Here is a 72,089-nt window from a genome sequence, read left to right as displayed (position 1 = left end):
GTGGGTTTTTGATAATTTTCTTGGTGGTTCTACTCTATTTTGCTTCACCTCTGTCCTTCTGATTGATGTTGACAATTTTGGATGTTTGGGTGAATTTGTTTGTTTTTTTCTTCTTATGCGAGTTTATATGAGTTTTCTCTTGCATTTTATTTTTTATTCTGTAATATAGGACTTAGAAAACAGTTATAAAAGACCATTTCCTACTATATTTTCAACAATTGATTACAAAATTGCTCTTGAAGCTATAAAAAGAATGTCTCTGAATGTTAGAAAAACTGTTTTATTTTCCTTATGAAGTATATGTACTGGAATTTTTTCACTTCATTTTGAATAATGAGCTAGAAAGAACCCTTAGTTTCTTACTGTTTTCTGGATCTCTAGTCAGGGGAAAATTTTTAACTTCCTTGGGTTTTGGAATATATTTGGGCATTTTATTGAAAAGTGTAGTAGATGGATGGAGTAGGAGGGCAGCACGGTATTGGAATCCATTCACTTTGTTGCTTTTTATGGGATTCTACTTGCTGTATTTTGGATTATTTTGCTGTTTGCGATTTCTTGTGATTGGGTATGCTCGTAAGAATTTTGGCTGTTTAGTTCCTTTGCTTTGTTCCCCCCTCTTGGGTTATTTTATTTATTTTGTCTGCTTTGTCCTCTTTGTTAGCTTATGCTGTCATCTTGCACTTGCATCTCTCGAATTGAAAGTTTCATTTTATATAAAATTTCAGAGCTTGGCGGCACAATAAGTATGAACTCTTGTTTATCAGCATAACTTTTATTTTAATATGTTAATTATATTAAAATGCCGAGTTTATCTGGCCAATATGGATACTGTTACATCTAAGCTTGTAATAATTGGTTTGCGTCAGGTTCGCAACTATTCGCCACTTCCATCAATCAACAATGGTATCAAGGTCAGTTCAGTAAAATGCCTCACATCGCGAAAATTTTTGTACGAGTTTTATGTTGTCTGCTGTTTTCACTTGTTACTACGACTACAAGTATTTAGTTTAGAAAAATACTAGCCTACCCACCGGTTAGTGACTTTCTGATGTGGTGTATTTTTATTGGCTTAAACATTTTAGTGGTATCCACTTATCTATTAAATGCAATTGCAATAAACCAATAAAAATACGTTACATCAAAAGTAAGTAGGTACTGAATGGTGTAGAGGCAAAGTAATTTTGTTTATGGCTGTTAACTCATTATTGAATACACTTTTTGAACACAAGGATTGTGTGGTAGTTTACTTCCGTAGCATGAAACTCTGTCAATTATCAGTAGGTGTAGTACTTTCATGCTTATGTTGCATCCTCACACCAATGCCTATCTATAACTGCTAAACATGGCAAGTTTTTTTGTGGATCATTTGGATTATTTATGCCCTTTGTAGATGGAAGTTGGAATTGAAGACTGCCTGCATATCGAGTTTGAGTATAACAAAAGCAAGTAAGTGGAATAAATTTTCTGGCTGGGGTTTACCATGCTTTTTGATTTGTACCTCCTCAACTTAATTTTTCATATGATGAATTTAAATCTTCAAGGAAGTTTTGGTTCTTGTTACCTACAAAGATCAGACTTCTATTGACGTTTATACAAGCAGGCCATGTTGGTTGTTTCGTCAGATGCTTTTGAACTTCTTAATTATTTTGAAACTGGAAGCAATTGAGTGCGGAGTAAAGAAGGAAGGAGGGGGAACTCTTAGTTCGTTTTTTATTTAAAAATTATACATGAAAGTTATCTTATGGTTTTCTTTCCAATTTGCCACCCAAGTCTTTAGAATTGAAAAATTATATACAAGAAAGTTCAAAATGTAAAACTTTACCCCTCCAGAAAATTTATTGTTTTCCCCTCTTTTTCAAGATGAAGAGCAAATTGGTTTCTTAGCGAAGAAAATTGATACATGCAGATACCATCTCAAAGATGTCATCATTGGCAAGATTTATTTCCTACTGGTGAGAATCAAGATAAAAAATATGGATTTGGAGATTCGGCGTCGAGAATCAACCGGATCTGGAGCTAACACTCACGTTGAGACAGAGACGCTAGCTAAGTATGAGCTAATGGATGGAGCTCCAGTTAGAGGTGTGCTCCAAATACTCTACCAAATGATAAACCTTATACTCCGAAGATACTCTAATGAAAGTAACTTTTATCACATCGCGTTCTAAAGATTGTCAATGAATTCAAAAGCTTAAAACAGCACATGGTTGTTTCTGCAGGCGAATCCATTCCAGTCAGACTGTTTCTTAGCCCATACGAGCTGACGTCAACACATCGTAACATCAACAACAAATTCAGTGTGAAGTACTACTTGAATCTTGTTCTTGTTGACGAAGAGGACAGACGCTATTTCAAGCAGCAAGAAATCACCATATATAGGCTTCAAGAGACTACCTGATTACTTCATCTCCAAACACTGTTACATAAAATCAGTTTTTGGAAAGGAGAATGATCAACAACTAATGGGAGTGCTCTGTAAAACTTTTGTATTCTGGAAAAGATCTCTTATTTCTTCTTGTGCAAGCAAAATGTTTTGACTGTGGTTGCTTTGGAATGGAATCTTGGTGAGAGCATTTCTTTTGATTGGTGGTAAGTCTGATGTGTTTGATTGTATGAAACATGGTTACCAAATTGTTGCACATTTCGTTACGAGCAACGGGAGCTGGTTTTCGGTGTGCTTTAGTTATTGTAGATCGTATTTTCTTGTTGTCGGTATAGATCTTTTATTCTGTTCCCACTTTTTTTTCTTAATTCTGCATATTGCTCTACAATTCTTTTGTTGATTAGAAGAAATAATATTATGCTTCTAGGATGCCTCAACTTCTCTTCTATTTTTGGTTATAAGAATTGCATGCCTTTTTGTTGTTTTCTCCAATTGCTTGGTAGTTGTGACTTAACTTGAATGGTCATATATGATCTAAAGAAAAGAAGAGATCTCCAATTGCTTGGTAGTTGTGACTTAATTTGAATAGTCATATATGCTCTAAAGAAAAGAAGAGATATTCAAAAGGAGTATCAAGTTTCACCATAAATTTTCAATTTATATCAAGTTAGACTTAAATGTTTATCTTAGGTTCAATTTTTGCTAATTTTAACAAAAAGCAAGGTAAAAATCTCTAGAAAGTTGACCAATTTCAATGTAATATTGAAACTCATCAATTTCATGTAATAAAAAACTAGTCTAATGTTGGTTTTTTTTCTAATTTATTTTTTTGGAAATTCTATTAATTTCATACAATACGTATTTTGATTACTTTTACTTGACAAATTTTTGAAAATAGAAATTGCAACTATTAATCAAGTTTAAGGTATATATTGCAATAGTTCAAGTATAAGATAAAGAGTACAAAACTCTAAGGTCAATTTAAAAGTTGCAATTGGGTGAAATTAAAAGTTAAAAATGTAAAAATGAAATGTTCAATTTGATTGAATTGGACATTTGATCTTGAGTTTGACTTTTTTTTTTTTTTATCATCTTGTTAAAAGATTATTTTGAAGATTATCTTGGAACATAACAAAATTGATGGGTAGTCCAACTAGTTTTATACAAAAGGAGGGAAGTGACTCCCTAAATTGAGAAAATTATTGGAAAAATAGCATGCATGACCCTGTTTAGTATCACTCACAAGACTTTTGTCCAATTTTGTAAAACATCAGTTTTCTATACCTTTGCTAATGTCACTTTTATGTGAATTTGGTAGTTATTCTTTCTCAAATCACTCATTCTTCTCTCTGTTCTTCTCTTGCAATTATTCTTTTTCTTCTCTCTCCTCCCGATCTTTTCCTTCTTTCTCTCTTCCTTTCCCTCTCCCACAATTTTTCTTATTCTTTAAGGACGTCTATGTCATCGAGAGGTTACATTCGATGTGGAGATCACTCGTCATTGGCCATTGTGAGGATACATACTACAAATCATTGGAAGGACACGTCGTCTGGTGTGCGTCATATCGTGGATCTACTCATCGCTGTTGCTTGACCAGGGAAGAAAGGTGGTGGCTGGTGTGGATGAGAGAAAATTTCTTACCTGAATTTTTCTTTAACCATCGTGGAGTTTGCTACGAAAAGAAATTATTACCTAATTAAAGTTTATTTGTGACTTTTTGAAAAGAACAAAAATCTAATTAAAATCTAATTTTTTAAAAGAAAAAAACAAAAGTAATTATATGTTTATTTAGAGTAAAGAAACTAAAATAATTATTTGTTTAATTTAAAACTTAAATTTTTGGGGAGATTTGAGACTAAAACAACACTCAGTTAAATTTAAATTTTAATATAAGATAAATAAGAAGGATAAATTGATTGAATAAAAAAAACAAAAATAGGAAAAGGACGAAAAGACCAATCATTTAAAAAAGTAGACAAATCTCAATCTCTCAACTCAATGACCATTTTAGTTTTGGATAACCACTTCAATTTTCTATCTCTTGTTTTTAAAACCATTTTAAAATTCTTGTAAATTAAAAAAATATATATAGGGTTTAGGGAAAAAAACATATGTTTTTTTCAAAATTTCTTTTTTTTTTTCTAAATACTCAAGTTTTTTTTATTTGACATATTTATCTCTAACAAAATTTTTTTATTACTCTAAAAATTTATTCTCTATAAATATCTCTCTAAAAAATTTATTTTTTTTATGTAAAATTTTAATATTTTAATATTTATTATTATTTTTTTCTCTCTCTAAAAAAAATTTATTTTTCTCAATTTTAATATTTATTATTATTTCTTTCTCTCTCTAAAAAATTTATCTTATTTTAAATATTTATTATTATCTCTTTCTCCCAAAAATTTCATGTCTATGTATTTTTTCTAAAAAGTTTATGTCTTCCCAAACTTTTCTCTCTTGTAACTTTTTGTAACTTTTCTTTCTGTTTCTAATATTTTTTTTTTCTGAAAATTATATCTTATTTTCTCATTCAATTTTCTTTCATTGTAACTTGTATTTCTCTTTCTATTAATTTATTTTCTCTAAAACGTATATTTCAAATATGGTTTTTGTCTCTAAATTTTTTACTCACTATCATTGTTCTTCTCGCAACGTCATCGCGACGCGGAGCGGCCGACGTCATCCCCTGAAGGGTCTCTTTCGAGATAAGGGTTTGGAGTCGCCATCAATCATCTACGAGGTGTGATTGGTCACCTAAAAATAAAGACAAGGTCTGCGAAAACAGATTGTTGGTTCGAGAGTCGACTGAGCGCAGGGAATGTGTTAGCACCCTACAACACCCGTTCAAAAACGGTACCACATTTTGTCAAAATAAAAAAATAATAATAAATAAAAAAATAATTTTAATTTCATGAAACATTAAGACTTAAACTTGCGACATGAGTGTTGACACTAAAACATCACACCAATGTGCCACAACTTTGAGATATAAGCTATGCTCTTTTACTTGAGTCATGTACGTTAAAAAACAAACATCTTACCACTATGTCAACATCTTAAAATGTAGACATTATATTCTTTTACACAAACAAAAGTTTTAATTTATTTTTTAAAACTAAAAAAAAAACTAAGAATTTTGTTAAATTAAAACAAAAAAAAATATCTTTTTTTATTTGTTTCGAAATTAACAAAATTATTTAAAAGAAAAGAAATTTATTTAAAAACAAAGTCAAATTTACTTTAACAAAACTTATTTGCTAAAAAACTGATTTTTGTTAAGATTTTTTTAAAACCATAACCACCAAACCATTAAAAGAATTTTAAATGAGATTTTATTCTAAAATACTCTGTTTTTATCTCCTTCTTTAAAATCCTGCAGCAGAAGATTCTTTTTTAATTAAAAAATAAAACAAAGGTAACACAAAAAATATAAACCTTGTAAAAAAAATCATTTTAAATAAAAACTACATTTTAAATAAGAAAAATGTGTGCTTCCTCCTTTTCCTGGTTCTTGTGTGCTTCCTCCCCTTAAATACTAAAAAAACAACAAAAACCGTTAAAAATCAAAGGTTTTGTTAAAATAAAATCTTTATTTCATTAAAACAAAATCTTTTTAAAACAAATCATTTTTATTTATCTATTTTTTATTTTAATAATAAAACAAAATCTAAACAAACTATTTTTATTTTCTTATTAATAAAATTAAACATTTAAATAAATCTAACATTTTAATTTTAGTTAATTTAAACTTTATATTAAAACTAATAATAAAGTAAACCTATGTTATTCTTTAATTAAAATAAAACACAATAAGGTAAAATATAATAATATAAATTAAAATTAAAATTAAAAATAAGCCGGACCAAATACGGTGTCTATAGTTCTCCCTCCCTATTTTTTTATTTTACATATTTTTTCCTCTTAACTTTATCTTTTTTTCTCTTTTTCTCTTTTAACTTTACTTTCACTATTTTTTTTCTAAATATTTTTCTTTAGCTCTCTAAAATTTCTCTTTTAAAAATTTATTTTAATCTCTCTAAACTTGTATTTTCATGTCTATATATTAGGGTTGACAAAAATTCTTACACGATCGGGTTCCCGCTTCAAAAATAGGAATGCATGTTCCAACCCATCATTGATTCCAATTTTTAAATAATAATTAATATATATATTTTGTGGACATATTTACTAAATTTTGAATAAAATATTAAATTAAATATTTTTAAAACTAATTATCTATGCTAGTAAACAATAAACCTAAAAACAATTAATATATATTTATTACACTTTTTTTATTTTTTAAATTCTAAAAATAATTATAATTAATTATAAAACCGATAATTTTTCAAGCGAATATCCTCATCTCCAAATAAGGATTATTTAACGTGGATCTTGATTCTCGGACGGAAGAACGAGGTGGAGTCTGGAGATGTGGGACTAAAAATTCTCACGAGCACGAGAATGGGAGAATGCATTCTCACTCCCACCTTACACCATTGTCATCTATCTCTACTCTACATAAAATTTTCTCTTTCTAATATATATTTTCAATTTTTTAACCTTTTAAAAATAGAAAATTAAAAATGATACCAAACATATTTGATTTTCTATATTTTTTTTTAAAAAAAATGGTTATCAAACATATATGGTTTTGTTTTTCAAAAACTAAAAACAAAAATAGAACAACCCAAAACATGAAAAACAAAAATCGTTATCAAACGAGCCCTGAACTTTAGGATGTTAAAGTAGTAAAAAAAAAAAACTTTTTTTAATCTAGATTAAATTTGATTATTTAATTTTTAAAAATTATACTGATAAATGGCTACTAAATTAAAAAAAAAAAAAAGATTCGGCCCTAATTTCTCTTGCCCTTGTTCACCCTCTCTAACACCGATCAGAGTGTCTTAGTCCTGCTACAAGCATTCAAAGAAGGTGTGAGAGATTTACTTTATATACTGTTCAAGTTACAACAAATTAGAGTTACGTTAAATTCAATCAAGCTTCATTTATTGAGCAGAGATTAAACTTGAGTTATATTAAAGGAAGTCAAAGCACACCTGTATGTAGTCTTAGGCATAGAAGATGTCGTCAAATTTTAAATAGAGCAGGATGTCCCAATTGATCGTAACGGTCCTGTACTGGACAAGCTCCACCATAACGAGTCTGAGGCCAATTATGGATATGGATGTGAGGAGCATTGACAATACGTCAGTCGGTCGATCATGTGTCCGTCAACAACGATTTAACACTGAAAATCGAGTCGATATACACCCTTATTAGTAGAGACCGGTGCAAATTTCTAAGGAGGGGTATATATTTAGAATTAGTTTAATAGAAAACATTATTATTAAAAAAAAACCTTTCCAATCTCCGTAAAAATAAATAATAAATGAGGCGTTCATTTTTTTTCTTAAAGAAAATTAGAATTCTTTCTTGGTCCCACGCATGTTCTTTTATAAATTTTTATCCAAAACTCTATCTTAAAGCTCTCATCCTTAGCACCGCCGTCAATCTCGCCTCTGATTCCGCCGGCCACTGAATTTTTCCGGCTTCGATGGCTCCTCCATGCCTTCTCGGTCCGCCGGAGCTCTACGCCCCACTTCAACAACCTGAATCACCACCATCAACCGGCGGCGACCCCTTCGTGGATGCACTGGTGGCGAACTTCAACAAATTAAAATCGACGAAACCGTGGCACCGCCGATGGGATTCACGGAGAATATGTCGGCGACCAAATTTGGAGGTATGATTTCAAACAGAAAAAGGCCAACAAAATGGCATATAGCGTCTAATGAAGTTTGATTGTGGTGTGTGTTTACGGAGGACTTTAAAAAATGACTAGTGTTTGTTAAAGTTTAAAATGGTGCTTTAACCCACTAAAAGCACTTTTAAAAATCTTTCCTGGCTAATTGGGTCTTGTGTTTTAGTTTGGGGTCATTTTAGTCAAGTGTTTTTTTTAGATTACTTTTCTTTTTTAAGTTTTATTTTTGGGTCAGAAAATATATTTGGTTACTTGAGCTAAAAGTAACGATTGAGTCTTTAAATTTAAGTTTGTAACGGCACGTAACAATTTAGTTCTAGTTTAAGTTTTGTATTCCCAATGGTGAAAAAACCTATCAAAATTAAGTGTGACTTTTATATAAACGCATTTAGTTTCTCATTGATTTATTGATCTACATATATAAAATCTTAACAAAATATTTTACGATAAGGACTAAATCGTTACAAAATTTAAACTACATGAATTAAATTGCTACCTATTAAAGTTAAGGGACTAAATAATTACCAATTTGAAAGTATATGGACTAAATCCTTACTTTAGCAAAGGACCAAAAGTGTTTTTAACCTTTTTTTTTTCGATCTCGATTTCAACTCACACTATATTCAATAAATTTCTTGTCATGTCATCGTAACTTTTGTATTAAAAGTATATAATTTTGTTAAAATTTTGTAAAAATGGATCGAAATAGTCCCTCTTTAGAAGTATAGGAACTAAAATAAATATTTTGAAAATATATGGACTAAAATGACCGAAAGTTGGAACATTGATTAAAATGAATATTTTAAAATTACAAAAATCAAAATAAACTAAAATGAAATATTGGGACGAAAAAGATTGAAAAAGTTTTAAAAACAATTTCAGTTTGAAAATATCATATTATCTAGTGGTGAATATTGACCAATCGAGTACAAGGCTTCGTTTTTTTTTTAAAAATAAGATTAAGGACTATTGATATATTTAGCCAGTATGAAAGTAAAAGAGGCTTTCTTTTCTTTTTTTATTTTTAGCCATGTTGCATAATTTTCACCTTTTTTTTTATAAAATTAAAATTAAAAGAAGAGTTGAAAATAATGTTTAATTAGTCAAATGGGAAGAAAGTAACTTTTAAAAAGTATATATTTATGACATTATGTTAGGTTAACATGATCTTGAACGTTTTAATATGGTTACAAAACAAACTAATCATTTAAATATAATTTTTTTAATTTTATTTTTACAGGAAGGAAATAAACAGCAAAGGAATACAGGAAAATGATTGGAAGAAACAATCCTGGAATGAAAAAATGAACTTCTTTAGTGTTTGTTGTTTTCTTTATTTCTCAAAAAAAAAAAAAAAATCCTAGAAAGAAAACGAAACCTTGTTTGATGTCATAAAGATGTGACCACGACACCGAACCAAAAGAGATGGAGAGAATCCTCCCCTACATCACCACTTGATACTTGGTATGTTCAATTGTTGGACAAAGAAATTGGTTCTTTAAAATCTAGATGGAATAACAGTGCAAATCCATCACAGGTAGTAATTTAGGATAGAGTCCAAATATGTTTCCATAGGGAATTAATCTTTGTGAGTAATTGATGGAAACGTGATGATGAATAACATTGGGTGAGTTTTTGTTTTAATTAAATGATAAAAGCCTTGCTCGTTTACTTGAAATGGGCTAAAATAGAAATAACTTAACGTATGCGCCAAGTGGCTTCCTTCGGAATTGTAACGATCCGACTTGACTTCCAAAACATCTTAGGTTTAAGGTGATCTTGAACCATTAAGTTTCCTTCTAATATGTCTATTAGTTAAGTCCTTAGTTTTATTTAAAAATCAATCGCAACATCGGATTACGGTCCTATGTCAGTATTGATTTTAGTTAAATCATTAATTGGTCAAATTAATTCATTAACAATTTAAAACTTTAAATGATAAAACGATTGGGAAACACCTTTTGCCTTTGCTGTCGATTTGTTAAAAACTAACCAACTCTCCATAATCGATCTAGGGAATGTGAATTTTGCTCATATTTAAATGGTAAAAACATAAAGTGAACACGTTGCAAGCTGAAAACATAATTAAAATAAGGAACAAACTGTAATTAAGAGAACTTTGTAATCTGAATGAAAGTTACTTGTCTCTTTCTGTTAAATAATATTTGCCAAATCTTGCTCAAAAAGCCTCCTTGAAGATGGAAGTCTCTAGAAACTACTAGGTTAAAAGATTTTCCAAAGCTTGCTCAAGAAACTTTCCCTGGGAGAGTTGAAGGAACTAGAAATTACTAGAGTGCAATATGTGGCAAAATTGTGGCCACTAGATTTTCATCTATCAAGGTTAATATGTGACATAATTGTAGCCATAGAATTTTGTTTGATGAGCAAGCATGGATGGGCTATAAATAGGAGGACACCCATGCTCGGAAAACTATCCCAAAATTCTCAATTCTAAGTGAGCTAAAGTGAGTGTGAGGCTTGGTGAGATAAAGATAGAGAGTGTTTCTTCTTATGAGAGATTTTGTTCTCGGTAAGAAAGAAAGTTTGTAACTCCTACTTTATTGAGTGGATTTCTTCTTCCTTGCCCATGGTTTTTACCCGAATTCGTTTAGGGGTTTTCCACTTAAAATCACTGTGTCATTTTCTCTTCTTTCTTCTCTACTTTTTCTCAATCCATTTTAGCTGCGTCTTATTCTATTCGATTCCAATCCTTTTTTTTTTTTTTTACAACAAGTGGTATAAGAGCCTGGTTTTGGGTGGGTGTTAATATCTACTTATTGTATGCTCTGTGGTTGCCACTAATAGTGGATCCTCCACATCAGAAAATAAGTTAGATATCTTTCACCTTAATTGAAAGGCGCAGAGGATTGCATACGATTCGTGATAGAAGTAATGGTGGCAAAGTACGAGATTGAGAAGTTCAATGGGACTAATTTCTCGTGTGGAAGATGAAGATGAAGGCTATCTTGAGAAAATATAATTGCCTTGCAGCCATCAGTGTGAGGCAGGCGGATGTCACAGATGATAAGTGGAATGAGATGGACGGGAATGCTGTTGCAAATCTTCATCGAGCTCTAACAAATAAAGTGTTGTCAAGCATAGAGGAGAAGAAAAATGCGAAGGAGATTTGGGATCATCTCAAAAAGTTGTACGAGGACAAGTCACTTCACAACAAGATTTTTCTTAAGAGGAGATTGTATACTCTTTGGATGTCAAAATCTACTCCAATGACAGAGCACATCAACACGTTGAATACTCTATTTTCTCAACTCCCTTCAGTGGGTTGAAAAATAGAGCCAAATGAACGTGCTGAACTTCTACTTCAAAGTTTTCCCGATTCGTATGATCAACTTGTCATCAACCTGACAAATAATGTTCTCACCGACTATCTAAACTTTGAAGATATTGGAGCTGCTGTCCTGGAAGAGGCGCAAGAACAAAGTAGATAAGTTGATGAGTTCACAACAAGTAGAGGCTCTAGTGGTGACAAGAGGTAGATCAATGGAACGTGGCTCAAGTGGGAGCCAAAATCAAGGAAGGGCAAAATCTAGAAGTAAGAAGAACATGAAGTGCTACCACTGTGGCAAGAAGGGACATCTGAAGAAGGATTGTTGGAGTCTAAAGAAAGATTCCAATCCTCAAGGAAATGTAGCAAGCACTTCAAATGAAGGTGATATCTTGTGTTGTGTGTTGGATCGGTATGACAACCCTAGAGGGGTGAATATGGTTTAATGAAACTTTTTAAACTTTTTACTACGGTAGACCCAAATTTAAACAAATAAGTAAACTTTTTAGGAACAATTAATTTTATCACAAATTAAACAATAAATTAGAAATACAAACACACTAATTAATTTTACCATCCAAATAATTCAAATATAAATATTGACCATTAAACCTGACTAACAAATTCGAACAATTAATTTCATACAATCTGTAATAAAGAAAATTAATTGCAAAAATTAAATAGAGTAGAGTTAGAGAAAATGACACCAGAAATTTTATAGTGGTTTGACAACAATCGGCCTACTCCACTCCCCAAGCGCCTCTTGGGTATTCGATGAAGGAACTTGACTCTTTCCACGGTAGGAGTCAAACCGGTACAAAGTCTTCTTTTTTCGGGAGTAAGAAGAAACCCGATCCTTTTCACGGTTCAGGATCAAACCGTTACAATTACTCTTTTTCGGGCTTAAGAGCAGCCCTTACAAATGATATAGAAATCTAAGAACGAACTTACAAACTATCTCAAAGAGTGGGTGTAACGCTCCGTGTTCTCTGACTTGTTTATTTTAAGAGATAAATAGTGTCTTTGGATTTTTTCCTAAGCTGATAACTTTAATTCTTGGATTTTATAATTTTGAAATTCTAATTTTTGGCTAAATTAGAATTAAGTTTAATTTCATTGGATTAAGATAATTTAAGTTATCGACCTGTGTAGGAGATTTTTAGTTAAATATTAAATTCACGGTTTTTAGGATTTTTTTAAATTCTACTTTTTCTTTGGATTATTATTCTTGGGTTTTAGAGTTTCAGTTAACTATTTTATTTCGAGTTGTTGAGAGTTTTATTTGATTTCTAAAGTATAATTATTGGGCTTATTGTTTTGGACCATTGTGTTATTTAATTGGGCCTCCTTTAAGAATAAGCGATTGGGCTTGTAAGTTTTAAAACAAGTTAAAGAAAAGGGAATTAAAACAAAATAACCCTAGCCCTATCTTGTTCTCCTTCCTCTTCTTCTTCCTCCTTTCCTTTCTTGTTGCAGTCGCCAGCCCCCCCCCCCCCCCCGTTCAAATTTCTCTTCTCCTTCGGCAAGGTAGCAGCGACGACGTCCTCTGGCTATGGCAGAAAGCAGACCGAGCATTGGCCGGCGTCCTCCTGCAGCAGCTCGCGGCGGCAACTGACGATCAACGACGACACTCTCCAAATCGCAACATCTCGCCTTCCTCGAGTAGTAGCAACCCGATTCCGATGAGTCCAACCATGAACGACGATCTTGGAGCATCGTGGACGACGGAGACTCCCAGTTCGACTTCTGCAGCAGCTCGCGCACCCAGACGACCGACGACCCACGACGTCGATTGGAGAAGTTCATGGCGACGCAACCCATAACCGGACCTTGACCTCAACGACCCGACCCTTGTGCAAATAACGCTCGATTTGTAGCAGCTAGCAACATTAGAGGTGGTTTTAGAGCGTTTTCCGTGCTGAAAATGCAAAACAGCTTAGTTCCTTGGTGTTCGGCGATTACCCACTGTCATTCGAGACCCCATTCACGTTATCCATACCTTTTTGAGCAAGATTCAAGTTACCCACATCTAAACGAAGTTGTTGTTGCGGTAACGAGCACTTCGAACCCCTTAGAGTTGATTTTAAATGCTGAACATATAACTAACTTGCTGTTTTGATGTTTTAATGCTTAGGTGTGGGATTGATGCAAGAATTAGGAGCTTAGTTTGGTGTAAGTAGTACCAGGGGTGGGTGTGTGCGTTGTGCTGTGTTATTGGAATGATTTATTGCTGCATTCTAATATGAATCATGTGTCATTTATATTTATAGTTGTGGGTCATGGTTGGAGAAATTCTGATAAATACGGTTGGCTTTGCATCTTGCTGTGTTCCTATATATTATGTAAATGTGTTGAGTCATGATCGTTGGATGTAGTTGGTGGCTTCTGATTAAAAATGATTGGAAGTGGTTATGTTGGGTGATTGAATGCATCTTCTGAATCTAGATGTATGTGCTAGCCTTATGATTATTGGGACATGACAAGTGTTGAGTTAGGAGACATGTACTTTCTAGTTTGAGAACTGTGAATTTTATTTCTCTCCTTGTATGAATGAAAAGCATATTAAAAATGGTGTTACGAATAGAAGTGTAAATGACTTGTTGATGCCCTGAAGAGATTAGTTGTGACTTATCTGAAGTGATAGGACAAACTAGTTGTTGTGTTTGTTGCGAGTTGTCTGAAGTGGTAGACAAGACTAATGATTTCGTTACTGGGAGACCTTATGGTACGTGGATTGAAAGTCACGGGATAACATCTTAGCAAGAGGCTGAAAGCTAAATGTGTGGTTTACCCTAAAATAGAAAGTGAATGGAGAAATACATAGCCTTGGTGGCAAATGGCCAGGGTTGGTATGTCACTACTGGGTGTCGAGGCTCCGAGTGCAAAAGGTCGGGGGTCGATAGGCCAGTCTTGGTAGAGATGAGTGTCGAGGCTGCTGGTACAAAAGGTCGGGGGTCGACATGATGAGTCTATTTGACGATGAGTATTGGGTCTTGACGTGGTGGTGGTCAAGGACCAATACGCTAAGTAGTCATCGAGACCTTGAGAATAAATGTCAAGGATCGATGCATAGTTTAAAGCCTTGGGGATAAATGTCAAGGTCGAACGCCAAGCTTCTGTAAATGAGTGTCGGGACCTTAGGGATAAATGTCAAGGGCCGATATGATTCGAAGAGTTAGACTTGGAGGACTAACATGGTGGGATGGGTAGAAGTAGCTTGAATGTGCTAGAGATCGGTGGGACTTGAGGACGAAGTTACGAAAGTCTTGATATTTTGGATGCTTGTGTGTGTGTTGACTAATTGTTATGACCTAGCGATGCATGATTTCTATTTATTGCATTTTAATGATTGATGTGATTATGAGCATGTTGAATTGTGTATAGTTAGTGATGGCTACTAGCGGGCGTTTGTGGTTGGGGTTACTTGGATTGCAACGTGTGGATTAATGAGTGTTTTATGATTTATCGATGCATGGATGCCAAGGTAATATTTCGTAATGAATATCATGTGCTGAGCATGTTGCTTGTGTGTGGTTAGAGAGGCTACTTACGGAGTATTCTTAATACTCACCCTACCTCTACAATTATTGCTTTCAGGTGAAGATCAGGTTCATGGTGATGGTGCGGTGGAGACTCGAGAAGAATGACTATAACTAGCTTCTGTTTAGTTTTAACTTGTCTAACATAGGTTGTTACGAGTTCTTGTTGATTTAGTTTATGTCCTCTGTTTTGGGCATTGAGTTGTGTAAAGTCCAAGGAGTGATTAGAATTTTTAGAAGACTTTTCTTTTAAGTCTCAACTCTTGTAAAGATTGGGCTTTTGGTTCTGTTGAGAAGCTTAGGGAGTATGTTTAACGTTATTGGATTTGTTCATTTGGAAAAGTTGAAGAATGGATTAACTGCTTTGTTTTGGTGTTATTATCAGAGTGGCGTAGTGGTAGCGTGGTGGATTTATTTGCTTAGTTGATTTGTTATCATCCTGCAGGGTTATGCTTATGTTGAGTAGGTTGTTGCTCTATCGTTGTTTACTCGATTTAGCTTGTTTGGGTTTAAATAGGGGAGTTATGTGTAACTTGTCCATGAAGGACAAGTTGTTTGGTTCGTTTGTTAAGTGCAGTGTTCACAAGTTTAAATTGAGCAAATAAAAGGCTGAATTAGCAAATAAGAGGCTAAAATATTTGGCCTTTACGCCTTGGGAGGGAGTGTAAAACAAATAAGTTTAGTAACGTTCCCCGTGTAAGTTATCAAAATTCGGGGGTGTTACAGTGGGTATACAAATATTTGCTTATAAATTTGTAAGAAAAATTCTTACAAATGTCCTCAAATGGTTAAGAGAAATAAAATTGGAAGCACTCATATCTTTCAAATAAAAAAAATTTCTCTCACAAGAAATTAGAATAACATTTGAAATTTTGGAGGGATGAACATGAAGAGATTGGAGAGAAAATTGGAGAGGAAAGTTGTTAAAATTTGAGAGAATGAGAGGTTTAGATGGAAGAGAAAAAGTTTTGAAATTGGTTTGAAACCAAAATCAATTTGGACCATTGGATTAAGGATGGATAAGAAATGAATGAATGAGATTTAAGCTCAATAAAATAATATATAATAAAAAATAAAACTCAAAGCCTCCAACGGTAACTTTGAACATTTTTTTTTTAATGAACCAAAACTTTGCATTTAATGAGATTTGACTTTTTTTTTCTTCTTTTTTTTTTTTGCAAAGTTACCTTCAACGGTAACTATCCTTCTTTTCTCTTTTCCTCTTTTTTCAGTTCTTTCTTCCTTCTTTTTTTTATTAACACAAATTACGCCACATGTCGCTTTATCAATGGTCGGTTGTGATGACTTAGCTGCCATATCATCATCTCGATAAATTTATCCTTCCAACTTCATTCGGTTATAACTTCTTCGTTTGAACTCTGATGTGGTTAATTCAAAATTCGTTGGAATCCTCGTATCAAGCTCTACACTGTGGACATTTCAAACAACTAAAATTAATTGTTAAACAAAATATTTATTATCAGTAAATCATGTAATATTATTGAAGCTCTACACTGTTACTTCAAACAACTAAAATTCTTTATTAAACAAAATATGTATTATCAGTAAATCAAATAATATGATTGAAGCTTCTAGTAAATTTATGCTTTATAACAATAATTCTTACACACCAAAAACAATTAATACTAAGTATGTTTGTTATCATCAAAACATTAATTAATTAAATTAATTAACCGAGATTAAGGGCCAAAAAGCCAACATTGTGAAGTAGCGACAACTGTTGGAGGCAAAAATAGTTTAGTTGACGTGTGGTTCATCGACTCGGGAACCACTTATCATGACCTCTCGATGAGAATGGTTCCATCATTATGAACCTATCTCTGGAGGATTTGTGTTCAGCTGTGACAATCATGCCCTAAAGATTGTCGGTATTGGAACTATCAAGTTGAAGTTCCATGACAATACAATTCGCACAATTCAACAAGCGTGACATGTAGAAGGCCTGACAAAGAACTTGCTCTTGGTAGGTCAACTAGATGACCTTGATTGCAAGGTGATCATGGAAAAATGAATTATGAAGGTGATGCGAGGTGCGGTTACACTTATGAAGGGAAAAAGGTGGCTACAAACTTGTACATGTTGGAGGGAGAGACTTTGCAAGAAGGAGAAGCATAAGTTGCCTCAAAGAGTCCAAGTGAAAAACTCTCGATGATCTGGCACCAGAAACTTGGACACATGTCCGAACAAGGAATGAAGGTTCTTGTAGAGCAAAATCTACTCCCAAGGCTTACTAAGGTATCTCTACCCTTTTGTGAGCATTGTGTTACAAGTAAGCAGCATAGGTTAAAGTTCAACACATCAATTCTAGAAGTACAAAGATTTTAAAATTGGTTCACTCTGATGTATGGAAAGCACCGGTTACATCTCTAGAAGGAGCAGGGTGCTTCGTGTCCTTTATAGATGACTACTCCAGAAGATGTTGGGTGTATCCTATCAAGAGGAAGGCAAATGTGTGTTCAGTCTTTAAAGTGTTCAAAACGCAGATAGAACTTCAATCTAGTAAGAAGATGAAGTGTTTACGGACAAATAATGAAGGGGAATATACGAGCAATAAGTTTGCAGATTTCTGTAATCAATAAGGCATCAAGAGGTAGTTCACTACGACTTACACTCCTCAGCAAAATGGAATAGCAGAGCGGATGAACAGAACATTGTTGGAGAGGACAAGAGCAATGTTAGCAACTACATGCTTAGACAAAGCTTTCTGGGCAGAAGCAGTCAATATCGCCTGTTATATAGTGAATCGTGCTCCATCAACCGCAATTGAGTCGAAGACACCGATGCAGTTGTGGACGGGCAAGCCAGTTGATTATTCAAACCTCCATACATTTGGAAGTCCGGTGTACGTAATGTACAATGCCCAAGAAACTACAAAGCTGGATTCAAAATCCAGGAAATGTTTATTCTTGGGGTATGTTGATGGTGTGAAGGGGTATTTGCCTGTGGGATCCTACTGCCCACAAGGTTATCATCAGCAGGGATGTGATCTTTATGAAGGACAAGAGACAAGCTGTAGAAGATGATAGCATTGTAAATAAAAGTTCAGATACTACAACAGTACACGTGGAGAAGAATCACAAGTGCTAGAGACTCATTGATTAGGTAGGCTGACAAAACCACCCAGTTGGCAATCTGATTACATTGTGGAGAGTAATGTTGCATATTGTCTTCTAACTGAGGATGGAGAGCCATTAACTCTCCAAGAGGCAATAATTAGTTCAAATGCTGCTCAGTGGATGACAGTAATGCAAGAAGAAATAGAAGCTCTCCATAAGAATAAGACTTTGGAACTTGTAACGCTACCACGTGAGAGAAAGCCCACTGGCAACAAGTGGGTATATAAGATCAAGCGCAACAATGATGACCAAGTGGAGCGGTATCATACAAGATTGATGGTGAAGGGATATGCTCAGAAAGAAGGTATTGACTTCAATGAGATATTTTTTCCAATAGTTCGACTGACTACGGTTAGAATAATCCTAGCAATGTGTGCTACATTTGATCTACAGCTGGAGCAGTTAGATATTAAAACTGCCTTTTTCCATTGAGATCTCGAAGAAGAAATTTATATGCTCCAACCAGAAGGCTTTGAAGTAAAAGGAAAAGGGAACTTGGTTTGCAGGTTGAATGAATCTCTGTACGGTCTGAAACAGGTGCCGAGGTGTTGGTACAAGAGATTTGACGCCTTCATCATGAGCCTTGGATACAACAGACTTAATATAGACCCTTGTCCATATTTCAAGAGGTTTGATGAAAAAGACTTTTTTGTCTTGCTGTTGTACGTTGACGACATGTTGGTTGCAAGCCCTAACAAAGATCGTATCGAAGAATTGAAGGCTCAGTTGGCTAGGGAGTTCGAAATGAAGGACTTGGGACCAGCAAACAAGATTCTGAAGATGCAAATTCACCGAGACAGAAATAATAGGAAGATTTGGCTATCACAGAAAAATTATTTGAAGAAAGTCTTGCGACGCTTCAACATGCAAGACTGTAAACCAATCTCTACCCCTCTTCCTGTTAATTTCAAGTTATCCTCTAGTATGAGCCCTAGCAGTGAAGCAGAGAGGATGGAGATGTCTTGAGTACCGTATGCATCAACAGTGGGAAGCCTAATGTTCGTCATGATCTGTACCAGACCAGACATTGCACATGCAGTTGGAATAGTTAGTCGGTATATGGCGAATCCAGGTCGAGAGCATTGGAAGCTGTTAAAAGGATCCTTAGATACATCAAAGGATCCACTGATGTTGCATTGTGTTATGGAGGATCATACTTTATTTTCAGAACATATGTTGACTCAGATTATGCAGGTGATCGTGATAAGAGCAAATCCACCACTGGATATGTGTTCACTCTTGCTAGCGGAGCTATAAGCAGGGTTTCAAAACTGCAGTCAGTTGTGGCTACGTCAACAACAGAAGAAGAATATGTTGCAGTTACACAAGCTAGTAAATAAGCGGTTTGGTTGAAAATGCTATTGGAGGAAATCAGACATGACCATAAGAGTATTTCTCTGTTTTGTGATGGTCAGAGTGCCTTGTATCTTGCAAGGAATCCAGCTTTCCATTCCAAGTCAAAACATATCCGAGTGGAATACCACTTCGTTCGTGAGAAAGTGGAGGAAGGAACAGTGGACTTGCACAAAATTCACACAAAAGAAAACCTAGCAGACTACTTAACAAAGGCCGTCAATGCTGACTAGTTCAATTGGTGTCGATCCTCGAATGGCCTAGCAGAAACATAAGCAACATGAAGGTGGCAAAGATAGAAAGAATGGTGTGGAGATGTGATTGATTAACAATCAAATCTCCAAGTGGGAGATTGTTAAATAATATTTGTCAAATCTTGCTCAAGAAGCCTCCTTCAAGATGGAAATCTCTAGAAGTCACTAGGTTAAGAGATTTTTCAAAGCTTGCTCAAGAAGCTTTCCCTTGGAGAGTTGAAGGAACTAGAAGTTACTAGAGTGCAATATGTGCCAAAATTGTAGCTACTAGATTTTCATCTATCCAAGGGTGGCATAATTATAGCCATAGAATTTTTTCTGGATGACCAAGCATGGATGGGCTAAAAATAGAAGGGCACCCATGCTTGGCAAACCATCCAAAAATTCTCAATTCCAAGTGAGCTAAAGTGAGTGTGAGGCTTGGTGATATAAAAATAGAGAGTTTCTTCTTACGAGAGATTTTGTTCTCCATAAGAAAGAAAGTTTGTAACTCCTACTTTATTGAGTGGATTTCTTCTTCCTTGCCCGTGGTTTTTACCCTAATTCGTTTAGGGGTTTTCCACGTAAAATCACTGTGTCATTTTCTCTTCTTTCTTCTCTACTTCTTCTCAATCCATTTTAGCTGCGTCTTACTCTATTCGATTCGAATCTTTTTTTTTTTTTACAACACTTTCGAGTTTCGGAGTGTCACGACTTGTTCTATTCCACAAGAATGCATGATTACAAGATTTTTTTGAGATGGAGAAGAAGAACTTTGTTGGAAATTTCATAGAGAATAAAAGCTTACAAGAATGTAAGACTTCAATGCTGGAATTTTAAAGGTAATTGGATAAAGCCTTAAAGAACTAATTAGGTAAATAAAGCTTGGAATTAAACTAGGGCTAAGGTGGCTGAGAAAGAACACTTGAAAGCTTGAAAAAGTTATCAAAACTTAGTGAAAGTTTGATGTAAATAAATAAAAAGCATGCTGGAATTTATAGCAAACTTGGAGGTTGTTGAGTAGTTGAGAGAATTATGACCTTCCATTTATTCTTGAGTCGGGACTCCCTTCAACTGAGTAACTCTCCTAACACATCACCGTATATGCATGTAAGACACGTGGAGTTGAGGATAAGTCGTCAAATTGCTAAAAATGCTCATTTCATTAAAGAATGACAATTCTGTAAATAACAAGGCGACAAACGCCTTTCCCTATATTTTCTGTACAAAAGTGTAGTTTCCGTTATATTTTCACCTCTTTTTGCCGTAAAAATCTCGTATTTACGTAACTAGCCTAGGACAATGGAATTACGCATGAACTGGACACAAAACTAACTCATTAAGACCCATTTATAAGTGAAATAAAGCTAAAAACTTATGGAATTGACCTCTTTTTACCTTTGTAATCAAGGGTAATCACATCTCCAAACTGAACATTACTTGTACTCAAGCAAACTTAGTCATTTAAAAATTCTTAAATACATGCAAAACATAGAAGCACATAAAGCCCCGTTGTTCAATCATATAGTGTCTCAGGAAAAGATGTCAAAATTCTACATTTTATCGTCTTTATAATCCAAGCCACCATAAGCCAAGTTAAAAGGATAGAAATCTTCTTTAAAAATTATTTTCTTATCTAACACAAATTTTTTAACACGTGGCACACTTCCTTTTTACTTAAGCATTTTACATTAGAAATACTTGCGGATCGGCTACTAGCCCCTAAGGATTTTAGCTGTAACGCCCCAAGTTTTCGAGTTATTTTTATTTTAAGATTTAAATTGTGCATTTGGATTTTTCCTTTTAGCTGTTAATTAAATTATTTGATTTCTAATTTGGAGTCCTAATTTTGGGTAAATTGGATGAGATTTGTAATTAAATCTTGAGATTTGGAAATTTAATTTTCCTTTTTGGATTTTATTAATGGGTTTCAAACTTAAGTTATCATATTAATTTATTTTCCCAAATCCTTTTTAAGTGAGTTTTATTTTGAAAAATGATTAAGAAAAATCCCTACTCTTTCATTAGGGCTTAGCCCATTCTTCTTTGTTTTGGTTTTAATCGAGCCCATTGCTTTTTGTAAAATAAAGAAAATAAAAGGGAAAAAAAGGGGAAAAAAAGGATTAAAACAAAAATAGCCATAAAACCAATCTCTTTCTTCCTCCTTCCTTTTCTTTCTCTTTCCCCCTCCTGTTCCCCAAACAGCCGCCTACACCCCCATATTTCTCTTCGTTGGCGATGTCTCAGTTGTGCGACATCTCCCTCCGACGACCCATGACGTTCTAGCAGCTGCAAAACCCGTAGCAACAGCGGCGGTGCAACCTCGCTTCTTCGATCAGTTGCACGTCGAGAACACCCAAGACCCGAGCGGTAGTTGACGCGTCGATTTTGCAACAGCAGCGACGGCCAGAGCCCAGTTGCGAACAGTGAAGCTTCACGGTGGTGCCATAGGCGGTAGGTCTGTGTTTACTAACTCAGGCGGGTTACAGGTGCAGCGGCGGACTGGAGATGCGACAGCTGTGTTTGAGTCTCAGCGTTTCAGTGAGAACCCACAACCCATGAAGCGTAATTTGGGTGACCCAAACCTTTGCTTTAGCGTTCAGCAGCGTCGAAGGAGGATTTGGAGCGTTTTCCCCTGCTGTAAAACACAAACAGCAATGTTTGTGGTGTTCAGCGATTACCCACAACTATCTGAAACTCAATTTACGCTACCCACACCTATCCGAACTAGATCTAAGCTACCAACACCTAAGCGAAGTCATTTTGTGGTAACGAACATCAAAACAAAGTCATTGGAAGTTGTTTCTGCCCGTTCCTCGGCTGCAAAACGTGGACAGCAGCAGTTTCGTGGTGTTTGGCGCTTACCCACACCCGTTCGAAGCCCGATTTACATTACCCACCCTTGCTCGAGTTAGATAAGAGTTACCCACATCTAAGCGAAGTTGTTTTGTAGTAACGGATAGCAAAACGAAGTCGTTGGAAGTTGTTTCGACGCATTTCTCTTCTGCAAAATGTGGACAACAGCAGTTTCATGGTGTTTGGCGCTTACCCACACCCGTTCGAAGCTCGATTTACATTACCCACCCTTTCTCGAGTTAGATATGAGTTACCCACACTCAAACGAAGTCGTTTTTGTGGTAACCGACCCTTTGAACCGTCCTTATAGCTGATTCTTATGACCGAAACTATCTTCTTAACATGCTGTTTTCTAATTTGAATGCCTAGGTGTTGAATCAACGGAAGAATTATGAACATTGGGAGTGGGTAAATAGTTTTTTACTGAGGGGATTGTTTGTTGTGTGTTGCTATGAACAAAATGTTTATTTGTGTGCCAATAAATGTTGGTGCATGATTGCTTGTGGTTGGTACTACTTTATACATATTGGTTGTGTTCTGATTACTATGAAACTTTTTAGAGTGTTGGATGCATTTCTGGATATATGTCGGCTACGTCTCTTTTGTGAATTATATACACTGTGGTGTGTAAAACATGCTGAATGTTGAGAGAAATGTGTTCTTGTGATGTTGGATGGCCATGTCTGGATGATAGTGGCATATGTTTCGTGTATAACGACGCATGTTGTATTGTTGTGAGATAAATTATGCATGGGTCATGACAAAGAATCATGTAGGACTGTGGTGAGAGTTTCAGGATATAATGAAGTGGGTAGATGAGTAACATGGCCAGAGGGCTGGCACGCCACTAGTTAGGTATCGAGGCTCCAGGTGCGAAGGTCAGGGATTGATACCCCAACTTGGTAGAGATGAGTGTCGAGGCTCCGAGTACAAAGGTCGGGGTCGGCACGGTGATTCTAATTATTGAATTAGTATTGGGTCTTGATGTGGTGGCGGCCAAGGACCAATACATTGAGTAGTCGTCGATGCTTTGGGGATAAATGTCAAGGGTCGATGCACAGTTCAAGACCTTGGGGATAAATGGCAAGGTCGAATGCCAAGCCTCTATAGATGAGTGTCGGGTCTTGGGGATAAATGGCAAGGCCAGATACGATTCGAGGAGTTAGACTTGGATGACTAACATAATGTGATGCACAGTTCAAGGCCTTGGGGATAAATGGCAAGGTCGAACGCCAAGCTTCTGTAGATGAGTGTCGGGCCTTGGGGATAAATGGCAAGGGCCGATACGATTCGAGGAGTTAGACTTGGAGGAATAACATAATGTGATAGGTTAGAAGTTGCTTGGAGCCAAGGGCCAATACGTTGAGTAGTAGTTGAGGCTTTGGGGATAAATGTCAAGGTCCAACATCGAGCACCGTAGAAAAGTGTCTATGCCTTGGCTACGCGAGGTCAGGGGTCGGTACGACTCGAAGGAGTAAGTCTTGGAGGAATCAAGAAAGAGAACTAGTAAGTTAAGATGTGAGGATGAGTTTGACATGTATGGTACATGTTTAGTTAAACTTATGCATAAACTGCTTCTTGTAATATGTTTCTTTCATTTAAGGCTCGAGATTAATGATAAGCATCATGTGTTGATTCTTTGATAAACATGACACGTTGTTTCCTTGATAAGCATGTTGTTTGTGCGTGACCCTTCAGATAAGGGCTGCTTACTGGGTACCGTGGTTGTACTCATCCCTCTTTTTCCCCATCCAGTTTTGCAGGTATCGAGCTAACTCTTGGAATGGTGATGGCAAGGAGGAGACTTGACTAGAGAGACCATTTAACACTGCGTTGTTAAGTTTCACTTTTAATAGGATAGTTATATTTGTTTATTTGTAACTCGAGTCTCGTATTAGATTAATACATTGGTTTGTTAAGTTCCTTATTTAAAGAATGTTTTAGGATTGACAGTTCGTTATTCTTGAGAACATTAATTTTGTTTAGCTACTTGAACTGTGGTGATGTAATCTATTGAAGACATTTATCAGTATAATACATTTGTTCAAGTTGAACTTGAGTTAGCTTTTGCTTCACTGCTATTTGAGAAAGTTAGATTCGTGTAGTGGATGGTTTATGATTAGTGAAGATTTCATTGAGAATTTTTATAAGGTTAGATTGTTATTAAATTATTAACTGTGAAGAATTTGAGTTTTGTTAGAACTTTAGTGTTGTTTGGTTTGTTTAGTGCAAGTTTTTTTGTAAGTGTTATTATTCGGAGTAGTGCAGTGGAAGTGTGGTGAGAGTTGTCATAGTTTGTATCTCTAGTGATTTAATTCTCTAGTACAAACGAGACTTTTTAGGTGGTTTTTAGTAATGGTCCCCGTTCGGATGTTGAAAATCCTGGGGCGTTACACCAGCACACTTTCTCGGCCTTACACCATAACCACATATAGAGGCCCCTTAGATAGCAACTAATCATAACACATTTACGATGGGTTGCACCAAGTTACATTAGACAAAGTTACTACCCTCAAGGTTGCTTACACCACTCGACCTAATGCTAAAACAAGTTTTCAAAGTGAAACTCGAAAAAAGTAACTACGTTGTCTTTCCTCTCAATTTTCTTATCGCTCTTTTCTTTCTCTTTACTTATATTTGGTCTTTTCTCCACTCTTATTTTCTAACAAGCAAAGAATGACTCATGACTTTTTTCCTTTTTTTGTTCCTTTTTTTTTTGCTTGTAACAACTTTATTTTTCAACTCTTGCAATGATTCTTTTTTATGCATTTTCTTTCTAAATACTATTTTTCTACAAAAATAAATGGAATGATGTTTCGCAAGAAGAAATAATATTTTCTTTCTAAAGTAAAATATAATTATCCCTACAAACTTAAGGAAAACAGTGTCCTCACTTGGAAAAGTCTTTTGCAAAAATGAAAAATACTTAAACAACTTGAACAAGGATTTCCTATTTAAAGATGAAAAAATTTAAGGCTAGAGTTAAAAAAGGCAAAAATGAAAACGTTTATCACAAAAACAAGGAAAATGGATTATGGCTTAGTCAAATGAAGAGAAATTTAATTTATGTTGCTTGCTTACTTGAACGATCCATGTCAATCTATTTTCTTTCTAATGAAGAGTTTATTATAAGAAAATGTGTTGAAATTTGTTCAGCAAAATTAGAAAATAACTTAGTACATACTAGGACCAACTTTAACTAAAACAATTCTAAACACTTAATTGTTTAAAACTGCAACAACATAGTCCAAAAAGACAAAAAAAAAAAAAAAAAAAATCTCCGAAAGAAAATTCCTATCTTTGGAACCTCAGACTTCGCCACATTAATCTGAACAAGATTGAGAAACTGGTTAAGAGCAGTCTCCTAAATGAGTAGACGACAACTCTTTACCAGTATTTGAATCATGCCTTGAGGATAAAATGACTAAAAGACCATTTACAACAAAGGGTTTATTAGAACTTGTACATTCAGACTTTTGTGGTCCGATAAATGTTTGAGCTCGAAGTGAGTATGAATATTTCATCTCTTTCATAGATAATTATTCAAGATATATGTATCTTACCTAATGCAGCATAAGTTTGAAGCTCTTAAAAAATCAAAGAGTATAAGACATAAGTTGAAAATTCATTAGGTAAGTCCATTAAAACACTTCGATCAGATTGTGGTGGTGAGTACATGGACTTAAGATTCCAAGACTATATGATAGAACATGAAATTGCTTTCCAAGTCTCAGCACCCGGTAGACCATAACAAAATGGTGTGTCAGAAAGAAGAAATATAACCTTATTAGATATGGTCCAGTCAATGATGAGCTATGCTCAATTGCCTGACTCATTTTGGGGTTATGTAGTGGAGATTGCAGTTTATATCTTGGACAATGTTCTATCAAAGAGTGTTTCCGAAACACCGTTTGAACTTTGGAGAGGTCTTAAACCTAGTTTAAGACACTTCAGAGTTTGAGGATGTCCAGCATATATGCTTGTGGCAAAGCCAAACAAAATTGGAACTACATTCAAAGGTATGTCTATTTGTAGGTTATCCCAAAGAAACAAGAGACGGTTACTTCTTCGATCCTAAGGAAAATAAAGTATAAGTATCGACAAAGGCTACTTTCCTAGAAGAAGATCACGTAAGAGATCATAAACCACGTAGTAAAATGGTGTTAAATGAAATTTCCAATGAAGCTATCAGTACAATAGCAAAAGTTGCTGATACTGCTAGACCGTCAACAAGGGTGTTGGGTATGTTGACCTAAACTCGTAATTTGTATTTATGTAAAAACAAATTTATATTCAATAAAGTTATATTCAATCAATTTGTTGTTGTATTCATAGCATTGCATTGTCCAAATGCAATAACTAAACATCAAAGGTCATTATCATGTAACCGGGACAATATATATTGGGTATATATTTGATATACCATCGATATAAAAGTGGATAATGTCCTGGGAATAACCTAAAGGGTCTATAGTATATGGATAAGATCGGACACCTTATCCTGGCAACACTATGGATGCGGCCCGCTTTGTAAGTTACAAACGACCCGATCCAGGTCGTTCATGTAGAGTCATGCGAGTGGGGATATCCTATACAACGAGTTTGTATAAGACCGAACCGTGAAATAGCCAATCTTTAGATGTAACATCATTGATTAATAAATTACTATCTCGTAGGATGACCAGTTAACTCATTATCAATCCCAAGTGAGTTATAGAATCCAGCTCGTGAGGGCTCGTTCTTTGATCTGTATGGGTGAGAGTGGCTCGAGTCACCGACTCAACATTCCTACCATTTTAGGGACGAGACTGAGTGGGGAGCTGGAAACATAACTACACAAGATGGAATTCGACTTTAGGGAGTAGACGAGTGTTCCATTTAATACTGACTCTGGGACTTGAACAAGGGGTCCCACCCTCTCACTGGCCTGAGAGGGACTTCCGGTTATTGATCGGACCATAACCAGGTTGTTCATTAGAGGATCAACGGTACTTAAGGTACAAGATGTAACACAGGGGTAAACGGTAATTTGACCCATCTATGGTCACGAGCACTCGTGAAGGATTGACTTGTCGTTAATGGTCGATATCCGTGGACACATAAATATTTTATAGTGAGAAGAATTCAACTACGGGTTTTTAGTAGAGTAACCCGTAGTTAACGTAAATCTATAGGTCCATTATATCCCCTTGCTAACTCGTAAAGGGTAATTATAAACATTAAGTCTTGAAAAGAATTTGAATTGCTCAAATTTAATTAAAAAAAATTTGAGTTAATTGTGTCTGAGACAATTTAATATAATTTATATGATACATTATAAAATTATATAGTATGAGAGAATAATGTGAATTGGATTCATATTAAAACTATAGGTTAAAATTTAATATGAATTAGATTAATATTAAATATTATAGGTCATGAGGGAAAAATGTATATTTGAATATGATTCAAATATTAATTGATTTAATTAAATTATGTTTAATTAATTAATTAAATTAAAATAATTTTAATTTAATTAATTTACAAAATTAAATATATATTAACTAATTAAATTAATTAATTTGATTAATTAATACTCTCTCCTCCCTCTTTCATTAAAAACACAGAGTTACTATGTTTTTGGGTTGTTCTTCCTTTTACAAAATCCTACCATTTTGGGGACAAAACTGAGTGGGGAGTTGGGAACATAACTACGCAAAATGGAATTCACTCATTCCCGAATTTAGGGAAGTAAATGAGTGTTCCCTTACATACTGACTCCGGGACTTGAACAATGGGCCCCACCCTCTCAATGGTCCGAGAGGGACTTTTGGTTATTGGTCGAACCATAACTGGGTTGTTCATTAGAGGAACAATAGTATCTAAGGAGCAAGATGTAACTCAACGGTAATTTGACTCAGCTAGAATTACGAGCACTCGTGAATGATTGACTTGTTGTTAATGGTCGTACATCCGTGGACACGAAAATATTTTGCAGTGAGAAGAGTGCAGCTACCGGTCTTTAGTAGAGTGATCGCAATTAACAAATGAAGATTAACTCGGTTAATGAGTTTGACTGATAATCTCGCATCGTTAGAACTTCTGATCTGTAGGTCCATTAGGTCCCCTTGTTTGCTCACAACGAGTAAAACGAGGATCAAGAATTATGAAATAATTTGAAATGTTCAAATTATATAAGGGAATGTATATTGATACATTATATAAATATATGTAATTTTGAATAAAGATTCAAAATTATTACATGTATTTTGAGAGTGGGGGCTAATGTTATGGATGTGAAAAATCCTTATTTTCTACCTTTTAAATTTCATTTAAGAATTCAAAAGAAAAAGGTATCGTGATGGTCTTGGTATTTCCCCTAGATTCAGGAGAAGATATCTTATTTCCAAAATGATAAGATATCGATCTTAGGATTTTCCCTCTATAAATATAATAGTAAGCTGAACACTAAAGGTACACTAAAAAAAATTTCTCAACTCTCTTACTCTCAGTTCCTTGCAATTGGATCCCACAATCCAGATTCTCGATCGAGAGACTTAGCGAGGAAGATCAAGTGGTGTTGTCTCCTTGGATTTATACAAAGAAGAGTCTTCAAAGGTAAAATCCAACATTCTTCTCTGTTTTATATTTTTCTGTGTTTTAATTTTCAAAAGAAATTCAAAAACGCATTATACTACTTCCACTCAGAGATTTACATCCTTTTATAGGCCACTTAAGTAGAGTATTTATGCATAAAGTCCTCCTATCCTTGGCTTAATCACTCAAGTTGTGGGAAAATTTAACCTTTTCAGTATTGATTTTATTTAAATCATTAATCGGCGAAATTAATTCATTAACAATTTAAAAAAAAAAACTTTAAATGATAAAACCGTTGGAAACACCTTTTGCTTTTGATGTCCATTTGTTTTAAAAAATAGCTAACTCTCCATAACCAAGCTAAGGGAATGAGAATTTAGCTCAGATTTAAAGGGTAAAAATAGAAAGTAAACACGTTGCAAGCTAAAAATATAATTACAGAAGAATTAAATAAGGAACAGGCTGTAATTAAGGAAACTTTGTAATCTGAAGGAACGTTTGATAACTTTGACTTTTTGCTATAGAAACATTATTGTCGAGGTATGTTTGACTATAAAAACAAACATTTTCCCTTCATATTTAATTAAAAGTGTTTACATATTCTTCAAATGGGATATAAAGAGAATATATTTGGATAAATTGCAATATAGGGTGTTCTGAGACAAATTGAGATAAAACATGGTCAAACTTGGTAAAAACTCACAGATTTCCACTATGGAGGAACTATGCGTCTGGCGCATTTTTGACTACTTATCAAAACGCTCGTTTTGCTTATGATGGCACGGAAGTCATCTCACATGTGATTTGTTTTAACAAACCCAGTCCAGTCCAAGTCAAATTCGAGCGAAGAATCTCAACCCTTTCCTCATATTTTGTTGAGGAGTTCAAACCAACTTGAAACCGTATATAAGGAGAGCCTCCCTCCACAGTTCAAGCATCCATCATGATCTCTTAGCATCCATTTCATTTACGTTTCAGCCTTAAATGATAGTTTAAATTTATTGTTTTTTTTTCCTTTTGTTATTTCTTTATATTTTCGAAAACCCTAGTCTTGTTACATTTTGTTCTTGCTTTAATTCAAGTTCAATTCACTTGTTCTTCATTTATTTCATTCTTTAAACGTTCCTTGGCGAGTTTAAACTCCCTTCAAGCTTAAAAAAGAAGAAGGTTAAGCTAGAAGTCATTGTACCTTGTTATTATTTAATTTAAATCAATGGAAATTATTTCTTTCATGTTTTTGTCTGTTTTCCTTTATTTAAGTATGTACTAATTTAGTTTTCAATCTCTTTGTAGAATGACTTAATAAAAATTATATAATTTCAACGTGGTCGAGATAAAGTCCAAAATTCCCAAATCTTTTCTTAGATTGGCCATTGGAAAATTGGTTTTTGCACCAAAGCCTAATAATGAGAAGTTAGGTCAGGTATAATATTAGGAAACCGAAACCTAAATGTAATGCTTCAATACTTGGAAACAAAATAAATACAACTAAACACGCCGGTATTTTCCTGCCCAAGTTCCATCTTATCCCACCTCATAATTATTTTAATGATTTTTAATTGTACCTATTGGTTCTCTCGTGACCAACCTCCCGACATGTAATATTTTTTAATTCTTTAGTTTTTTTTAGTTTATTGCAGTATCAAAAGTTGTAAATTCTTAAATATTAAGTTTGTGATATGTATTTATTTACACAATTTTAATATCATTGAATAATTAAAAATTTTAACAATCATCTGTGATATAAATCATGATTTGATATCTCTTTTAATTGCACAAACCATATAAATAATAATTTGATTTTATGACTATGGTTATTACAGATGACTAATTATATAATAATTAATTTTAACAATCATCTGTCATATAAATCATGATTTGATATCTCTTTTAATTGCACAAACCATGCAAATAATAATTTGATTTTATGACTATGGTTATTACATGCAGATGACTAATTATATAATAATTAATTTATAATTAAAGTCTTATTTGTTAATTTATTTTTTACAAAATTTTCATTGACATTGACACTTTTATATAAATTTTAATTCTATTTTATATATATGTTGATTAAAAATAGTCGATTATAACCAGTGATGGATCCAGGATTTTACGGTATTTTTAGGTTAAGTAGTCCTTTTGAAGAGCCCATTTTGATATATGTACCTACCCAAAAATTTATGTTTAATAATTATACGATGACATCAATTTTGTATGAAATTACGTATTTGCCCTCCCTCTAAAAAAAATTTCTCTACTTTCTCTTCTCTCCTACCCTCTCCTTACTCTCCTCTGTCTCGCTAGTTACAATTCTCTCTTTTCTCTCTGCACGTTTCTTTCTTCAAAAATCCAAACAGTTTCTCTTTTTTCTTTACTCATCATCACACAAAAACCCTAAGTATTTAATTCTACCTCTATCACTCCTTATGGCACTTTCTTTCTCTTCTTTACTCGCGACCACAAAAAACCATAAATATTTATTTTTATCTCTCTCCTTATCCCTCGCACGCGTCTCTTCCCCTTCTCATTTTTTTTCTTCACCTTCTCTTTTCCTTTTGTTTTCTTTTCATAAACAAGCAACAAGCCGCTCTGTTCACGATTTTTCTCCGATGGGGTTGAGATAGACGAGATCCATACGACGAGACCGAGATCGAGAGTGAGACCACCGAGAAAGGGAGCGAGTGCTTTTTTTATGGGCTATTTTTTTTTTTTTTGCGGGTATGTGGAAAAGAGAAACCTATTTTTAGAGAGAGAAAGAAGATGTGAGGAAGAGAGAATGAAAGAATTGAAAATTTGTAAAAAGAGAGAATAAAGAGAAAGGAAGGGAAGGTTAAAATCTAATAATTTGATTTCGTTAGGGAGTAGAGAGAAGAGGAGGGAAAGAAGAAGGAGATGTGGGAACAGAGAGAAAGAAACGGGAAAAGAGAGAGAGGAGGGAGTGGGTGGATGAAAAATAGGAAGAAAAAAGAAAAGGAGAGATAAAATAAGAATAGTAATCCGTAATTTCACACAAAAGTGACGTAAGCAGATTCTTAAAAAAGATAAAATTTGGAGGTAGGGATATATTTCATAGTTGGCCTCAAAGGCTATCCAACCCAATTTCCGATTTTACACTATGGGGCACACAGACATCTAAATATTATGGAAAAATACAAATTTTAAACTTGAACTTGGCAATGTGTATTAATCTGTACCTTACAAAATATTGTAATTTTTATATGTGTTGCAAATTTTACCTTTGGATGAATTTTCATTTGAAAAATTGTTAAACAAAGTATTCTCGTGTGTCAAATAATAAAAAAAAAAAACTTGTCTGAAATAATTGATTGGATTTTTTTAAAAAAATGATATTAAAGTTGGCTTTTTAGCTTAAATTTATAAGTTTTGGCAGATCTAATAATTTTTTTATGTACTATTGGAACTAAATTTGAGAAACTTGATTTAAATTAGTGACCTTTTTGAATTTTTTGTTATTGAATTGAGAGATAAAAATTATGACATTTATATAAGTTTAGGGTTATAAATTTAAATTTATTAAAAAAATTTACTATTTTTTTATTAAAAAAACTTCATTACACATAAAAGTTAAAATTATTTATTTTAAATAAACAATACATTTATTTAAAAATTAAAATAGGCTTTAGATTTAACAATATCACAATAAAATTATACTTTAAAAAAGATAAAAAAGAAGTGCTAAAAATGCACACACGAAACAAAAAGACAAAAAAAACTATATGCTCGAGTCGGGATTCGAACTCAGGACGTTGTAGAGCATAAAAAAGAAAAACAAAAAATGAAAAAAAAAAGATGTCAGGGTGATTCGAGCTAAAAACATTAAAAGAAATATAAAAAAATAAAAGAGGTGCGTGAGCCGTGATTCGAACTCAGGAAACAGAGGTTGGAGCCTAAAATCAAGGGTAGGGGAGAGCCCGAAATAAATTGTGTACTATAATATATTTAACTAAAATCCGGGGAGCACGTGCCTCTGGTCCTTACGTGGATTGATTATAACACAATTAAACTACAATTAAAATTAAAGTTTTATTTACTCATTCATACAATTTCCATTAATTTTTATGATTTTCATCACTTTTCCGAAATATCCCTCAAATATTTTCATAAAAATTCCTGTAAAATTAAAACCTCCACATTTTCGTTTGTTGATACGTTGATTTTGACCCTCCGAACCTTCTTCTCGCACACATCTAACTTAATAATAAGGGAACCGATACCTGCAAAATCAAACCGATCTAAACCGGTGTGGCCTCAGTCACACGGGCTCCGATGCTTAAGTTAGCGAGGGAGAGTTGAGAAAATAGTAAGCTAGAGATAAGTCACTTGACCCTTCAGGGTTGGATCTCACTGCTACTTATAGCCGTGAAGATAATTCCATAACCTTTCGTAGCCAAACCCTAATTCAACGTTGCAAGGCCCGAGGGGAATCGTTGATCCCAGGTGGGAGATTCACGGGCTGGGCCATGGACCGAGCCCAGCCCAGGACCGAGCAGGACTCGCTCGGCTCGATTGGTTCCCCGCCGGTCGCTTTCCTCGTTTTTTGCCTCGGCGCTAGGTCATCCTTTAGGTTGGCCCGTTGCGTCGCGAGCTGGTCTCCCAAAATCGATGATCTCAGGCTTCAACTCATTGTCTCGTTGCGAGTCGTTTTTGTTCTCTATAACAATGGCCCCCACTCTCAAAATAGAAGACGAATAATTTTGTCAAGATCTTTGTTTTGAGAGTATCTGTCGCTTGTCGTTACCACAAGATCATTCTATAACATAGCCTAATTTGTATGTATATCAATAGCTAATAATGTCAAGGTTTCTAACGCACAGAGCTTCTACCAAAAGCTTTTGATCCAATTTTGGATTTTAGCTGCTTGGTTCCTGTCACTGGTTTGGTGCCTTGAGCTTGTCGATACTATTCATGAATTGGAAGTTTTCCCAATTTTCGTTAACCACAATCAAGTCTCCTGAGCCTGGTTTTATTCTCATATGAGTTTAAACCATTTACTTTTGGCCTTAGGATCTAACTTTAACAGAACTAATGTCGATACCTTTGGATTTCTAACTTGCCTGGCTTTTTATGCCAAACAACTTTATATCCTGTATTTTTCTGGTTTAGTTTTGACCATGCTGAGCCGTTACTGGCTTTTTGCCTGTTTGGCTTGCTTCTAGGTTCGTCCCAATTTTGAGTTTCTTGATTGGTCGTAGATATGTAGATATTCAGGTCGTAAATATGTAGATATTCATATGATCGGGTCATAGATATGTAGATATTCATATGATGTCCCCTGCTTGAGAAATTTATTTCGGAATGAACATAAAAACTAAAGTATCACATCGAATGTCGAATACTTTATTAGCACGAAGATTGTCCTGTCGAAGATTTAGTTACAATAACCTTAGTTGGTCCAAATAATGGAAAAACATAAAACTGTCTAGAAATATGTCGAACTAGTGGTAGTATATTTTGAGGTGTTGAGCGTGCGATGGGTGTAGTAAGGTCTTCCCCCGTTGGTCTTCTAGAGCATAAGTGCCTATTCGCACCACTTTAGTGACTTTGTATGGGCCCTCCCATGTTGGCCATAACGTCCCGCTAGTTGAATATTTGGTATTGGGCATAATCTTTCTTAACACCTGATCACCTTCTTTAAAGTTGCGTTTCTTAACCTTCAAGTTGTAGTATCGAACTATTCGATTTTTGTATTCAGCCATTCATAGCGTGTTGTTTCTCAATGTTCTTCTAATAGGTCGAGGTTGAGCTGTACGAATTCGTTAAACTGCTCTACCCTTGGGGAGGGGAGTCCAATTTCGACTGGCACTACCGCTTTAGAGCCAAATGATAGTGAAAATGACGTTTCTCCTGTTGAAGTACAAGGTATTGTTCTATAGGCCCATAATGCATTGGAAAGTTCCTCTGCCCATAACCCTTTAAGCTTTTCTAATCTGGTCTTCAGAGTTCTTTTGATGATTTTGTTGACTGCTTCAACTTGCCCATTAGCCTGCGGATGTGCTGGCGAGGAACATATATGCTTAATGCCCAACTCCCTGCAAAATTCTCGAAAGGTAGCATTGTCGAACTTCTTCCCATTATCACTGATAATGGTGTAGGGTATTCCAAAGCGGCAAATTATGTTCTTCCAGATGAAGTCGGTGACCTTTTTATCAGTAATTGTAGCTATGGTTTTGGCTTCGGCCCATTTAGTAAAATAGTCGACTGCCACTACTGCAAATTTGGCATGACTCTTTCCTAATGGGAGGGGCCCTATAAGGTCTATTCCCCACTGAGCAAAGGGCCAATGACTCATTATGCTTGTTAGAGGCTCTGGCGGTTGCCTAAGAACTGTTGCAAACCGTTGGCATTTGTAGCATTTTTTGGTGAACTGCTTCGTGTCGTTCAGCATGGTCGGCCAGTAGTACCCTTGTCGAACTATTTTGTGACTTAGGGATCGTGCTCCAGAATGGCTCCCACAAACGCCCTCATGTATCTCTCTCTCATGACGTAGTCAGCTTCATCGGGCGTTAGACATTTTAAAAGCGGCAACGAGTAGCCTGTTTTGTACATGTCGTCTTTAAGCAAATATCTGGTTGCTCGTCGCTGTAGCTGCTGTGCCTCTATTTTTTCAGTAGGCAGGATCCCGTCTCTCAAATATTTGATCAGATGGCTCATCTAGTTTTCTTCTGGTTGCCCTTGCTCGTCGATATCCATTGCTTCCTGAGCTTCTATGCTTGGCTCGGGTAAAATCTCGACCGGTACAGTTCTTCCTAGGTTGGTTTCATAAGCTGCAGCTAGTCGAGCTAACGCATTGACGTTGACGTTTTGAGCACCTGGAATTTGTCGGATCTCATATTTTGAGAACTAGTCGAGTTGGTTTCTTACCTGTGAAAGGTATTCCACCATTCGTGGTTCTTTAGCCTAGAACTCTTCTTTCACCTTACCTACAATCAGCTGTGAATCACTGAGTATCAGTATGTTCTTGGCTCCAACGTACCTGACCACTTTTAGTCTTGCTAGTAGAGCTTCATACTCGGCCTCGTTGTTGGATGCATGAAAGCTTAATCGTAGCGCATATTCAAATCTCTCTTTATCTGGAGAGATTAGTAGAAGTCCTGCCCCGCATCCTCGGAAATTTGAGGACCCATCTACGTATAGTATCCAGGGGTGCTCTTCCTCAACTAATTGTGGGTCGATACTATATACTTGAGGTTCTTTTGGTGTTAATTCTGCTATGAAGTATGCCACGGCCTGCCCTTTCATGGCAGTTCTTGGCTTATAGTGAATGTCGTATTCGCTGAGCTCCACAGCCCACTTTACTAGTCGCCCAGAAGTGTCTGGCTTTTGCAAAATCTGCCGTAAAGGAAAGTTGGTGAGGACAATTATTCTGTGAGCTTGGAAATACGGGCGTAGTCTCTGAGCCGAAGTGACTAGTGCTAATGCCAGCTTCTCTATTTGCGAGTATCTAAGCTCTGCATCTACCATTGCTTTGTTTGTGTAGTAGATTGGAGACTGTCGTACATCTTCTTCCTTTATCAACGTGGAACTTACTGGAGTGTTGGATATAGCTAAGTATAAGTAGAGTTCATCGCCCACGATCGGCTTTGAGAGGAGTGTGGCTGCCCCCAAGTACTGTTTCAGCTTCTTAAAGGCAGCCTCACACTCTTCCGTCCATTCAAATTGCCCTTTCTTCCTCAGGATTTTGAAGAATGGCAGGCACTTGTCAGTTGAACGGCTAACGAATCTGTTGAGTGCTGATATCCTTTCGTTGAGTCCCTGTAGTTGCTTTAGAGTTCTAGGTGGATCCATCTCCAGAACAACTTTGATCTTATCTGGACTGGCTCCGATTCCCCTTTGGTGTACTAAAAATCCCAGGAACTTGCCTAAGGCCACTCCAAATGTGCACTTGGTGGGATTCAGCTTCATCTTGTACTTTCACAAAACGTCAATTGCTCCTACCAAATCCTCCTCGTGTCGCTTGTTCCTTTGACTCTTTACCAACATGTTGTCTACATAGACCTCCATACTTTTGTCAATTAAGGCTGCAAACATGCGATTCACCATTCGTTGGTAGGTTGCACCTGCATTCTTCAATCTGAACGACATCACTGTGTAGCAATACAATCCTCGACTCGTGACAAAAGATGTTTTCTCTTGATCCAGTACATGCATCTTGATTTGATTATATCCGGAGTAGGCATCCATGAAACTCAATCTTTCATGCCCTGTAGTGGCATCAACCAGTTGATTTATTCGAGGCAAAGGAAAAGAATTCTTTGGACATGCCTTATTTAGGTCCGTGAAGTCGATGCACATTCTCCATTTGCCGTTTGACTTCTTTACTAGCACTATGTTGAATATCCACTGAGGATAATGTACTTTTCGAATGAAGCCTGCTTTCAGTAGCTCCTCCACTTGTTCAGCTACAATCTCGTTCCTTTCTTAGTTGAACGCGCGACGATTCTGCTTCACTGGCTTTACAGCTCTCGTCGACGTTGAGTCGATGTACCATGACTCCTTGATCGATTCCCGGCATGTCCTCCGGCGACCATGCGAACACTTCAGCGTTGCTTCTGAGGAAGTTTATAAGGCTTTCTCTTTCCTCATTCCCCAACCTTGTTCCAATGTTGATTCGTCGATCTTCGACTGTCAGAGGGACAGATTCTACCTCCTCAGCCGGTTCTCCCCTATCAAGGGTGGTCGAATTAAGTCGATGACCAAGGCTCAACCTTACCTCACCCGAGAGGTCAGTCGCTTCATTCAGGCTCGACACTGGTTGTCCCATGTCAAGGGTGGTCAGATTAAGTGATGACCAGGGCTTGGCCTTACCTCACCCGAGAGGTTGGTCGCTTCTTTCAGGCTCTTCTTTTCGAAGCACTGATGGCTCTCATCAAGATTCATGTCGCCTTTTTGATCAAGTCGATTATCAAGGCTCGATCCTGCCTCACCTGAATGGTCGGCCGCTTCACTCTACACGCCTCGGTTCGGGATTTCGCCTCGGATCAGGATTTCACTTCGACGAAGCTCGCTTTACTGTATCGTCCCTACAGACGGCGCCAATTGTTGATGCGTGGATTTTGACCTTCCGGACCTTCTTCTCGCACACACCTAACTTGATAATAAGGGAACTGATACCTACAAAACCAAACCGATCTAAACTGGTGTGATCTCAGTCACACGGGCTTCGATGCTTAAGTTAGCGAGGGACAGTTGAGAAAATAGTAAGCTAGAGATAAGTCACTTGCCCCTTCAGGGTTGGATCTCACTGCTACTTATAGCCGTGAAGATGATTCTAGAACCTTCTGTAGCCAAACCCTAATTCAGCGTTGGAGGGCCCGAGGGGAATCATTGATTGCAGGTGAGCGATTCATGGGTTGGGCCATGGCCCGAGCCCAACCCGGGGTCGAGTGGGTAGGGACCGAGCAGGGGTCGGGACCGAGCCCTACTCGGCCGGATTGGTTCCCCGCCGGTCGCTTTCCTCGTTCTTTGCCTCGGCGCTAGGTCGTCCTTTGGGCCGGCCCGTTGTGTTGCGGGCCGGTCTCCCCCAATCGATGATCTCGGGCTTCAACTCCTTATCTCGTTTCGAGTCGTTTTTATTCTCTATAACATCGTCGATATCTACATTTTAAATCTAGGATAACAAACAATAAAGTTAATAAGATAAGATAGGATTTCAGTATGCATAAAAGGAAGAAAAAAAAAGCAAAAGAAAATGAGAAGATGTTCAAATTACTTCAGAGAGTTTCCATAATGAAAGTGGAAATGGAAAAGAAAATAATAATAATATTTTTTTGAGTAAATTAAAGTGAATTAGGATTGAGAAATTTCCTAATTGGAACTGAATTTAGGTTCTGTTCCTTATAAATAAAATCTCACCATCCTCTGTATCTCAAATTTCAAATCCAACAATATTTAAATATTATCATTGAAAAAAAATAATGTCTTTCCCTGATACTTCCACAATCTGCTACTCCGTCCAGTGCTGCGGCGGCACCGGCCAAGTTTTGGAGCTCCGATTGGGGTATTTCAGCCATCTGATCTCCGCTGGAGTTCCCCATGAGATTCTCCACCAAACTCTGGCCACTCCTATGGCAGCGGCTCTGTTTCCTGCGCCTCTCCGGGAACTCGAAGATCGGTTGTTGTGTGAGGCTTATGTGTTGCAGTTGCTGTCCTCCGTCCGCCTTTGCGCCGCCGTCGCCCGGGAGATCTCGTCGCTCATCCTTCACTTGGCCGCCGCCGGAAACTACGACGCCGGCTTCCGCATTGTCGCCAATATCGATTACATACAAATAATGTTCATCGAGTAGAAAAAGAGCTATACATGTCCCATTGAAATTTTTTGATATTAATATAATCAATCCGTTTTTTTAGCAAGATGTGAATTGAAAGGGGGAGGTTTATTCATAGAAATGTCTATCAAAACATAGGTAAAATATTGATATTTGATAGATATTTGTAGAAAATTATAAAATTAAAAAATTTGTAAAAAATATTTAATTTAACAAATAATTTATTTCCGATTTCTAAATAAATTAAAAATGATTAATATAATGTTATTAATGAAATTTTGTTGATATTTTTCAATATTTTTTTATTTCTTTCCATTTGTATGAATATATGAAAATATAGATGTAAATTGAATTTTAATTTAAAAAATGGTTCAAACCTAAAATGTTATTAATTAATTTAGTAACCCATGTTAAAAAAATGTTATCACGAGTACTCTACAATATTATATAATTTTTATTTTTATCTTTTAAAATTTCATGAAAACAAAAATTAAAGGTCATTAAGGCTACGGAACTATGTTCACAACCCAGATTTAAATCCTCTCTAGCTGAGAGGTTTCCCAAAATCAAATTTAGGGCTTCTAAAGAGTCAAATTCAACCATGGCTTTCTTCTCCCCTAATCTCAGGGCAAGCTTCAAACTTTAGGAATTGGGTTTGTAGACACCCAGAAGGTTGACTCTCTGGGAATCCAAGGATCGTGTGGAACCATTCCTTACTACTTTCCTCGAACCCAATTTGATCTCAACCCCAAACTACTCCTTGCCAAAAATAAGAGGGATGAGAGCCAACACCCAGCCCGAATCAAATAAGTAAAGACTCAGAACTCGGCCCAAACTCAAGCCCTACAGGTCTCAAGCATTGTCTGGGTCGATATTGGGTCGGCCCAACTACTAAAACTTGGGCCCATGACCCAATTCATAGACCTAATTCAATGGGCCAAAATTGTATCGAGCTTAAATTGACCCCCTGAATCTGACTTGAATTAGCCCGTATAATAAATTATTTTTTAAATATTTTTTCAAACCTAAGTTCTTGAGTTTTAGAATTTGTGTTTTTATTACAATTTTTTTCTCCAAGAAGTATCAATAAATTTTGTTATATCATATTTTTACAACATAATTTATTTTATTTTTAAATCAATAAATTGTATTACTATATTAATATTAAAAAAATTATAAAAATGAAAATGACAAAAAAAATAACCTTAAATACTAATTAATTATATATTAATAATTAATATACGTACATATATATACAATATAGAATAATATTGAACTATATTGAATCGGGTCATTGGGCTGCATTTGAATCGACTCGTTGGGCCGACCCAATTTAAAAAACAAATATTCATATCCAATTCAATTTATGGATAGTTTGGACTGGGACGAGCGGTCAATCGTTGACCTTTGGTCGAACTTAGATCGAGTCTGTGTTAGGCTTGGACTGGACTTTGGACTTGGAGCTCAATGATGAGGCTAACTAGGTTTGCGTCTAATAAGTCTCTCAAGTTTAAAAATGGGGCACTTGCAATAATGACAAAAAAAAAAATAAAATTAAGCAAAATAACACATTTAGCATCCACGTTTATTATTTGCATGATTTGTAAAATGTCAAATTTAACCTAGAAGCACAAAGTATTTGCAGCGCTTATATATATCTGATATATATTTGATATACATCTGATTTACCACTGATATATCATTGCTATACAACTTATATAACTTTCTATATAATTATATGATATAACACTAATATATGCTTGATATTTAATTGATATACAACTTATATATCACTAATATACCACTGATATACCATTGATAGAATTATGATATCTACTGATATGATATAACTTCTTATAAGATTATATGATTTACCATTTATTGATTACCACTTATATAATATTGATATATGTCTGATATATACTTGACATACCTTTGATATATTATTGATATATAATTGATATACCACTTGGTATACCACTCGTATACAACTAATACACCACTGATATAACTATAATACCTACTGATATAACTGTAATATTTGTGTGTTGATAGATACTTCTGATATGATTATATGATGTACCATTGATTTACCACTAATATACCAATAATTTCAAATATATTACCTATGATATGTGTTTTGATATAGTACTAAAATATCTACTAATATTTTGAATGATATGACGAGTTTTTTTTAATAGAAAAATTGCATTAGGTAGTAAAATTTTTTTACATATTTACAAAAATATGAACCTCTTTTTATATTTTGCAAATATGGCAAAATATTTGAATTTTTATTTTCAAAACTTTTTATTCCAATTTTACCCTTATGACATCTGTTACACATCTAATATTTGTCTAATATAACATTTGATGTATATCTGATATACATTTGATGTACCTCTTATATACCTCTGATGTACCTTTGATATATTTTTTCGATCTACATCAGATGTACATTCGATATACTACTGATATACATCAGATGTACGTAATTTACATCTAATATATATCTAATGTACCTCTAAGTTATGATATACTAAATATATATGTAACTGATACACTAAATATAAAGTATATCAAATATTTAATTTTCAGTGGTATATTCAACTGTTTAAATTGTAATTTATCACTGCGATTTGTTGATTCATATACTAATATTATCAATAATTTTAATTGTTATATCACTATTATTTACTCTATATTAATATTAATTAGATACTAAACATATGAAAAAAAAAATTAGTGGATATATTAGTAATATATCAATACATATATAACATAGTTATATCAGCGGTATATCCGTGGTAAATTAGATGCATATTAAGTATATATCATAGATATATCAATGTTACATTAGTGGTAAATTATATAATCATGTAAGAAGTTATATTAGTAGATATCATAGTTATATCAGTGGTATATCATTTGTATATCAGTAGTAAATTAGAGGCATAACAAGTATATATCACATATACATAAGTGTTATAACAGCATGGTAAATCAATGGTAAATCATATAATCATATCATAACTCATATCAATAGAAATCATAATCATATCATACATATATTAGTGGTAAACCACGTTAGAAATTATATTAGTAGATAACATAAATTATATAAAAAGTAAATCAATTCTATATCTCTATTATATCAATCGTATATCAGAGACATATCAAGTATATATCACAAGTACATTAGTGGTAAATCAATAAATAGTAAATGATATAATCATATAAAAAGTTATATTAGTGTATATCATAGTTATATCAGTATTATATCAGTTATATATCAGTAGTAAATCAGAGATATATCAAGTATATATCAGATATATATATCACTGTTATATAAGTACTACGAGGGTAAATTTGACCTTTTATTATTAGTCCTCCATTTTTTTTAAACTTTGTTATATTTGCAAAACTAAAATGTTGGTGCTACATTTGTTATTTCCTTAAAAAAAATTTTGCTATATTTGCAATTGCCGCTAAATAGGAATAAAATGAAGAAGGAATGTAACAGAAACACTGAAACAAGATCAAATTGATGAACAGAAAAACTTAAGAATACAAAGAACTAAAATCAATTAAAAGAAACAATTAAAATAGGTATGAAAACTCTGAAATTCTGAAAAATCGAAGCTTAGATTGCGAAGAGGAATCCTAACGAAAAAGAAGAATCACAGCTGCGAATAAGAATGCACGCGAAATCTGTTGAAGTTGAAGCTGAACGAGCAAAGAAGAAAATCAATTGCATGCGACCTGAAGCTGCGAATGAGGAAGAACAAAGGGAGAATCAATTCGCGTGACCCACTGAGAGTGCGAAGTTGCGACATGAAGCTACGAACGAGCTAAGAAGCAAAAGCAAACGAAGTAAATCCCAACAAAGAAGAAGAAGAAGAACGTGTGCCATTTGAATAGTTAAAATTTTGAAAATAATAACTACGACATTTTGTTATATTTACAAATTTCAAAACAACTTAGACATTTTTTTAAATATGGAAAAGATTTTAACTAGCCAATGCAATTCAATTGCCCTTCAAAAATTATCTAATAAATCATCAAACATTTAATTTTGTGTCTAATAAATTCATAAACTCAAAAAATGGATAATAGGATTTTCAACTTTCAATTTTTTTCCTAATAAGTCCCTGACATATTTTACATTTTTCAAAATTAATTGATTTATTCAACATAAAATTGAATTGGGTATCAAATAAGACCCCAACTTTCAATTTTGTGTCTAATAAATTCATAAAATTTTAAAATAACTTGATTAAGTTAAGAATTTATTAAATACAAAATTGAAAAAAATTAAAATTCAACCACCTATTGGATACAAAATTGAAGATTTAAAAACCTCTTAGACAATTTTTAAAGTTTAAGGGCCTATTAAACACAAAATTTAAAATTATTCAAGACCCTACTAATAAAATCTTTGTAGACAAGCCATCCTTTATAGCCTAAGCCTACAAAAGTTTCATTTAAGAAAAAGCATATATCATACAAAAGAAAAGGATATATATATATATATATATAAAGCAAACCATTAAATTTCTGGATATGATTTCAAAACAGAGAAAAAAAAAGCCAACAAAATGTACCTCAATGTGTCACCTTCTCCAAGGAGAAGAGAAGCCTTTAATGCAACTAAACAGGAATAAAACTAAACCGATTCCCATCCCATACAAACAAAGTGACAAATATATAATTCCTTTTTCAACTTTCTGCTGAATCAAGTTTTAGCATGAATGTCATCATCATGACTTGTTTCTTACATTGCAAAGCTCCTGCATTTCTTTACCCGAGTCGGGAGAAGTGGATAGCACCGTTTTTCCAAATCTGCATCTCTATGATTCATGTCTTTACCACATAAACTATACAGCACTGAGTTACATGGGATAACGTTGATCCCTCAATGGACGTATCTACCAATGAAACTGCAATCAAACAAAGGGATATCACACGATCCACCAAAGCCACTACGATACTCCCTAATGTCCTAATCTTTTAGGTCCTCCTAGGCAAGTGCTGAACATAAAATATAAAGAAAAACTTGTACTTGTATTGTATCAAAAAAGAAAGAAGACTTCAAGAAGACTTTAGCATAACAACATACATAATAAAATATCTAGGAAAAGAGTTAATCCAGGAGGTAATAATTTTTGCCCCCTTTCTTGGCAAATAGCAAAGGGAGGATCCAGTTATCTAACTCTATTAACCTGAGTCGGATTCCTCAGCCTGTGAGTTCTCATCTTCAAAGCGTTCATCAACCGTCTCATCCAATTCGACATCCAAACCATCCTCCACTACTCCTCAACCGTGTTATCAAGCAAAATGCCTTCCTTGGCTATCAATGCAGCACCCTTGCTACGGTATAATAGTCCAGTCTTCATGACATGATAAAACTTTTCCCTTAGAGATGCCAAAGGATGTGAGTTCACTAGCTTTCCTCGCTGATACCCTTCCCTAATAGAAACAGTCGTGGTCTTGCACTTCAAAGAGATACAAGATTCCGGGATACCGGGTGAAGATTTGAGTGGACTTATGGGGAAGATTCAGTTCCTCTCTCAAGCTTCTCAAATAGTTTCATTTAGTCTTCTTGTGAAGAGTCAAGCTCAAAAGCTCATGCAGAACCCCAACAACTCTTTTCTCCATGAGATCACTATTGGGATCAATCTGCCTACAGCTCTCATATGGAGAAATGTATGGTAACTTCTGAAACTCTTCCATCCAAGCTTTTACCTTCTTTTGAACTCCATATCCCCTTGGAAAACTCATTGGAAATGCCAATGTCGTACGCCCCCTTTTAAATTGCCTATACGCATCTCCGGATTCAGAGTTCTCATTACTCCTTTGCAAAGCAGAAACTGCAAATTCGTCGCGCCACTGCACAAGCCGGAAACACCAGTCGCCATTTGGGGCCTTAACTAACAGAAAATGATCCAGATACTTAGGAATCAACGATCTCTCAAAACCACATGGCAAACCTAGATCCCACTCTAAAGCACGCAACGACTGAAGTGGAATAGCCCTAGTTTTCATCATCATAAGCATTCTACAGAGCCTTTCGACAGTGTCGCTCTCGTGAACGTGGTGTATACTACTCTCTTGGTGATCTAGGAACATTGCGGTTTCCGTCAAACGGAAGCAAGGCAAATTAGCGTAACGAGAATGAGGAAATTTGTGAAAGAGAGTTGGGTACCTCCGGATGAATCGAAGAAAAGGGATGGTGAGGCCGAGCAGCTTTTGCCAATCCGCGATGGATTTGACTGTGATGAAGCCAGTGGAGGAGCGTTTACTGGCATCCTTGAGGAGGGAAGCAGCCTTCAAATCGGTCTCCATGTCGATGATGTGATCGAGGCTTCGATTCTTGACCCACTTTAGTCGAACCTTGGCTATTCCTCGCCATTGATGATGCAAAAAAAGCTTGGGGCTCTGGTACAGCGGTTGGAGATTTAAAGTGAAAAACAACAGCCTGTTCATTTTGGAAAGTTGGAAATTGTTTTGCTACGGCGATTGGGGTTTTTGGAGCTGCTGGATGAAGAACTCCACCGAGAGAAGAGAAATTGGAGAAATTTGAAACTCCAAAACCCAACCTATACATCATAACTTCAATTTAAGATTACTTTATTTTAAAAGAAAAGAACTCCACTGAGTTCAGCCCTTTTAAGTATACACAATTAGTTAAAAAAAACAGTCCCAAAATCTCCAATATCAACATAAACGCCTAAAGCGAGTCTAAGAGTCCTCAAATTTCAGCAAACATAAACTCATAAAAACAGTCCAAGAATACCCGAATTTGAATCAGCATAAACTCATAAAAACAATCCAAGAATCGCCAAATTTCAGCCAGCAAAAACTCATAAAATAGTCAAAAAGTCCTCAAATTCCAGCAAACATAAACTCATGAAAACAGTCCAAAAATACCCAAATTTCAGAAAAACGTACTCTCGTAAAATCCCCATCAAATAGCCACAAATTTAGAACCGAAATTTCATACAGAGCATTCACTCACCTTGCTGTAAATGGGGATCTATGTTCGCGTTGCAGGGCCTACTATTTGTCGCCGGAGAGAGAGGACAGAGGCACAACGGGGCTTGCTGTGAGTCTGGTTTTCGTCGGGGAAGGATGCTGCCGCCGGAGAAGACAGGGGAAGGGGTGAGTGACTGGAAGGCTATGGAGGAGGGAAGAGTGGGTCCCTTGGAAAGCAATTTTTACCCAAAAAAAAAAAATTATACTAAGATGGGATACAATAAATTACAAAAATGTTATTACTTTATTACTTTTTTCTCCAATGCTGCAGCACGAGGGTCTCTCGGTCTCTGAGTGGTTTTTTGAAATCCTCGGATTTCAGTTCGTCCTTAGGTGGTTCTTCTGCTAAGGCTTGGTATGGCAACGGAAGAGCTCTTAGAGGGCTGGAAGAAGCTTAACTTGACGGTGGATGAGGAAGAGGTTGTAGTGGACGTGGATAGGGAGGCAGCGAAAGATACAGGGAGAGCTCTGAACGTGTGTTTGATAGGGAAGCTTCTGGATAGTCGAATAATCTCTTGTGAGATTATTAGGAATACAATGAGGAGTGTGTGGAAGATTGAGAATGGGAATGGTGGAAAGTATTGGGAGGAATATTATTTACCTGTTTACTTTTCCAAGGACGGTCGATCGAAACAGAGTTCTCAAAACGGGACCTTGGATGTTTGACAAATACTTGCTAATGCTTGAAGAGCTGGATACTATGACCAAGCCATATGAGTTGAGGTTTGATAAGGTCTCGTTCTGGGTCTACTTCTACAACCTTCCCCTAGGGTGTAGAAACAGAAACATGGAAACGAGGCTTCAAAACACGATTGGGACCTTTGAGGATGTGGACTGCAACAGGGGCACCTTTTGCCATGGTGGGAGTCTCAGGATTCAATTCGTTATGATATTTCGAAAGCCCTAATAAGGAGGGGCATAAAATTGAAAATAGATGGGCCAATGGATGGATGCTGGATTCTCATGCAATACGAACGACTGCGAGAGTTCTGCTCTTATTGTGGGAAAATTGGCCACAACATCAAGGATTGTGATACGTTATTTGAAAAGCGTGATAAACTGAAGCAAGATGAGCAATATGGTTCTTGGATGTGTTTCAATAGCCCTCTCAAGAAGGCTCCGAAATGGCCGAGAAAGGATCCTGTGAACGTCAGGAGTGAGGTGGATGAAGAAGCGGCAATGGGAATGGCGGTGAATTTATTATCAGATTGGATTTTGCTAAGGAAAGTTTTAAGAGTGGCCAAGAAATCAGGGATACGGAAGCGGATATTACCATCATGGAAGAAAAGAGCACGTGCGAAACAATTCTCAACATAGGTGGAGAAGGGGACTGAAAGTCAAGGGAAATATGTAGTTGGGGACACAACTAAGAAGGCAAAAACAAATATGTAGTTGGGGACACAACTAAGAAGGCAAAAAAAGAGCGACCAGAATGAGGCCCAAATGGACATCACTGATTTATTGACGGAGGCTGTTCCACAAGTTTCAAAGAGCAATTTAAACAAAATGTGTACACATCCATTTCCATGAATTTCCCATTTCTCACTCAAATGGAAACATAACACGGTACCTCATATGTGTTGAGTACGAACCGGATTAAAAAGAGCAAGAATTTAACGATGGTGGCAAACCAATTAACAACTATCAAATTCAAAGAACCTTAAATCATATTACACTCAAATTAAATATGACAGAGCAATGGAACAAGGTAAGCCTAAAATTGAACACTCAAATTAATCAACTTATAGATCTTGAGCTACATAAACAATGGAAGCTTCATGCTTCTAGTTTATTTGGTTGCTCTAAAGCAATGGAACAAGGTAAGCCTAAAATTGAAGGTGTAAAAAAATTTATGTAAAATATTTCATTCTTTCTATGTTCACCAAAGTCATCGATGGATTGTTTTTTATATGAAAAGAAGAATAAACAGGAAATCAGGTCCAGAAGTACAAATTGAAGGGAAAATAGTGCAAAGACTTTTGATGTTGGTTAGAGACAACTATTTGGTGTTTACCTCGTACCAAGCTGAACATTGAAGTTGCAACCCCAAAGCCATGGTGATAACTCCATCCCTTGCCTACTTTTTCCATCACCTTAACTCTTAGCTCACAATCTTTTGTTCTCCATTTGATAATATTGTTCCAGCATTTTTCAAAAAATAGAAAGGTAGAAACATCCTGATATTTTTGTGAAACATGAACATTAAAACATTCTACTAAGATCATTTGTGCAAACATGGGCTATTTCTTCATCAGGGATATGTTCTTGGAGGTTGAAACAAATGAATCAACTGTCATAGTAATTCCTATATCCAATGCTAGAGGTAGAGAAAATTTAAATTTGAAAACCAAGAGGTAACTACGAGACGAGAAATAAATGATTAGAGCTTACTTGAGTGGTATCCTAACCAAGCCAATAATTAATACCATGTCGTAAAGCACTACTTTCTAAGGATGACTCCGACAAAGTCTAAATATTATAGAGAAATCACTACAAATACCTATAACAAAATGTTTGTTATATTTATTTTAGTGTTGCAATTATAGCAAGTTGAAGTTGATAAAAATATGACTGCAATTATCACAGGACAATATCTACCTCGCAGACTTAGTTTAATTAGAAAGTAGAGACTATAAACCATAATAAACATGCTAAAGTTATATTACATAGGGAAACTTTTCTGACCAGAACCCTGAAAAGTTTGATCCAAACACCTTATAATCAAGAAACACAGTTGCTAAAATTTAGAAAATATTGAATCAACTAACCTGATGTTCATTACTCCTGACAATATTATGTAATCTTTTTCCCCTCCTTGAAAGGAATCCAATACAACAAATATCACATACTATAGCGTCGAAAAAATACTATCATAGACTTTCTATAGCGTTTTTGAGACGCGGTGGTAGGCGATGTTATTGAAAGTCTAAAACTTTCCATAGCGTTTTTTTCATGCTATGATCAACGTTGTAGAAAGTTCACTTCTAATTGCATATTTTAAATGTTATAAATTAGTTCTGTAGCGTTTATGAAAATGCTATTATAAACTTTGTATAGCTTTTAAAATACGCTATAAAAGACATTTTGTAGCTTGTCGTGTACGCTATAGTTGATATTCCATAGCATTTTATGTAGCATCGTTTTAACGCTATTATAAAGATTTCATAACGTTGTTTCAAATGTCGTGGTAGCCGATGTTATGGAAAGTACCTGACTTTTTATAGCTTTTTTTTTTTGTAATTATGCTAAACGCTATTAAATATTACATAATTATGTTATTATTAACTTTTAATATCTGTCATAAAATGCTATGGTAAACTTTTTTTAACTTTGCAAAAATGTTATAGAAGTGTTTTCATAGCTTATTATTATTATTATTTTATTTTTTACATTTGCATCATTTTTTAAATAGTATCACACATATTCATATTCTTATAGAATTATTCCCACCACAATTTGAGATATTTTTCATAGTTAATGAAAGGAACCTAATTTCATATTCACACCTACAAAGTATTAGAAATTTTAAAGTACATAAATACAAAAGCTTCAAATTTCAAGAACACATCAAATTAAGTAGATTTATATAATCTATAAAAAATTTCATATATTAAGTCTAGATCCCAAGCTATATATGAAGTTAAATAAAGTATATGAATCTATGACATTTGAAGAAGTTCATTGTTCTCGAAAGCTTAATAGATAATAAGAAATAGGACCCAAAAGTAGTGCAAAGGAGTGCCAAATATCCACACATACAAAAAAAAACAAAAATAATATACATTTGTAAGATCAAACTTTATTTTTACTTCCACACAAATTAAACTCAAATAGAAATTTAAACTCAAATAAAAATTTACTTACATATTTATTGTCGCAACGTCATCGCTACGCGGAGCGGCCGACGTCATCTCCTGGAGGGTCTCTTTTGAGATTAGGGTTTGGAGTCGCCACCAATCATCTACGAGGTGTGATTGGTCACCTATTTAATAAACTTAGTCTATGAAAACAGATTTTTGGTTCTGAGGTCGATTAAGCATAGGAAAGGTATTAGCACCCTACGACACCCGTTCGAAAACGGTACCACATTTTGTCATAAATTATCGTATTATATTACTTGGTCCGAAAAGGAAAAAAATTAATTTATTTTAAATGTCTCACAATCTATTGATTCACACTTTGTTATAAAATATGAATTAATTGGTGTGAGTGGTACGAAGGCTATTAGAAAAATTTTATCACCTCGAAAATATTGGAAGGTTCTAATTCCCGTCATTGGAGTTTTTGAAATAAACATTTAGTACCAAAAAAAAAATAATTTTATTTTAGGGGAGACTTGAACTTGTGAAATGCAAATTAAAATTCAAGTTCCTTACTAATGTACCACAACCTAAGGATACAACAAAGGTCACTTTTTAAAACTTATTTAAAATTTTTTTTATCTTTTAAAAAAAAGGTTTCTTATTATAAAAAAGTTCTTTCCAACGTATTTTTTACTCACTTAAAGCACACCATCGGGAAGGAGGTTACCGTAGTACAGCGGACTTGGAAGAAGCAATGAAGAAGGCTGTTACTGCTGCGTAAGTCGCCGGAGGTCGCTGGAGTTCATGGTTGGAGGTTTTGTCGTTCGCTTGCATCGCCAGAGGTTATGGGTATGACGGAGAAAAGGTGGTGGTAGTGGGATATGAAAGGAGAAGAGATAGAGTGGTGGTTATGGAGGAAAAAGACAGTATTAGAGAGGGAGAGAAGAAAAAAATGTGAAGGGTTTGTAATGAGTATTTAGGGGGGGGGGGATTCTCCCTAAAAAGAACTTAAAAAAAAACTTTAACGAGGCTTCACTCTTTTTTTTCTAACTCTCTCCACTGTGTTGTTCCTGTGTCTATGTGTGTGCGCCCTTTAAATACCCAATGCTCCAACGGTACCAATGGGATGGTTAGAAGAAAGAGGGGAAGGAAAGAAAAGAGAAGATGCCACATTACGTGGCTTTGACAAGGAAAAAATCAAAGAGGAAAAAACTGTTGTTAAAAATCAAACGTTTTGTTAAAATAAAATCTTTATTTAATTAAAACAAAATCTTTTTTAAAATAAAATTATTTACTTAAAAACAAATCATTTTTATTTATCTATTTTTTTATTTTAATAATAAAACAAAATCTAAACAAAACCATATTAGTTTCTTATTAATAAAATAAACATTTAAATAAATCTAACCTTTTAATTTAAGTTAATTTAAACTTGATATTAAAACTAATAATAAAGTAAACTTATGTTATTTTTTAATTAAAATAAAACTTAATAAAGTAAAATACAATAATATAAATTAAAATTAAAAATAAGTCGGACCAAATACGGTCTCTACAGCTTGCCCCCCTTTATGTATCATTGCAGAACTAAAAGGGTAGACAAAGTATTTGGGAAGGCAAAAATTTTATTTAGACAAGGCAAGATAGAGATGGATCTAGCTTGACACTAGACGAGATCTCAACATTCAAAGGACATGTATTTGACACAAGCTTCTACCTTGATCTTGGATCGAGTTCAATTTAACCGAATGATAAGTGCGATGGACCTGGTTTGACATAGGCTTCGACCTCAATCTTGGATCGGGTTCGATTTAATCGAATGAGAAAATGCAACGAACCTGGCTTTAACACAGACTTTGACCTCGACTTGGATCGGGTTCGATTTAACCAAATGATAATGCAATGGACCTGGCTATAACATAGGCTTCGACCTTGACTTGGATCTAGTTCGATTTAACAGAATGATAATGCAATGGACTTGACTTTAACAACAGGCTTCGACCTCGATTTGAATCGGGTTCGATTTAACCGACTGAGAAAATGCAACGGACCTGGCTTTAACAACAGGCTTCGACCTCGACTTTGATCGAGTACGATTTAACTGAATGATAATGTAATGGACCTGGCTATAACATAGGCTTCGACATCGACTTGGATCGGATTCGATTTAATTGAATGATAATGCAATGGATGTGGCTATAACACAGGCTTCGACCTCGACTTGGATTGAGTTCCATTTAACCGAATGATAATGTAATGGATGTGGCTATAACACAGGCTTCGACCTCGACTTGGATCGGGTTCGATTTAACCGAAAGATAATGTAATGTACCTGATTATAACACATGCTTCGACCTCAAATTGGATCAGGTTCAATTTAACCGAATAATAAAATGCAACGGACCTGGCTTTAACACAGACTTCGACCTCGACTTGGATCAGGTTCGATTTAACTGAAGACAAATGCAACGGACCTGGCTTTAACAACAGGTTTCAACCTCGACTTGGATCGGGTTCGATTTAACGGAATGATAATGCAACAGACCTGGCTATAACACAGGCTTCGACTTCGACTTGGATCAGGTTTGATTTAACCGAAGACAAATGTTTGATCCCAAATATGACCAAGCTTGGCTTGGACGGAAGGATGACCTTGATGATGAGCTGAAACGTGTTGAGCAGGAGTTTTCTATATATAGGCAACGTCTCCAACAGGATTCCCGAGGGGCCTCAACGGCTAAGGTAAGCGTGAATTACGACGTGTTGTCATGGAGTTTATCGGAATATGTGGCTAAACAAGACACATCTATGTCGGTTCAAACAAAGAATGGGAATGAAACCAAATGAGATCTTGGTCGGCTCGGCCATAACAGGCGTTGGCTTAGTAGATAATCAAAATACTGAGGTGATAAAACTTTTCTCTTCTAATAAGAAATTGCCACGTGTGAGGTAGAAAACTAGCTCCAACAGATTAAAATGCAATTTCTCAAAAAAGCTGAAATGATTTGATTTACTAGGAGGTTTATTACCTAAGTGCAGGACTTAGAAAATTCTCCTAAAAGCTAAGTGCATGAGATATGCACTTTGATACATGATGATAAGACTAACAAAAACCACGTGTTCATGCAAATGCTAACTTTCAATGGCAGTATGTAGTGCTTATCGTAGTAGAAGTCTGACATCCGAGCGAGAGGTTAGACCAATCTAATTCATCCTGGTAATTGACACTACATTACATAGGTACTTGTGCAGGTGAGGCATCAGTCAGTCCTAGAAATGGCCGCAGTGGCTTGAGGAGCTAACGACTGGAACGTCCATAGATTATAAAGGACGGGATAAGAATGGAGACAGGGGAAAGTTGTACTCATATTAAATTGCGTCCCCTTGTAAACGAAAGAGCTCTTGCCAGAAATAGCTAATGAAGATCGGGTACCTTGTCGCTAACAATTGAGTGTGGCCTATGAACTAGCTCTAACTCTACAGGCTGAGGAAAAGCTAAAGAGATCCGCAGGAGGCTTCACAGGAAGCTGCTGCGCGACCTCTAGCGCAATTATCTTAGAATGGATGGTGCATCTACAAATGTGTATTGCCCCAATGTCATGAATGACAAATGATGCTCCATTTTATTTTCCATTTATTCTTATCACTTAACAATGTGTGACAGTATATGATATGTTTTTTATTTCGTTTAACCAATGAATTTGACCCTCGATGCATGCTACAATAATGTATATGCAATCTAAAAGCTAGATGGTTTCATCATGTATGTATGATACTCATTTTTATTTTGGCTCAAACAATAGAATGTGATTATGAATGCACAATGCATGATACTAAAAAATTTTCATAATCTAATCATGATATGACAACATTTTTTGTTTTTTTTTTTAAGAATATGTATGCAAGTGATGTGAATGCATGATTAGTGAAAATATAGTTGAGAGAACAAGAAGTTTTTCCATATTTTGCAAAAATATTACTCTTTTGTCTACTCTCATCCTTCTTATTAGCAATTATTTAGCAAAGAATCAAATGAGAAAAGGTAATATCGACATTGGAGGAAACATTGTCAACCCTTTTTCTTTTTCATTTTTTTTAATGAATGCCTTCACTTGATAAGAGATAACAAGATAATTTTTCAACCATAATAGGTTTGGTGGGTGATTCTTTTTTTTTTTTTTTTAGATGTGTCTCATGTGCTAGTTTGGAGAACTATCAAAAGGTAATTCATAGCATTTTACATCTTGCTTGATTAAACTGCTTCATAACCTCAGCCTTGTAATTGACAAGAAGATTGGATACAAGAACATGAGTTTGACTCTATGAACAAACAAGGATGGAAATCATGATTTTCCATCAAGCTTAACAATGAGAAAAGTCAACGAGTTTCCTTTTTTAAGGAATAGGAAACTAGGAGTTCATGGATATTTTGTAAAATCTCTTGAACGAAAAGAGACTGGAATATATTTTTAAAAGCTTTGGTGAGAGATTATAGTAGGATCAGATGAATAGAAGAGTAGAAATGACCCAATTTCTTTGGATAAGTAACCTTGAGAATTGGTTGCGTAACTCCCCAAGAGTTCATCTCGTATATCTCGCCTCTTTTTTTGGGTTTAGCTCAAGATCTTTGATAAAAAAATTCTTTCTCGCCTTTAGCTGCACTTTATGGTCATGTTGTTGCAACGCACTTTTTGAATGTAAGGCTCCCTTTTAATCTAGGCTTCCAATTGTAGTTCTTCATGGGAAGTTCAATTTTTGAACGTAAATGACCTCTTTTTCCATCCTTCAACTTTAAAGTCTAGTTTTCTATGGAAATGTTGTCTGACAGCCCACTTTGTGAGGTGAAGGATCGAAAGATTTCCTGTGAGAGAAATGAGACATTCTCAATCTGAAGACGTTCTTTGTTTCGAAGTTTTATAAAATGCAACTACAACTTTGCCCCAATGTAGCATTGCTTGACTTTGCCCCAATTTGAAGATTTGTGAAAAAGACCTTGAAGCCTTTGAAACTAACGTTCGTGATCTATATTGATTGCCCCAGTCGTTGAACTAAATGATTGTCATGGTCTTAAACATTTCATTTTTTTATTTTTCTTTATTTTTCCTTTATTTTTGCTTTTATTATCATTTTTTTGGCCAGACATACTCTTTTTACAAGCAAAATAGGGTGCAATCACATATAAAGAAGATGGTCATGCGTAGTCGCCTCTACTGTTGTTCCAAATTATGTCTTTGTTGCTGCTCCAGTAAAAATTGCTCTCAAACGAAACTCATAAAAGTAGACTGAGATCTTGAGACTTTGTCAGATCGCTAACTTCCCAATTTTCAAAATCATTATCCTCGATCTTGGAATCACTTTTTACTCAAAAGAAAGGAACAGACGAAGGATTAAGCTTGAAGAATAAGACGGAAGAGAGTTGGGAAAAAAAATTAGATATGAATAAAGGCAGTCAAAATAAGGAGATGCTTGTGCGACTACAAGTACCAATTCATGAAGCAGTAAATCATGAGAGCTTAATGTTATTTTACTACCTTCTAAGTTTTCAGGATAACACTAGGTGAATAATTTTGGACGTTTACCACATAATTAGATATGGTAGGCTTAGCAAAAGGCTTTTATGGTAAGTAGGCAAATATTGACATTCATCACAAAAATTGTATGTGACGGGCTGAGCAAAGGATTTTTTGCAGTAAATGGTCAACTCTCAATGTTGACCATAAAGGGATGTGATTCCCGGAGCGGAAGCGGATTTTCGTTGCTGATTTTAGGGATACAAAATCGAAATTGAAATAGGGAAAATAGAGGGGAAACCATTACCTTTGAAGAACGTTTCTTCAACTTTTTCCCAACGAACACCACCAAAATATCTTCCTTGTTATCCTCTGGGGTTTCGAGAACCGTGCTTGTGGGAGCACCTTGTCTGGAATGAGAGGGAGAGTTTGAGAGAGTGAGCTTGAGAGAGAAATTGGCAGTCCCTTTTTTCTGTTCTGTTCTTCTTTTTTTTTTTGCAAAACTGTAAAGGAAGAAGAACAAAAAGCAGTGACGTGCCCCACGTCACTTAACTGCCCACTCCCCTGCAATTTTGCAGGGGAGTTAATTATTAATTTATATATTAATTAATAATAATAATTAATATTATATATATTAATTTATTAATTAATCATATTAATTAATAAATATAATTAATTATTAATCCAATTAATAATTAATTAATAAATATATATATAAATCAAATAAATAATTAATACTTAACTATTTATTATAAAATTAGAATCATATTCTATAACATTTCTCTCGCATAACCTATAGTTGTAATGTACATCTTAGGCACATTATTTTTAACCTATAGTTTTAATATGAATCATATTCATATTAATTTTATTTGAATCTTATTCAAATAATTTCTCTCATAATATATAGTTTTTAATTTATAATTAACTATATATTATAATGTATCAATATACATATAATCCCTTAAGTAATTTGAACAATTCAAATTCTTCCAACAACTTGATCCTCGTTTTATCCGTTATGAGCTAGCAAGGGGACCTAATGGACCTACAGATCCGAAGCTTCAACGATGCAAGATTAATCAGTCAAACTCATTGACCGAGTTAATCTAGATTCGTTAACTACGGGTCATTCCACTAAAGACCCGCAGTTCCACTCTTCTCACTGTAGAATGTTTTCGTGTCCATGGATATACGACCATTAATGACGAGTCAATCCTTCACGAGTGTTCGTAACTCAAGTTGGGTCAAATTACCGTTTTACCCCTGAGTTGCATCTTACTCCTTAAACACCACTACTCCTCTAATGAACAACCCGGTTATGGTCCAACCAATAACCAGAAGTCCCTCTCGGACAATGAGAGGGTGGGGCCCTTGTTCAAGTCCCGGAGTTAGCATTTAAGGGAACACTCATCTACTCCCCTAAAGTCGGGGAGGAGTGAATTCCATCTTGTGAAGTTATGTTCCCAGCTCCCCACTTAGTCTCGTCCCCAAAATGGTAGGAATGTTGAGTCGACGACTCGGGCCACTCTCACCCATACAGATCAAAGGACGAGCCCTCACGGGCAGGAGTCCATAACTCACTCAGAATTGAGAATGAGTTGCCTGGTCATCCTAAGAAATAGCAACCTATTAGTTAACGGTGTTACATCTAAAGATTGCCTATTTCGTGGTCCGGTCTTATACAAACTCATTGTATAGGATACCCCCACTCGCATGTCTCCACACGAACGACCTGGATCAAGTCGTCTGTAACCTTTATAGAGTGGGCCGTATCCATAGTGTTTCCAGGATAAGGTACTCAGCCTTATCCATATACTATAGACCCTTTAGGTTATTCACGGGACATTATCCATTCATATATGAGGGGTATATCAAATATATACCCCGTATATCAACTATATACTCAGTATATATACTGTCCCGATTACATCACAAATAACCTTGGATGTTTAGTTTATTGGATTTTGGACAATGCAAAGCTATGATTCAACAACAAATTTATTGAATAAAACTTTATTAAATAGACTTTTGTTTTCACTAAATACAAACTACGAGTTTAGGGCAACACACCCAACAGACCATATTTACCATATATCGGTAGGCTAGGCTGAAGGTAGATTAGGCTTAAAGCAAGCTAAGCTCAAAGTTTTATAGGGAGCGAGTAGTTTTGGATTCTTACCTGAAAAATGCATCATTGCCCCATTATGATGGTTTACTGGTTTGCACATGAGAAGAAATAGGAAGGCCAAGATAAAGCTATTTTGGTTTAGGGACTTAGCCTGACAACAAAACTTGGATAAATATTTTTCAAAGAGAAAAAAAAAGTTGAGACTTGGCAAAAATTTATATCTCAGTGAGAGGATCAAAGCCATTCATTTTTTCACTTTTTTTTTACATTGTTTCCTTTTTTCACCTTTTCATTTTTTCCATCTTCTCACTTTTTTTTTCCTCCAAGCGACTTAGTGTAGTTGCTTTATGATTCTTGCTAAGGTATTAACTAACAAGAGTGATAAGAGTAGACCTTATTAAAATTATTATTGAAAATCTCAAAACATGTAATTTTATTTTATGGAGAGCCTTTCCAAAGAAAACATTTTTGTTTTTTTTTTAACAAATGATATACAGTGATGTACGAATGAATGAATGTATGACTTTAACTTTTTCTTTTTAGAAAAATAGCTCAATTTCCACATACTAAAATTCTTTTTTACAAGTTCTTAGCTGAATCATGGATAACTAAAGCTTCATTGTCGTTTTAACATTAGCAAACAATCTCAAAGATGACTTCAAATAAGAAAAGACTTTTATTGATAATAGGAAAATATTAGACCGACGTTGATTTCCATAGTCATGTGAACTCATGATTCTAATGCTTCATGTGTGAGTCATCTTCCTTTGAAATCCTAAGCCATCCTGCCTTTATTACAACTTGCACTTTATGCTTCAGCGAAGTACAGTTCTCAATTGAATGACCTACAGCTCCTGCATGGTAATCATAGTGGACTTGCGGGTCGTACCACTTTGGATAGGGTGGTTGCAATAGTTTTACGGGTACCAGAGCTAATAAATGACTTTGAAACAATTGGGGTAACAGCTCGGTATAGGATATTGGGATCAGATGAAAGCTCTCTTGCTTTAATCGCCTCCGATTATTATGATTGTCAGATAATGCTAGCAAACTTGGATGTGGGCCATTCTGCAGAGCCAATGAGTTTATGGTACTGTAGATGGATTGTATACCATAGATCCTTCTTGGTGCCTCCATTTGCGCTTCGAGATTACTGCCTGGACTTTATTTTTCCTTTTTATAGAGTTTGTGTAACGCCCCGCGTTACTCAGGTTAGCTTGCCTCGAGTTCCGGGAAATTTTTATAACAAAATAGATTTATTTATTTATTTATTTCATTTTATTTTATTTGATTCATCAGTTATCTTTATTTAATTTAAGTGTGGCATCTCAGTTATTGTGTATTGCTACAGAATTAGTGGTGAGTTAGTCGCGTGTAGTTATTTATTAAATTATGGTTTAGTACGGATTCCGTTATGTGACACTTGTTTTGGGTCATTGGGCCAATTACGAAATTATATTATTGGCTTGTTTTAACAAGGAGGGGTTGGGTAAGTGGGCCTTAAACAAAAGGAAAAGAACCCAAGCCCAAAGGAGTTAAAAGTTTAAAACAAATAACTCTAGCCCTTGTTCTTTTTCCTCTTCTTCTTCCTCCCTTTCCCTCTCTTGTTGAAGCCGCCGGCCACCCCCCACTTGGATTCTTCTTCTCCGGCGAGCAGCTCCGTTCAGGCGACGCGACGAACAGCGGCGACATCAAAGCAGCAGGTGCGGCGTCGGGACAGCAGCACAGCAGCAGCAGCGTCGGGCTCGGGCAGCAGCAGGCGACGTCGGGTAGCAGCTGGTGCGGGCGTCGGGCAGCAGGCGGCGACGGCGCGTGGTCTCGGGCAACAGCAGGTGCGGCGGCGACGCGTGGTGGCTGTTCGCGGTGTTTTCCCTCGATCCGACAAACTCCAACGACTCGAATAGCTTAGATCCGGGAAGCCCGGTAATTTTCTTTGACCCACATTTGTTCGAAGTTAGATTTGGATTACCCACACCTAAACGAAATCGATTTGGAATACACACACCTAAGCGAAATTGTTTTGTAGTAACGGACATCAAATCGTAGTCGTTGGAGGTCGTTTTGGGCGTTTTTCGCTGCTGTAAAAAAACGTGGACAACAGTGTTTTGGGTGGTGTCCGGTGATTATCTTCATCCGTTCGAAGCCCGATTTACGCTACCCACCCCTTTGCAAGCTAGATCTAATTTACCCACACCTACACGAAGTCGTTTTGCGATAATGAGACCCTTTGAACCCTCTTAGAGTTGTTTTCGAAGGCTGAACAATATATTTATATTGCTGTATTTTTCCGTTTTTTTTGCTTAGGTGTGAGTTCGATGCAAACTTAAAGACGTGGTTGGGTAAGTAGCACCAGGGGGCGAGTGCGTGCGTTATTTAGCGTTAACGGAATGGTTTTGATGCTGATTTTTAGTTAAAATAATTTAATTGTGCATGTAGGGATTGTTAGTTTTGATTTGTGAACTTCTAGTGATTTTGTTGCCGTCTTTCTATTATTGAACACTTATGAGGAAACATGATTTCTATTCTTATTGTTGGAGGTGACTGGTAGATTCTGAATTGTTGTGGTTAAAAGTAACTGGCTCATGACGTTTTGCAAACATGTTGTAAATGAAATGCTTGCGTTGTTAAACTGATAATTAGTTTATATTGTTTTAGTTGTGAGCTGTTGGGTGGTGACTTGTTTATTACAAAGAAAAGCATGCTTGTGAACTGTGCAGTGAATTGGAATGTGGGAAATATACTTGTAGGTGGTCTTGGGAGGGCTAGTGGAAGTGGTGAAGGGTGAAGGGTGAAAGGACGGGTTGGCAGTCCGTTAAACTATGGGTGGTCTGAACTGAAAATGCATATAAATCGCTTGGAGGTTCAAAGCCTTGAGTAGTTGCCTTGGGAATAAATGACAAGGCCGAACATCAAATTTCTGTAAATGAGTATTGGGGTCTTGGGGATAAATGTCAAGGACCAATACGCTGGGAAGTCATCGGTACCTTGGGGATAAACGGCAAGGACCGGTGCACAGTTCAGGCCTTGGGAATAAATGGCAGGGCCGAACGTCAAGCTTCTGTAGAGGAGTATTGAGGCCTTGGGGATAAATATCAAGGGCCAATGCGACTCGAGGAGTTAGGCTTGAAGAACTAAAGTAGAGTGGTGCTTGCGAAGTAGTGGTGCTAGGCCTTGGGGATAAATGGCAAGGTCGAACATCAAGTACTATAAAAGGAGGGGGGGCGATATCTTGGGAATAAATGTCAAGAGCCGTCATGCCTCGAGAAGTTAAACGGGGAGTATCACAGGGGGGTGTAGAGGGAGGTTTAGTACTGTGGGACAAGGGTTAGTGAATCATATGGTTGTAGTCTTGGTAGTTCCGACGCATGATTGTTGTATGTAAATGTCAAGTTATTGTTTTTTTATCTCTCGCTGTCTATTTAATTGTCTTGCCATCGTTTTATTTTATATGCCGTGATTGTGAGCATGATTTTTGTGTTAGTTAGGAAGGGCTACTTACGGAGTACCTTATGTACTCACCCCCCTTTTTATCCTTATTTGTTTTCAGGTGTGAACAGGGCCGATCGTGGTGATGACGTGGAGGGGGCTTGACCGAGGAGAGATCACTAGTCGAGTTAGTGAGGATAGAGGGAAGGGTCGTTTGGTACGAGTAGCGTTGGGATTTATTTTATTGCTAGGTGTGGACCCGAGGAGCGATTTTGTTTTCTTTAGAACTATTTTTTTTTATGGATGTTATTGTTAAACGCGTCACTGTTGTCGTTGGAGTTTAGGTGTACGATTGTTTTATTTATTTAAGAATTTTAGCCACTGAGGCGGAAATGAGATGTTTTTTTTTTTGAAATTGCCCACGGAGAGCGAAGTTTTGACAGTTTATAAAATTGATATTTTTGGTGGAATTATGGGAGTCGAAGCTTTATTTTATCTAAATTATTTCCCAGGGAGTTGGTTATCTCGTGTTTAGAGTTAAGGCTAGACAGGTGCATTATTTAGCATTACCTAGGATGGTATATAACATCTTGGGGCGTTATAACTTGTACTCTGTGGCTCTTTGTCAACTAAAGGCACTGGCAGTTGTTCGTTTGCCTCTCTCCATCTCCATGCAGTTTCTTTTCCTGCAGTTATTTTTCTATTCCTTACTGAGCATGGGTCATACCTATGTCATGCTTGTATTGATTTAGAAAAGAAACTTTCCTAGTTTCTTCAGCATTTCCATTGATAACATTTCTTTTACCTTTTAAATTATCTAAGTAATTGACCTTTGGTGTTTGTCCATCTTGGAATGTGAATTCAACATAACAGTTTGTAGAAGCTTGTTGGCCTTTCTTGGAAAGCTGAGCTTCATGTGATGAATTATGGTGGGGGAAGGTCTCTGTTGGTTGACAAAGAGGTGGGGCCACCCTAGGTGATGAATTATTATGAGGTTCGACTAAATTTTTAGGTTGAGAAATGCCCCCAACTGTAACAATATTCTTTAAGACATTGAAAATTTAAGTGACTTGCCCCTGAATCTTATCAATGTCTTGTCTCATCTTCTTTAGCACTACATCCTGCACCTCCATGACCTGTTATTGAATCTCGTATCTTATTTTCTTTAGCTCAATATTCAATTCTTCCATGACCCGTTCGCAGATTTTGTCTCTAATTTTCTTTAGCTCAGCATTAAGTTCTTCCATGTTATGCTGTTTTATGTACCTTGTATATAAAAAATAGTAAATATGTGGTTCTTGAGCTATTTTTCTAAGAGTTCGTGTTAATTGTGATGTAATGGAGAATGCATAGATTTTTATTTTTTTAAGATAGAAATTGATATGCATGAGATGATATGATGCAAATGTTGGATCACCAATTAGGGTAATTATGCGAAACAATGCCTGCAAAAATATTGCTTTTTTTTTTAATATATATACTTAGACATATGAAATGATACATTAGAACGATAAATTTTTTAATTTATGATATAGACATGTAAAATGATGCATACAAAAAATAGATATTTTTAATTTATGCTATGGTCATGCAGAATGATGCATAGGAAGAAAATGTTTTTTTTAATTTATTTTCTTTGAGGAGAAAAAAGATTGTTATTTAAATATGCTACAAATTGCCCTAAAATAAATTAGTACACTGCAGGCAAATGTAATGGTAGACTCTAATTCACCCTAAGAGAGACAAACATGAATATGTACACAAAATTAAACTATAGAGTTATAAAGCTGAACTCTTAAGTTTTCGATAGAAGTGAATAAATTCGAAAGTTTTTGGTGGGCCTACATAGGGATGTTTAAAATCCCTTTGAAAGACAACACTTCTACCCAAAACTTAAACAAATAGCTAGGAAGAAGTAAGGTAAATGATTTTTTATTCTTTTCCTTTATTTTTTAAAAAAGTGGTTCATTTAAAACCTTATGGTTAAAATTCCAAATCAACCCTAAATTTTTTATTAAAACAAACAATATGCCATGAATGACATAACAACCGACATAAATGTAATATGAATATGGTGTGAAGTTATGTACTAATGCATCCTATAGGATAATGACCCTCAAATCTTCCATATGCTTTGGCAATATGGTCGACTTGAGTGGAGAATTTCATACGCCTGGGAACCGAAATTCCACGAATGTCACACTACTCAATCTCCGATTTAATCCTAAGGGTAAAGCTCGGGTAGGAGGCTTGTGAATTTGTGTGAGATGCATGGATAATGCAAACTTACAAAAACAAATAATTAAAACACAACATGTGCAATAAAAAAGGAATGGACCAAAATATTTCATAACGGGATAGTAAATGACAAAAATAAATGGGTTGACTCTCAATAGTCCCCAGTGGAGTCGCCAAGATGTCGCAATGTCATCGCGATGCGGAGCGGATGACGTCATCGTCTAAAGGGTCTCTTTCGAGATTAGGGTTTGAAGTCGCCACCAATCATCTACGATGTGTGATTGGTCACCTATTTAATAAACTTGGTCTACGAAAACAGATTTTGGTTCGGGAGTCGACTGAGCGTAGGGAAGGTATTAGCACCCTACGACACCTGTTTAAAACGGTACCACATTTCGTCATAAATTATCCTATTATATTACTTGGTTCGAAAAGGAAAAAAATTTAATTTATTTTAAATGTCTCACAATCTATTAATTCACACTTTGTTATAAAATATGAATTAATTGGTGTGAGTGGCACGAAGGCCATTAGAAAAATTTTATCAATATTGGAAGGTTCCAATTCCAGTCATTGGAGTTTTTGAAATAAACATTTAGTACCAAAAAAAAATAATAATAATTTTATTTTGGGGCACATTGAGACTCGAACTTGTGAAATACAAATTTAAATTCAAGTCTCTTACCAATGTACCACAACATAAAGATACAATAAAGGTTCTTTTTAAAACTTATTTAAAATTTATTTTATCTTTCTTTTTTTAAAAAAAAAGATTTTTTATTATAAAAAGTTATTTCCAACGTATTTTTTACTCACTTAAAGCACACCATCGGGAGGGAGGTTATCGTAGTACAGCGGACTTGGAAGAAGCTATGAAGAAGGCTGTTACTGCTGTGTAAGTCGCCGGAGGTCACTGGAATTCGTGGTTGTAGGTCTTGTCATTCGCTTGCATTGTCGGAGGTCGTGGGTATGAGGGAGAAAATGTGGTGGTAGTGGGATATGAAAGGAGAAGAGATGAAGTGGTGGTTATGGAGGAAAAAGACAGTATTAGAGAGGCAGAGAAGAAAAAAGGTGAGGAGTTTGTACTGAGTAAACTTTAACTAGGCTTCACTCTTTTTTTCTAACTCTCTCGACTGTGTTGTCCCTGTGTCTGTGTGTGTGCGCCCTTTAAATACACAATGCTCCAACCGTACCAATGAGATGGTTAGAGGAAAGAGGGGAAGGAAAGAAAGGAGAAGATGCCACATTACGTGACTTTGACGAAGAAAAAATCAAGGAGGAAAAAACCGTTATTAAAAATCAAATGTTTTGTTAAAACAAAATCTTTTTTAAAATAAAATTATTTACTTAAAAACAAATCATTCTTATTTATCTATTTTTTTAGTTTAATAATAAAACAAAATCTTACCAAAACCATTTTTTAGATTCTTATTAATAAAATAAACATTTAAATAAATCTAACCTTTTAATTTAAGTTAATTTAAACTTTATGTTAAAACTAATTAAACTTATGTTATTTTTTAATTAAAATAAAACTTAATAAAGTAAAATACAATAATATAAATTAAAATTAAAAATAGGTCGGATCAAATACAGTGTCTACATTTATATTTTTACTTTATCAGTAGGGTAAGCAATCGTAGTACTTACAACATCATCAATAACTATCATATCGGATGTGGGCCTCCATTAATAACTAGACCACATCTTTTTTATGGAAATAATTATACTTGCTGAATAGAATTTATTTGATTTCAATTGATTATAACCTGTGAGAAATTTTCTCTAAAGGTCCCTTTATTTCTATTAAGAAAGTTGATAATGTTGATGTAGCTAAAAATGAAAACGAGTTTAATGATGATGATAAAAAGAAAAATATCTATTAATGCTAAAGCCATGAATTGTTTGTTTTATGCTTTATGTGCTGATGAATTTAATCGCGTATCTGCATGTAACTCTGCTAAAGAAATCTGGGACATGCTTGAAGTAACTCATGAAGGAACAAATCAAGTAAAATAGTAAAAAATTAGCATGCTTGTTCATTATTATGAATTGTTTAAAATAGATGAAAACGAGTCTATTACTAAAATGTTTACTAGATTTACGAATATTGTTAATGCTTTGAACGGTTTATGAAAGGAAAATACTACAGTTGAGAACGTGAGGAAGATCCTAAGATCTCTACCAAAAAGTTGGGAACCCGAAGTGACGGCGATTCAAGAAGCGAAGGATCTCTCAAAGCTTCCATTGGAGGAGCTCATTGGATCTTTCATGACGCATGAGATAATCATGAAAGATAATATGGAAAAGGACATCAAAAAGAAGAAAAGCCTGACATTAAAGTTGTAACGACTGAAAAAAAATTTAAATATATATATATATTTTCGGTCGTTACAAACACCCCACCTAAAATGAAATTTCGTCCTCGAAATTTACATATCTTTCTAAGCGAATAATTCAGGATATCTATCTATCATATTCTTTTCAGTTTCCCAAGTAGCTTCTTCAGATGAATGATTCCTCCACAAAACTTTTACAAGAGGAATAGTTTTATTGCGTAAAACTCGATCCTTCTTGTCCAAAATTTAAATTGGAATCTCGTCATAAGTTAGGTTTTCTTTTATTTGGAGTGGTTCGTAGCTTAGCACATGTGATGCGTTTGCAATATACTTCCGAAGCATTGAAACATGGAAAGTATTATGGATTCGATCTAGGCGGGTGGTAAGGCCAAGCGATATGCTACAACACCCACCTTTTCTAAAATTTCAAAAGGTCCAATAAATCTTGGACTAAGCTTTCCTTTTCTTCCAAATCTTAAAATTCCTTTTAATGGCGAAACTTTCAAAAATACCATGTCTCCAACCTCAAAGTTCAATTCTTTTCTTCTAATGTCAGCATAACTTTTTTGACGACTCTCGACTGTCTCCATTCTCTGTTTGATTAAGTTAATGGACTCGTTTGTCTTGTGCACTAATTCTGGTCCCAAAATTAAATTCTCTCCAACTTCACTCCAATTGATAGGTGATCTGCATTTTCGTCCATAAAGAGCCTTGAAGGATGTCATTCCAATGGTTGATTGATAGCTATTATTATAAGAAAATTCAATTAAATGCAGATGTTTCTCCCAACTCCCTTAAAAATCCAACATACAAGCTCGAAGCATATCTTCCAATGTTTGAATTGTCCTCTCTGTTTGGCAATCGGTCTGCGGGTGAAAAGCAGTACTGAAGTCAAGTTTCGTGCCCATAGCCTTATGCAAACTTCTCCAAAACTTGGAGGTAAACTTGGGATCTCTATCCGATACTATAGAGATCGGTATACCATGCAGTCAAACTATTTCCTTGACATAAATTTGAGCCATTTTTTTGCTGTGTAAGTAGACTTACCCGGTAAAAGGTGAGCTGATTTAGTTAAACGGTCAACAATGACCCACACAGTCTCAAAACCATGTTGTGTCTTAGGTAATCCAGTCACAAAATCCATTGAGACACTCTCCCATTTCCACTCCAATATAACCAATGGTTGGAGGGGTCACGATGGTCTTTGATGTTAAATTTTTACCTGTTGCCATGTTAGACAATGACTAACAAAGTCGGCAACGTCTTGCTTCATTCCTGCCCACCAATAAGTTCTTCGGAGGTCTTGGTACATTTTTGAACTCCCAGGGTGAACCGAGTATAGAGTATTATGAGCTTCTGTCATGATCTCCTTCTTAATAATCTGGTCATTTGGTACGCAAAGACAATCACCAAAACATAAAACTACATCACATGACACTGAAAAGTCAACTCATTTAGATTTGCTAACATCATCGACAATCTTCTTCAAAGCTGGATCTGAAAGTTGAGCATGCTTGATCCTGTTAATTAAAGATGGTTCAACCACCAAGCTAGCCAACAACGACGATACACTCTCTGTAGTCACATCAATCGCTAAATTCTCAAAATCTTTAATTCAATGTTCTTGAGTCGTGAGTAAAGCTGCTAAGTAACCTGAAGACTTTCTACTTAAGGCATCTGCCACCACATTAGCCTTACCAGGATGGTAGCTAATAGTGCAATCATAATCCTTAACTAACTCCAACCAACGTCGTTGACGCATATTCAATTCCTTCTGAGTGAAGAAATATTTTAAGCTCTTGTGGTCGGTGAAAATCTCACAATGAGCACCATACAAGTAATGCCTCAAAATTTTTAAAGCAAACACAACTGCGGCTAACTCCAAGTCATGAGTAGGGTAATTTTGTTCATGGTTCTTGAGTTGTCGTGAAGCATAGACAATAACTTTACCACTTTGCATAAGTACAGAACCTAGACCATTTCTTGATGCGTCACTGTAAACCACAAAACCTAAGTCCCCACTAGGAACAGTTAAAACTGGAGCAGTAACAAGTCTCTTCTTCAATTCCTGAAAACTTTGCTCACAATCTTCTGACAACTGAAAACGTGCATTCTTTCTTGTTAGCTGAGTCAAAGGAGATGAAATCTTAGAAAAACCTTCCACGAACCTTCTATAATAGCCAGCCAAGCCAAGAAAACTTCAAATTTCCCGTACATTGGTGGGTCGTGGCCAATTCACAACCGCCTCAATTTTGCTTGGATCCACTAAGATCCCCTTTTTGGACACCACATGTCCTAGAAAGGCAATGCTCTTAAGCCAAAACTCGCACTTCTTAAATTTAGCATATAGTTTCTTCTACCGTAATACCTCTAATACTTGTCTTAAGTGCGACTCATGCTCAAGTTTTGTCTTGGAATAAACTAAGATTTCATCAATGAAGACAATGACAAATTTATCCAAAGAAATTATTGAATACCCTGTTCATCAAATCCATAAAGATAGCTGGCACATTAGTCAATCTAAAAGGCATGACCAAGAACTCATAATGGCCATAACAAGCTTTAATCTTCAACTTGTGATAGCCTGACCTCAAATCAATCTTTGAGAAAACACTAGCGCCTTGAAGTTGGTCAAATAAATCTTCAATCCGAGGGAGTGGGTATTTATTCTTTATAGTCACACGGTTGAGCTCCCTATAATCAATGCACAGACAAAGAGATCCATCTTCTTTTTAACAAAAAGGACTGGAGCACCCAAAGGAGAAACACTTGGACGAATAAAATCTTCGTCTAACAACTCTTGGATTTGTTCCTTGAGTTCTCGAAGTTTGGCAGGGGCCATTCTATAGGGTGCTTTGGATAATGGTGCCGCTCCCGGTACCAAATCAATAGAGAATTCAATCTCTCTGTTAGGGGGCAGACTAGGAAAATCTTCCGGAAAAACATCAGTGAACTCGCAGACTACAGGTAACTCTTCAATTGATTTACATGTCTTCTTCGTGTTAACTACACTAGCTAGATAACCCTAACAACCATTCTTAATTAGCTTAGATACTTTAACTGCAGATATAATCTTTGGAAGAGGATATACTTTTACTCCCTTAAAATGAAACTTTGGTTGTTCTGGAGGGGAGAATAAGACCTCTTTTTCACGGCAAAGAATGTTAGCGTGATTTGCGGATAACCAATCCATACCCAGAATTGCGTCAAAATCAGTCATCTCAAGAATTGTCAAATCAGCAATCAAGTTTCGATCAGCAATACTCAATTGATAGGATTTAACTACCTTATCAGTATGTAGCACGTTATCAGGAGTGGATACCTTAAGTATATAACTCAAGTCTACAGGTATCAACTTAAACTTTCTAACAAATGTAGCCGATATGAAAGAATTTCTAGAACCAGAATCAATCAATACAAAAGCAGTAATTCCAGTTATGAGGATGGTACCTGAAACAACATTAAGCTCATCATTAGCCTATTGCTTATTGATCGCAAAGACTCTGCCCTTCTTACTTGATTTCTTCTCTTGTGCTTTTGAGTCATCTGCTTTTTGGCTCAGTGGACAATTGTTGATGAAGTGTCCTGTTTTTCCACAACGAAAGCAGGCTGCTATCGCTTTGTAGCATGTCCCAGTATGGTTCTTGCCACATGTCTTACACTCTGACTGCTGTCCACTACTGCTAGAGCCTACCCTCTTATGAGGTTGACCCGAACTCTGTCCTCCATGGAACTTCCTTTTTGAACCACCATCCTTGGAAAATGACTTCGTGTTGTCCAAATCCTGTGACAAGATCTGAGCTGTTTGCAACACCTCGGCATAGGTCATCAATCTGAAGGCAGCAACATGCTTCCTTAATTCTGGTCTCAAACCCTTTTCAAATTGTCTTACTTTCCTCCAATCAGTGTCCACCAAATGAGGGGCGTAGTGAGAAAGCTCTTCGAACTTCTTTTCATACTCTATCAGCGGCAGTCTTCCTTGTTCTAACTTGATAAACTCTGCCTCCTTGTTCTGTTTAGCAGTCGGGGGAAAGAATTTCTCAAAGAAAAGTTCCTTGAACCTATCCCAACCCATAGGATTTCCAGCGACATTCCATGTCTTACGAGTCATATTCCACCATTTATTTGCTCCTCTTTTCAACATGTAAGTAGCATAAGCCACTTTCTAACGATCATTGCATTCTATAAAGTCAAAAGCCTTCTCAATTTCCTCAATTCATTCTTCAGCAACAATTGGATCTGTGCTTGTACCATCAAAAGAGAGTGGATGAAACTTTCTGAACTGTTCGACCACACGATTGACTCCATCATTGGCCAGAGCATTCCTGTTAGTTCTTAGGTTTTGTGGAATAGCTGGGATATTATCCTGCAGTTCCTCAACAGTTGTAGTCCTACAGTTATTAGCCCTTCGTGGCGGCATTGTTCTACAAAGCATGTGTCAACCAATTCTTAGCGGTATGAAAAACAAGATAAATAAAATAACTATAGTACATATCCTCAATCTCGACAATATTTCATTTAGGAACCCAATATTATAGGTAAATTTCCTAGTTCACGTCACTATGATCCATACGCCAATCATTATAATCTTGGATGGAGAGACCATCCAAATCTAAGTTATGGGAGTCAAAACTTCATAAGACCACCTCCACGTCCTATGAAAACTCAAGCCTCAAACTCAGGTATGTCTCTTGAGGAAATTGGTAAAAGTCTTGCTAATAGTGCTCTTTAATTTCAACAGGAAAGAAGGGCTGACATGCAAAATTTGGGAAACCAAATTACTCAATTGGCTACATCAGTCAGTAAGTTAGAAGCTCAAAATTGAAAGGTTACCCTCGCAACCAGAAGTAAATCCAAAGGAGAATGTTAGTGCAATCATGATTAGGAGTGGAAAAGAAATTACTTCGATCCCTTAGAAAGAGGGTGAGTTAGTCAAGAAAAATGAAGAAGACAATTTATCCAAAGCATCAAGCGGGGTAAATTTTGATCCACCTTTATCTTTTCAAACTTACACTCCATCACCTCCCTTTCCAAGCAGGTTAGCTACGCCAAAAGCGGGTGAACAGGAAACTGAGATTGTGGATACTTTTAGAAAGGTAAGAATAAATATCCCTCTCTTAGATGCTATTAAGCAAATTCCCAAATATGCAAAATTCTTGAAGGAATTATGCACGAACAAAAGGAGAGTGAAAGAGAAAGACAAGGTAATGGTAAGTGAAAATCTATCAGCCATATTACAAAAAAAAAAAATGCTAGAAAAATGCAAAGATCCAGGTATGTTTTCATTACCTTGTGTACTTGGAAACAAAAGAATTGAGGGTGCTATGTTAGATTTAGGAGCTTCCATTAATGTCATGCCATATTATGTTTATTAAGAGCTTAAATTAAATTACTTGCAAGAAACTAGTGTTGTGATCCAATTAGCTGATAGATCTTTTATTCGTCCACTTGAAGTTGTTGAGGATGTCTTAGTACAAGTCAACGAACTAATATTCCCTATCAACTTTTACATATTAGATATGGACGGTAATCCCTCATCTAAATCTGCTTCTATTTTGTTTGGGAGACCATTCATGAAAACAGCTAAGACAAAGATTGATGTTGACGAAGGGATGCTCTCAGTAGAATTTGATAAAGAAATTGTTAAATTTAATATTTTTGATGCTATGAAATATCCCAATGATGAACACTCACTTTGTCAAATTGATATAATTGATTCAATTGTGCAGGATGAATTTACCAAAGATAATGATGATCATTTGCACAAATTAGATGAACAATCTCTAGCTGAAGTTTAAGACGAAATTGATAAAGAAAACATGTTAAACTTTGATGCTAAAATTTCTACCACAAATAATAAAATCTTGCCTTCTATTGTACAGGCGCCAAAATTGGAGTTGAAGACTTTACCAGATCACCTAAAATATGCGTATTTAGGTGAAATTGAAACATTTCCTGTCATCATTTCAAAACAACTCACAGTGGAACAAGAAGAAAAGTTAATTAAAACATTGAAGGAGTACAAGGTAGCAATTGGGTGGACTTTAGCCGACATCAAAGGTATTAGCCCATCAATTTGCATGCATAGAATTTTGTTGGAGGATGAAACAAAACCGACGAGAGAACCATAAAGAAGGTTAAATCCAACTATGAAAGAGGTGGTAATGAAAGAAATACTATAATTGTTGGAA

At 35.6% G+C, this 72,089-nt stretch overlaps 1 protein-coding gene and 1 pseudogene across 4 annotated transcripts in view; one reads left to right on the top strand and one right to left on the bottom strand.

Annotated features, from left to right (window-relative positions):
* Nucleotides 1–2,717, top strand: part of LOC111024837 (vacuolar protein sorting-associated protein 26A) — a 9,166-nt gene extending 6,449 nt beyond the window's left edge. For all 3 annotated transcript variants that reach the window (XM_022302633.2, XM_088121690.1, XM_022302631.2), the window contains 4 exons: nt 867–911; nt 1,391–1,446; nt 1,907–2,082; nt 2,220–2,717. In XM_022302633.2, the coding sequence (XP_022158325.1) occupies nt 867–911; nt 1,391–1,446; nt 1,907–2,082; nt 2,220–2,398 (456 nt within the window). In that variant the 3' untranslated portion in view covers nt 2,399–2,717. The remainder of the gene's footprint in view (nt 1–866; nt 912–1,390; nt 1,447–1,906; nt 2,083–2,219) is intronic.
* A 41,203-nt stretch (nt 2,718–43,920) lies between these two features.
* On the bottom strand, nt 43,921–47,878 carry LOC111024836 (protein WHAT'S THIS FACTOR 9, mitochondrial-like; annotated as a pseudogene). The gene is made up of 2 exons (XR_015789586.1): nt 46,435–47,878; nt 43,921–46,015 (listed from the first exon to the last, which is right to left on the bottom strand). The product of XR_015789586.1 is annotated as a protein WHAT'S THIS FACTOR 9, mitochondrial-like (transcript).
* Nucleotides 47,879–72,089: the final 24,211 nt, after the last annotated feature.

This window comes from Momordica charantia (genome assembly GCF_013281855.1).
Source record: "Momordica charantia cultivar OHB3-1 chromosome 3 unlocalized genomic scaffold, Mcharantia_2.0 BLBB01000003.1, whole genome shotgun sequence".
Classification (NCBI taxonomy): Eukaryota; Viridiplantae; Streptophyta; class Magnoliopsida; order Cucurbitales; family Cucurbitaceae; genus Momordica; species Momordica charantia.
Note: the sequence above shows the minus strand (reverse complement) of the source record. Positions and strands in the feature narration are given on the sequence as shown.